A 72,089-nucleotide genomic window follows, 5' to 3' on the forward strand; every position below is an offset into this window, starting at 1 on the left:
TGCCTGGGTGAAGAGCAGACTGGCTGGAAAAACCAGACGCTCGCTGGGCACTGGTGACATGTCGCAGAGACCTTTACATCCATTGTGATGAGTTTCGGAAGCCATTAAAGCAAAATGACTGGCCCGCCTGATATATTCCCCAATCATTTTGATTTAGTACACTGAATTGCTCAGTCAAGGGCAATATCCTGATCCCTTCTTGTTGTGATAAGTTATAAGTACTGCCTGTGATAATCTATGTTGTGTGCATTGGGGTGGGGATATTTTCTCCAGCTGTTTCTGATTCCATGTTTTCAAGATGTACAATCTGAAAAGGTGTTCAGTGTAGCATACAGTATGTCAATCTAGCAAATAAAGCATGTGGGCTATGGAGATTTTGCTATCACAAACACCCTTGACAACAGAGTAAGATTTCAAGGGCTGTGCCTGACTAGAACGACTGCCCACCCAGTCCTCCAACTAATTAGCCACACATTTCCTCATATGCCTATAGGCGTAAACCTTTCCAGGCCTGTTGCATTCCGAGTCAATTATAACGTTTGAGCCTAGGATGTTTTTCTTTGTCACCTCTCACGTATTACCACATATCTGGCTTGCGAAGTGCACAATGCTGTGATGTTTGGCGGAAATATGGAAAGAGTTGTAGGTGTGCTACTTGTCTGTGTGCAGTGTGTACGCTTTGGAGGGCAAAAGTTCAGGTGGAAAGGGCCGGTGTTTTTTTATTTTAAGACATGATTTTGACATCTGTGGAGCGAAACCAGGGTACACAAGGCCGAGTCTGCGAGAGCATTGACTCTGTTACGGGAACGTGAAGCTGTCCACCTGTATTTTCTTAAACTTGGCTTCAGAGCCCCCCAGAGAGCCCTCAGCCTCCATCTACCGGTTTTAATTGCGAGGCCAGAAGCCCCAAGTGCTTAGTGTTAAAAACTGTAATGAGTCTAGGTTGCATTTACTTGCAGCAAGTGCAGAGTTTTTGGTGCCATGCATCTTAACTGAAGGTCCTCAATTTCATTCCATTGTAATTTTTTCAGTTTGGGATACATGTCAGTAAACCTGTTGCACTGATTACTACCTACTTTCTTGATCCATTGTGACACATTCTTCAGCTCCTTCCACAAAAGCGATATTGCAGTTTCATGCTTTCAAATCCTTTTCACGTCTTGCATTTAAAAAGTAAGTATTTTCATGTTGGTTGGAAGTTAAAATGATTCTTCCTGTAATCAGAACAATTAACCATTAATCAAACCATTAATCATAACCATTAATCAAACTTAACCTATTCTTAACTTTACACAGCAATGTTTCACCTGCTTCTCAAACAACTTGAACAGTAATACACATCCCTCAGGCTTGCTGGTTTTAGAGTCTTTTCAGGAGAGCAGTAACAGCAGACTAGCCAAGAGACAAGGTTTCTCTTCCCATGTGTCATGTAAGGTCAGTGCATTGTGGTAGCTCTGATTGAAAAGCCTCATTAATGCCGTTAAACGAATTATGGGGAACATTTATCAGTGGTTAATCAACATCATGAGCACTCGCATATGTTAATTCTTACATTACTATTCTGGCTAAAGTTATAACACAGCTGGGATCAGGCCTGACATGAGATCCTCAGTTTTTTTTGTTCTCTTTCATTCTAACAAGTTACTTTCATTCCTAATGCAAAAGAGACTACACGATACCTTTGAAGACACTGATACGGTACTGTCATTCAACAGCCCTGAGCCTGATACGGTTCGACCAGGTTCTACCCTTTTCTCTCTCTCTCTCTCTCTCTCTCTCTCTCTTTCTCTCTCTCTCTCTCTCTCTCTCAGTGAGCGATGGTCCGCTCATTCCAGCTATCCATCTCTGTTTCTCCTTCGGCATCGGGTCAACTTGCTTAAAATCTTATCAAGTGGATCTCTGTTGCACACCAAACCAATGGGTGCTTGTAGGGGTTTGTGGTAGATTAACTCCTTCCAGGATGAAGCCAAAATACCAGGTCACAGTTAAAGATACCTGACATTTTCCTGTGTGGATATCAAAATTGGGCTAATCTGTTATATAATTCTCCCTCTGGTATTGTGTTTAGTAATTTATTTATTTTGTTAACAGAATGTGCATTTTTTGGTCTGATGCCAGGGTTCAGGTGGCACCAACAAGACCGGCAAAATATTTTATGGTCTTTCATGCACACACAACTCAATGACGAGCACAGTGGGCAGAAGCGCATTTAAAAACTTTTCAGATGCAGATGGTACAGTGTCCAAGTATGACCTAAGACTGACAGTTTTAACTCTGCTACAACATACATTGTCTCTCAAGGATGGTGCCTTAAACAGTCTCACACGGTGCACCATGTTTAAAAACCCGATTTTTTCAGGAAGGTGAACAATACATATAAACTTAATCATCAAATTTGTGAGTTCCTCAGGTTTGGCACAGCATTAGCTCATATCGGAAGTGTCTTGATTGTGGGAGCCGGCTCAGGATCTCTTTTGACACTTACAAACCAGAGAGCTTTGCCAGCAGATGAAAGCAGGGCCCCTTGGTGATGCCGACGAGGGCCAGTTTGTGGAAAAACTGGGACGCCCCCTCGCTCTGGTTTCAGGTGAGAACCTTGAAATCACCCAAAATAATCTGACCTCCCTTTCAACGTATACCTCTGTATTTTGACATGTTGTTGCTTTCCCTCCGGCAAAATGCCAGGATTTCGAAGCTGTTGCACATCTTGTTATTGTTTCCAATCAGCAGTCCCCTTGACATGTCTGAATGCCATGGTGGGAACCACGAGTTGTACAATGGATGTTTTCAAGTAAAAGGAGCGGGGAGAGAGGAGACACTGTCTGGTTTCATGATGGAAGAATAACAGGGAACTGCATGACTCTGTAATGGGTCGCGTCCCTTTGCAAGGTGACGTAATCCCTCAATAAGAGCCATAGGCACAGCACAGACCTATGTGCAATGAGCCCTCTCGGTCAAACCTGACTGCATGGTGGTGCGGCTGGCTAATGCCCAGCTAAGTCGGGCGGAAGGGGAACGGGGTTATGAAAAGGTTTCCTCCATGCATTAATCTGTCAGACTCCAAATGACTCGCATGAACAGAACCAGAGCAGACTTATATACACATATCTTTATTAAAGTTACTTTTTGAGTACCAATAGTGTTTTCTTTCTAAAGCAGCTAATGGGCTTTCTCCTAATGTCATTTGGGGATACCCAGTGCAAATTGCTGGTGGCACATTGCCATAAGCTGAGAGTTGAGAGACAGAAGGTGAGCAGCAGGTCTTTTGGTGTAAGTTATAGGCAGAGGAAAGGGGAAGCTGTCCCAGCAGTTAGGGAGCCGGCAGGTGTTTCTGTCGGGGTTAGGGTCATTTGAGTGGTTTTGGGAGCAGAGACTGAGAGAGGAGCTGTGGGGAATGGGTTTCTAAAGAGTGGGTTAATGAGTGATCCTCAGCAGACCAGGGTGACACGGAGACCCCTCTGAACCTATCTGAGCGCCGAAGTCAGGACCATTGAATGCACCCCAATGCAATAGGCTGCCGCTGGCTTCACCCACACATCCTGCACATGGCACGGCTAAAGTCCTGCAATACAGAGCCACTCGTACAGGTATGCTGAACAGAGACAGACCAATTAGTCCTGCGTGATGCAAGGTCAGACTGCATTGTTAGCACTGTCTGGAATTCCGGAACTTTCCTCTGCCTGCTTGGCCAGATGTAGTCTTCAGTTCCCATGTAAAGAAATAGGTTTACAAATTTCTCTGCAAATACAAAGGTCTTGCACTTACCACTTCACCCTTTGCAGGCCTGGCCATTCACTATTAGTTATGGGTATTTATCTGTTCGTGTTTGCTTTTGTTTTTCAGAAACAAAAAACTCCATGCAACTTCTTGAAAGAGGCAATTAGCATCAGCTGTGCCGTCCTGAGTACTTGCAGAAAGCTGCTGGTGTATTTTGACTGGCAACCTATCTTCCTTCCAGCATTGACTCTCATGCATTTTTCCTCAGAAACATCCCATTTTTCAACAAAGTTTTATATTTGGGTGAATATTAGCAAACTGGAATCCCAGCTGAGAGCCCAGAACTGTCAGTACTCTTCCACTCCCGGTCTGGATCTTCAGCACACAGAAGTGTCTCATCCGTGCCTTCTGTTATACATTTCAGCTGATTGAGCTCCCACAAATCTCCAGGGGGGATTATTAAACAAATGTCAGAATATATTAAACCTCTGAAAGTGTTACTGACTGAGACAGAGCCAAACACAAAGCAGCTTCAAAATAACAAAATAACAACACTTCAAGTGAAAGAGAGAGTGAAGGGGAGCAAGTGTGCATGGGGGAAACTAGGGGGGTAGACAGAAAGTTGAAGATCTGTCTTTTTATTCAAGTGTGTTGAGTGACTTTGAAATGGAACCAGCTGCAATCTGTCATTTGAGGAGAGGCTGGGGACTAGAGGAGGGGGTGCAGATCTGGCACAGAGAGCCTGAGCTCATGTCAAGAGAGGGACAACATGGCTCCTCCAATGTCAGCTGGGAGTTTGGGCCGCATTGACCTCAGGTGAACCTTGCCAGGAAACAAGGGCAAGTTATTGGGCCTGCAGATAGGCCTCTACTCCTTCCACAGCGATCAGTGTGGACTGCCCAACTGGACAGCCCAGCTTACTCCAGTTGACTCCCTCTCTTTAAGACACCCTCCCTTTAAGCTTCTTTCCAATTTCAAGAGAGACATCAGAAAAAGTTGTTGCAAAGAAAGTACTCAGTTTTATGCGGCACTGGACCATTTTTCCATTTTTGTTTAATGTAACATCATGTCCCCATCAAAAACTTTTTTGATTTTTTTACCAGTGAAACCACATCTATGTAATGATATGCACAGTCATGCCCATATGTCCATAATATAATAACCATAAATATACAGTGTGTCGGTTAACTTGTTTTTTCATGTCTGTGATTTTTGCATCAGAGCACAGTTATAACGTGTTGCTATTGTTATGAGCCAATATTGTTACCACAATGTGGATCATGTCAGCTGGACATCTGCACTGATGGTTTGGGTAGTTTGACTATGACAGCCACAATGGAAAGTATCAATCATTTCAGATCATTTGAATTTTACAGCTGTTATTTAAAAATCTAAAATAGTTACTAAAATGTGTATTTTGATACTGCTTTTTAGAAATGTAAATCTTTCAAAATACACAAATAATCCAGTCAAACAACGGGGGATTTATGCTGAATATAAAAAGAATGTTAAGAAAACACGGTGTAACATTTTTCTGTACTGCATGAGGTAGGAATTTTTAATGTCCATAGATCCAAACATCTATTTTTAATTCTATATATCTGACAAGCAGGAATCCTGTCCAAAGAAAGCATTGCCACTAAAAACTTGAAAATACAAACGGCAGTTAAAAGCCATAATTGCAGGTTAACTTACCATCCATAGCTTTAGAAGCATATTCATTGTTACAGTGAAAACATTTTCAAGAGTCTCTGATTTAGTTTTTCTTGCCAAAATGATTTTGCATCAGCTTTATTGTTTCATTTTTATAGCGGCCTGTGGCTATAATGAGATAAATGTAAAGTGAAGACATTTTGGAAAGTTTAAATTTACTTATTACTTTTGACTGTACTGTATAGCTGTGACAGGTATTCCTTCCAGAAATTACGTGATGGGATTTGTGAAAATAAAAGTGAGCATGATTTATATATTTTTATACAAATGATGGCCTGGTTAAAAATAACCAGTTGCCTTGTGGAGCTGACTAGGATACAGAAATAATAATAATAATTCTTCTGCTTTTTTCTTCCAGTCTGTCTTATCTATCCAACTATCCAATATTTTTCCATGAATAAGTCACATTGCATTGGCTGCTCTTACAGCTAATAAAATGGAGCAATTATTTATACAAATAATGCTAAATTGACACTGTTCTGTACAATATAAATATGGTAACTCTCAACATTCCTTGAAAAGGAATCATTCCAAAAAAAAGTAATGTGTGTTGTAAATTCTTTCCCTGGAAAAAGTATGACAGGTCGTCAAGTCTCTAGCTCATCATAAGTCACTCTCTCTGAATCATACATGACCCATACTCTGTCTGCTAAACAGCTATGAGAAGGAAGAAATTACATTTTCAAGCAAACATTTTGACCCAATAATGTCTTGTAATTGTCTTCTTCTTGTTTCAAATCCCTCATTTGGATATTTATTTTTAATCTGAATGTTTGAAATCCAACAGGTGTTCTTGGCCTGCTGTTTCCTCTGTGTTGTGTACAGTAGTTTAATCGCACACTGAACTGTAAATCACTTTCAGGTTTTCATTTTTTGTGTGTTAAGATAATTAAGAAGGAAGCACAATTTCAAAATAGGCCTACCAGTACATTATCATCCATCCCTCATTCAATTGGGTAAAAATTTGGTGAAGTTTCGATTTTAGTGTTAAGGGAATGTTTTGAGTTTTGGATACACCATAGATACACCATAGAAAAACTTCTATTTGGCTTTAGTACTTTTAGAAATGTATTTAACATGTTTTCCCGTTCATTCAGTCAAAAGGTCAACCCAACCAATGAATAAAAAACACAAGGGCTTGCTCTGTTTATTATGCTGTATCGAGCTAAATGAAGCAGCAGGTGGTTTTACCACAAACATATTTATTTCAGATTTTGAGATAGTTGGGTCCTGTCTGGCCTCGCATATTGTTCCATTTAACAAAAAAGGAAAGTAATTAGGGCTGCTAATGAGATCATAGGCCAGAAACATTAATACTCCAATACTTCATCCTTTTTCTCTTGGCTCACACACATGCATATGCACATACATGGATATCCCTTCAGAAGCAGTGCCCCTACACATACACTGGACAACTGAGCCTGTCTTCTCAGTCATTCTTAATTTTGAAAAAGTTATCTCATTCCAAATGAAATACCCAAAGGGGAAGTCATAAATCCTTTCTCTAACACTGTGAATGTTTTTTCTTGATTCTAGGGATGAGCTACTGCCTCCCCCATGGGGAGTTGCAGCCTGATTTGTAGGATGCTGCATAGTTCAGTGTGCCACAGGTACAGATTGGAGTAAAAATAATTCCACCTGCTGTGCTGGATAGAACAAAACATCAAAAGAATGGGTTTCTGAATCATTGGCTTGCAGGTGCTGGGAATGCAGAGCAAGAGAAACAGAGGAAACCAGGTTTCCAGCTAGTTTTATTGCCCATTGGATACTTCCGTGTTGTCACTCCAGTGTGCCATAAGACACCAGCAGTAGTTTGCCAGACAAAGGAGAAACAATGTTGATTTGTACAAATTGGGAAATTCACTCAAAGTCAAAAAATGCAGGCTGGAAGTTGGGATGGTGAGGCTATTCAAAACGTATGAAAACATGTCTGAGCTGTAGCTATAAATCATACTTTGGGCACACACTTATGGGAACACTTATAGAATGCAGGTACCTTTCCTGTAGTTTGCTTCATTTACCGTCTGTGTTCACTGCTAATCTGACTATGTGCCTTGGAGCAATTCACTGAGGGTTCACTCTTTTTTTCAAAGTAGATTCAGTTCTGGCTTCCATATCATGGTTTCTAGCATCATTAGCTTATTTTCTTTTTGCATTTGTCTGTAGTAAAAACATGAAATTCAATCTATTCATTTCAATAGGCCGATAAATGTGTATCTTTAAGGACCTTGAAATCTTGCCAATATCCATGGCATTTCAGGGAAATTGGCTAAATTTGCAGTATAATGGACTCCTTGTTCTGTTTTAAGTGACCAACATCATTTACATTGGGAAATTACATTTTTGGCAAGATGGTTGGTTGCACGAAAGCAAGCACATGGAGGATTTCTTCAGTTGGAAGTTTGCATCATGGATGGCTGAAGTAGGCATGACAACAACATGTCTAGTGCTAAGTAACATGCTATAATGAACACAAAAAAACCTTTCCTTATGTCCTTGTATCAAAGTTCCGAAGCGTTTTGTAGCAGTCGTGTGTCGTCCTACTTTGTGCTGTAATGTTCTTTAGGGATGAACCCACCAATTGCATATCTGACATAGATCTAGTTACGATTGTTAACTTTCTTTGGAGGTATTGCCAGTCGTTTTCAAATATATTGTAGTTGTTATGGCATGACTTATGTTCATCATTTTTAGCATCAATTTATGAGATGAACCCCGCGATAATGAAATAGGAATATGAAAAACTACACATCCTTCCTATGGAGACAGATGGCACAGGCTGTGCCAGATCCACAGCAGGCAGTATATAGACAGTGTCTCCTCTTGACTTTCACCTTAAGTTTACAATACTTTTCAAAAGTAGAGTAGACAGAGAAAGCACCTAATTACAACAAGCTAATTATTACAAGCTCTTTAATGTAACACCTTAAGTGTGAACTGGAAACTCATATTAATACAATTATACACTCAGTGAGAACCTGATTAGTTATTTATTAGACTTATAAATACATAATTATTTTTGACTTATTAAGTCTCCTGCTGCTTCTGCTAGCCTATCCACTTCGAGGCGTAATTCCTGTCAGCATTGACCAGTTTGGCCCTTCTCTTCTGAACTCCCTCATTAACGTGTTTCTGCCTGCAGAACTGCTGGTCACTGGCTGTTTTTTGTTTTTTGTACCATTCTATGCAAACTATAGGGACTGTTATATGTGAAAATCCCAGGTGAGCAGCAATTTCTGAGATACTCAAACCGTCCTGTCTAGCACCAACACTCATTCCACAGTCAAAGTCACTAAGATCACATTTCTTCCTCATTCTGACATTTGGTCTGAAAAAAACGTCTTGAACACATCTGCATGCTTTTATGCATTTAGTTGCTGCCACATGATTGGATGATTAAATATTTGCATTAACAAGCTGGCGTACAGATTTACCTAATAAAGTGATCACTGAATGTATATACTTATTCAAATCACTAGAGTGACAAATTAAGCATGTTGCTCTTGAGTACAACTGCCACACCCTGCCCAGCATGCAAACCTGTGGCCTTGTGGTAGCAAGTCAACTTCTCTAACCACTACCTTACACTGCTGTCCCATTTTCTGACCGAAGGTCACTAGGAGTACAGCCCAGTGTCAGTTCAACTGAATGAACTTTTCATTTGAGGCTGAGTGGGTAAAAAGTTTTACTCCAAAATTGCCTCTTTTTTTTTTGTCGGAACACTGTTTGTCTATGTCGTCCTGCCAAACCTTACAGGCTCGAGGAAGTTTGTCAAGAGGCTCTCGAACGGTCTGCTCTGCAGATTCAGAGCCCAAGAAAACATGTCAAATTTGAGATTCCAATTTTAAGTGCAGATTCATGCATGAGCCATAGCCTCCTAATCCAAAATTACAATGACGTTATGACAAAAATTCACAAAAATACTGTAACCTGACGTTATCTAATACCATAACGAACATGAAGCGGATAAGAAATCATGATTTAATGTCTAATAATAAGGATGCTAACCATTTTTACTTAATTTTTGTTTTTGTTTTGGCTTTGCATCCTATTACATGTTTTATGTAGTTACACTATCATTATTATTATTATTATTATTATTTTTATTATTATTATTATTATTATTATTATTATTATTATTATTATTATTATTATTAGTAGTAGTAGTAGTAGTAGTAGTAGTAGTAGTATTTTCTCTTGGTCAGCTGGGACAGCTCTTTATTCACTGTGGCGCCAATGAAGCAAGGCCAGCAATACATTCCAATTCAACGTGAACTTGTGTTTTCTTGAATTAATTATCGGATAATATTTCACACTGATTCATTATATTTTCACCGGCAGAAGGGCAGGAGATGTTTGGCGTACCTAAAGTGTGCGGTACTTTTTGACCCATTCGCGCTTTCGTTGTTTATTCGTATCACAGCAACAGTAGAAACTGGCTGCTTTGCACGTGCACGTCTCGTTTCCAGGACAACGCAGCAACTGATCCTCAAGAAACTTGGTTGGAAGGTGGGAAAGGTTGACGGTCCGTTTGTACGTTTTTGAGATTAAAGTTAGAATTCAGAAATATTATGGCTGATATTTTTAGAAATTTCTGAAAAGAATGCTCCTACTGAAGTAAGACTAAGAAAGAGGTAATTAGACTGTAACAGTATTATGCACGTAACCATCCAAAACTATTAAGTTAGCTTGGCAGCTACCAGTTAATTATGAAGTTAGTATTGGAGATGTTACGACTTGCGTTATTTCATCTGTACCTAGCTAGGAATCGAACGTTATATTGTTAGATCATGCGTGTAACGTTAGCTAGTTACTTTCTTTTAGCTTCTAGCAAACTGGTTACAGTAGCATTGCTTTCAAATAGCCGCAAAGCTGGCTGCAAACGAAACATTCACAATTGAATCCTTCTTTCTATAGTCCCATGTTAACCAAAGCGCAACACGTCAAGTAGTGTATTCTTCTTATTCAGCTATATTAAATCGACAGGTACAGTCACATGTGTCCCAGCAAAATCTCATGCATTTAATCGTCATTCTTTCTCCATAAATCAAGCTACAGTGGAAGCCATGGGGGTTGCGCTGTCAAGAGCCGCACAATGGACCACCGCAAGCACTGGAGCTGGCAAACTGGAAGTCACTCCTCTGAACGAGTCCCTGCTGAAGGAAATCCTCCGCTTTGTGGAGGAGTTCAGTTCCAAATACCCCCAGGAGGCGGGCCTTGTGTTCAAGGAAGCCCTGAAATGGGAAACGACTTTACAGCCTTCTGATTTTAAGAATGAATATGACACCAGGTAACGTTAGATATGCAAGAAACATCAAGCCACCAATTTCCGTCCTGAAAATAGTATAGATTACTACATTGTTAAACCTTTGCAGATCACAGATTACGATGTTTGTTTCCCCGTAATGTGACAATTCATACTATGCTCTCATTGTATGCCATGAATTAAGAAGAGTAGTCTGAAGGTGACACATTGTTATTGGATTTTTTGAATTATGTAACATTTTTCAGTTAAGCAATGCAAAGCATAAGGGTATAAGCATGATGGTACAGTATGTTTATATTCTACAGTGGCGTTACAGTAAAATCGCAGGAAACTGGCAGTGATGGACAGCCCCTTCTTCAGCTTTCATCCTCCACCATTTCCGTGCACAGCTTCAGCCAGCTCTCTAATATAGTGCAGCTGGCAAAAAGTAAAAAATTAAAGGAAGTCCGCACATGTCTTGAAGGTGAGCACGAAGGCTGCAAGGTGAGATGGCTGATTTGAATCACAGTAATGACTATACTAAATGTCATCCCTCACTTCCTTCTGTGAGTTTGAAGTTCAACAGCCCATCTGCAAAAACATTATGTGCTGTTTCATAATTAAAATTTTTGCCACTTTTGAAATTTCATTTCGAATGTGAATCACTGTATAGCACGCTTCTTTTAAAATGTTTGCTGAAATGTAAAACAAATGTGTTACTTTGGGGCTGAACTACATTTCTCTTTTGTTCACTCAGCTAACAGAGACCCGATTGTGAAGATTTTAGGGCCCAGTTTTGCTACGGTGGAGGGAGAGGACACATCGATGTTACGCCTCTTGCAGAAAGTCACAGAGGACAATGAATCCAAAGAGACCGAAGTCAAAATGAAGCTTCTCCTGCTGCTTCAGCAGCTCGACACTTTGCTGCTGAGCAACTCCTTGAAGCAGATCACCCAGTGAGTGGGATTGTGCTCCTCCTGGAGCATTTAGTACAACATTTTGAGGAGGAGTTTGTCAAGTGCCCGTGATTGATAACACATGAATCTCAATCTGTGTTTTACATCCATGCGAATTGGAACACACGTCGCCGGATCGGGTAAAATATTAGGGAGCAGGCTAAAAAACGAGCTGAATTAATTGGCGCGTTTGTTTTCTGCAGGGAGGTTCGACTCAGCCCCGCCACGGTAAAGAACGATGTGGAGCTGCTCAAACGCTTCTGTGGCGAAGGGGAGAAAAGGGTGTTGAAGTCTGTTGAATACACATCAGGTTTGAATTATTTTCACATCTCTTCAGTCTCGGAAGAAATTGATTGCTATTATGGGCAATGCTGGATATTTGCAAACACAGAATGTCTGAATCCTGAAACATGGAAGTAATTATATACGCCAGATTTCAGTTTGCTGAGAGATGAATCAGTATTTCACTCACCTAAAGCGGGGTAGGTTTGCAGTAACTTAGCAATTAACTGTTCCTAGAAATGGGTCGTTTCACAAGTGATAAATGCCTGTCTTTGAAAAATGTGTCCCTTACGCAAAGGAAAATTGAAACCTTCTACGCAAATACTTGCTCTGGAGATACTTCACTGATTAATATATGGCCATATTTTCAAAAGATGATTAATCATCGTGTGAAATCACACCAATAACCTCCCTAAAATTGCTCTTGTAAATTCTACTGAAAGTAATGAATCAACCTTCTTTTGCCAACTTTGTCACTAGTGCTGATTTCATCTCCTCATTTACAGTAATTGTTGACCTTTTGTAATAATGTTTTGGTCAAGGTCAAGACACATTATCGATTCCTCATGAATAATTATTTATTATTATTATTATTATTATTATTATTATTATCATTATTTATTATTATTCTTATTATGTTTTTATTTTTATTTTTTATTATTCGTTTCAGTGCTGTGTACAATTTTCTTTAATATTCTGTAGATTATGAATTTTCAAATGGATGTCGCACCCCTCCCTGGAGACAAGTGCATGGAGAAATCTGCTACCTCATTATTGAAACATGTGACACTGATCCTCTATACATCACCTGCAGCACAGCAGGAGTCTTTCTTAATGGGGTAGGTTTTAAGACGAGAGGAACATGTGAGCAAAATTAAATTAACATTTGCTGTCTGTGAGTGTTATCTGTTATCTGCTATCTGTTTGTTTTCAGGCAGAGGTATTCTCTGAAATACAGTTCTTATAGTATATTAATTCTGTTTGCACTGCACAATAGCCCATAGTCAATAAAATAATTACTGACCAAACTATGACAAATAGAATGTCTATACTGTAATTAGGAATGAAGTAAGAACTTTCTTACTCACTGAAGAGAAATCAAAATGAATACTGAGAATAAATAAAACAGAACACATTTCCATTTCATTTTGATGCGATTTATCTTTATTGTAATACCTGCTAAGAGCATATGCTGAAACTGGAAGTCATCAGCATGTTTTTGAGAAATAGTGCTGGAAAATTCTTTACTTTTTCCTTAAATTGTGGCAACTTTTCAAGGTGATTAATCTGAAGTTAAATATCAAGGCACAGTCAATTTCGTAATGAGCATAAATGAATGACACTCACAGTGTTTTGAAAGCAATAGGTATGTGTATGTAAGAAAGATTAGCAATTTATGGAAATCGCACAATTTGAAAAATTCCTTCCTAGCATGAAACATGTGCACCACTTCAAAAGCATCCCTGTGAACGATATTAATCAAAATAGTGTTTCAGACTTCTCCCGTGAAGGCTAATAAGTGAAAATAATTCAAAATTATTTCACTGTTTAAACATTATTTTAAACGGACGGCAGTGCCAGTTTAAAGCCATGCCTCGGATCTGAATCAACTGCAGTCCTCTGAGGATATTGGTCCAGTTCTGTTGTTTACCATTTGGTTTTGGGCGGTCACTCCCAATTTGAATAGAACTGGATCCGCTTCGCCAGGTTTGTGCCAGAACGTCTCAAAGGAGCCACAGCTGCTTTCACTATACATCCATGTGGACTATATCACGCTCTAGCATCCAAAGCTCTCAATCACCCTTGTCCTTGGAACGATCCATCCTTTCTTTCCATCCCTTTGTGCGCTCAGGATATGGGGCGCAGCACCTGATCTCCGTGACAGGTTCCATCACAAAGAATACATGAGTTTGGTTTTCTTGCAATTTCTTTCCACGGCGGTTTTCAAAAAGTAGAACGGGGCCACACCATTCATCCCTCCTGGTCCTCCCAATTACTGCTATCCCATTCCTTTCCAGTATATCATTCCTTATTGGTGTACTCACGCTAACGCAAAACATTCTCAAAATGTCACTGTCCTGTAGTGGTAGTGTTACTGTATCATTGGCAGAATGTTCCAGTAACATTGTGGGAACTTTTTGTACGTTAGCTAGGTTGCTGTTGTATTGCTCATGCCTGTTCTACCGCAAAATTTCTGTCGTACTATGCATAGCTTACTGTATCTACCACTCCTCTCTGCTTTACCAGTCCTTCCTACTGTACCTCTCATTATGTTTCGGTCCTTCCTGCTCTACCTTTTCTGCTGCTGGCCTAACCAGACACTGGTTCAGTCGAGGTCACACAATACCGTGTAATACTTTGTACACATACGGTAGCAATGCTATTGGATTCTGAAAAACAACATGCCTATCTAAAGGCCAGCTGTCAGTGGGGTGGTAGAATATTGAACATTCAATCTTTGGGACCTAGTTTTGAAATGTAGGTGGAACAATGCTACTGGACCCGCGGGAAGGTTGATTTACTTCAATTGCTACAGCAGAAAGCAAAACTAAAATACCAGATTTTAAGCTTTGTACCATAAGTTGCCGCGGGTAAGTCTTTCAACAGTATAAATAACAGCAATGATGTGCTGTAGTGAATCAAAGTTTTTTTTTTGTTTTCTTTTAGGGCATTAAACTGGAAGGAGATGACCAAGCCTATGAAAGGAAGAGTGATGTCTACAAAGATCTTGTGACACTTCTGAAAATTCAGTCTCCTCATTTTACTGAAAACATAGGTAAACAGGTAATGAATGTGCGCTCTTTAAAAAAATACTTCATCATGCTTCTACATTTTTTCATCTTTCTGTTGAAGTGTCTGAATATGCTTTCAGATATTATGCATGAAGAAAAATGATTGTTGATTATTGTAGTCTTATTTCAGTGTTGTGACGAATGAACCAATCACTAATTGCTTTAGCCTTTTAAAAAAACATACAAAAGTATTTGGCATAAAAAAATATAGTTTGGTTTCTGTGACTCAACGATCATTCATAAGTGGAAAAATATGGGCTTGCAGACATACTTTATGCATACAGGGCCAAATTATTCAAGAACAGAAGTCCTTTGTACATGATTCTCACTTTCATAGTAAAATACATTCATTAAAAATGCATCAGATGCATCCTACAGAAAAGATGTGCTTCTGCTGACATTCATTCCTCAATTTAAAAAAAAAGTAAACTCAACACTGATACGTATGTCCTGTTTATGTTTATTTAATTCTGTATACAAAGACCAAGATCATCATTGGTTGTTCTGTTGTTTGTTACACTGCTTTTGAAATATAATTCTATCCTTAAGCTACCAAACGGAAATTATATTACGAAGGCTGATTTCCTTTTGCCCCTGCTGCATAACATGTTCTTTGCAAAACTGCGGAGATAGTATCTGTTTATATAGTTTGCAGATGTAAAACATAATGGACAAGAATATAAATTATAAATGTCTGCAACACTAACTAATCTATTACAGAAGTAACAGGACACTTATAATCAGTAGAACAACTTGGTGAAATTGAGACATGCAGTGATCTCCAAATTTGATCTCCAAATTACAGTACAAAAGACAATTTGATGCCATTAAGGAAATTCAAGACGAGCAGCTGCATTGCTGTTGAATAAGAAATAACGATTGATCATTGCAGGCCATTCAGCCCATATAAGCTTGTCATTTAAGGAATCCATAATTAATATTATTGTTCATCTGTATATTGTTAATCACACACATTTGATTAAGAATGGCCAGTCTGCTAACTAACTACCTGCCTCTTCTATAGGGAAAATGGTAACACTTTACAAAAAAGTTACAGTACATGAATTGACATTAACTAATGTAGTTGTTAACTAACCGCTGAAGAGTTAATCTGCACAGCTTTGTTAATGTATTTGTACATCATTAATTCATGTTAACATCTATGTTACTTAATGCCAAAAAAACAGTCCATATAATTGTTAATGGTTAACTAATTATTGTTTACCCTATGTATAATGTATAAATATTAACGTAACAAATACATTAACTAATGAAAAGTTAACTTCATGCTTAATTAATGTGATTGATAGTATTAACGTTGGCAACTACATTAGTTAATGCCAATTCATGTTCCCTTATTGTAAAGTGTGACTGGGAAAATAAAGAAGAACGCATGGCCCCAGCTTACGTTATAAGAGCTGTAAATGGTAGCTGTGAGGAAAGTGACAGTGAAGAAGGCTATGAGGTTGTAAAGAGCAGCAGTGCCAGGCATGGAGCCCTCAGGGCTCATGACTGAAGAGCAGTGCCGTGATCTGAGATGGCTGATTGGACGATGGCCAGAGGCAGTGAAAGTAGTGCAGATGGATTTGTCAGGATACAAATTAAGTGCATTTTCTTTTGTGCTGATTGGTTGCCACGTATGGTAATTCACATACCTGCTGATGATTCAACCAATCATCTGCATGCCTTTTATCATGCAGTTTTTCTTTGAGCTTATAGTCAGAGGATCTCTATCGCTTGATCATGTTTTGTATTGATCTTTCAGGACTAATCTTATTGCACTGTTGTGAACTGCCGTCATTTCAAAACGGGCTCTCTAGTTACTTATGTGACGGTTGGGTCTTATTAATCATTGGAATTTCCCTAACTGTACCCACGTTTTCATTTGTCCCATCCAAGTATAAGCTTTGAAGAGGCCGGCAACAACTTTGTTGCTTTTTAAGGACAAATTATGTAGTTATAATGGCTTGCAAATACGATTGTCAGTTCAGAAAGACTCAGTTTGATGCAGTTCAGTCTTTGCCCCTGATGGTAGTAGAATGGAAGCTAAAGCACTGTAGTGCCAAGTAAATTTGAGCTTTCAAAGCGACAGCCAATAATAACATAGTTTTCTCGGCATATCTCAAAGTTTGCAGAGCTAGGAATATCATTTCATATTTTTATTATATTAGACGTTCTTAATCAAATGAGTGAGCACTGCCAAGAACAAAGAACAGATCTTTTTTGCACTCGTTTTAGAAATTTCCGTATGATTAGTAATTGGAATTGTTTACACACATGGTCATGAATGTATTTAATACTCTGACTCAGTCAGTCATTCAAACAAGATATCAAGCTTCATGTTAACATTGAAAGTTATGTCCCAGCCACTGAGCTTTCATTCCAAAAAATGTTCAGCTTTAGTAGTTATGAGGTTCTGGATAGTTTACTCTACAGATCCACTTGGTATATTCTCTCTGACTTCATCCCGTCCCAGAGAACTTCCATCAAGGACCGTGGAAAAATATTGTTTGAATTTGGGTGGTGGCAGGATCCAGGGAAATGGCTATGATGTGATACAGAATTTGGCCTTCAGGAAAGAAGTCGTCCATATCCATCAGGGAAAGAAGATACTTTGGTCTCTTTTGTGAGGCCCTGAGGCAACCAAACAACAGCCACAGCATCCTGCCACTGTTAGCTACCGGCTATAGTAAACTGTTACCTGACTGTCCGAGAGCCCTGTTAGTAACAGACCTTGATGCAGGCCTTGATGAGGACCTCGATTCCAGGTCCTGCCAATGTTCCCTGACTGTCTGACTGACTGAGTCAACAGGTTGCAGGAGGCTCTGTCACATGAAATCCCATCATGAATGTCAGGACAGCCTAGCGTGCGCTAACTCCTTTGTCAACAGTGCAAATTACTTTTGCTTGCTAATGAATGTAAAAAAAAACTATGCATATTGGCCATAGAGGTGTGTGCACACATAAATACCCATAAATCAAAATGCAGCACTGTGGAGTTGACACGTCTCCTGCACTGTTGTTGTTTTTGGAATGATAAAAATGTTGGCTAAATGTGTTCTTTGGCACGACACTCTGGACTGCGTGAAAGCAGTGGGACGGTTGCCATGTGCACAGTAGCTGCATCAGTTTTTTATGATATTCCGTTAAGTGTTTTGGTTATTTACTGTGATACTTTTTAAAAAATTTTGTTCAAGCATTTTATTATTGGGGTTTAGGCTATTCAAGTTTTAAAGAACCCAAACTAGGATATATTGAACTTCAGTTACAGTATATTTGATTATTAGTGCACTTTACAATTGCCATTTAGCATTTTTTTCCCACAGTGGCACTCATAATAATTTCTGTTTTATACAACAGAACTTTGTTTTGATTGTGTTTTAGGTGATTTGTAAGTCAATAATTCTGTTCATATAGTCTTAAAAAGCATTATGTGCTTTATCCATAAGCCACTGTGTTTTTAACATTCATTATGGGTATTCTTTGGTCTTTTGTGTCATTGATATCTGTAATTGTTGAAATTTCTTTTGCAGTTGAGTTGTCTTTTTAGGCAGCAGGTCTTCCATTTAAAAGAAATGAAATATCTCAGTGGGTCTTCCAGGTAAAATAATGGTTAAACAAATAGTTGAAGAAATGCTAATGAATAAATGCAATTATAGAGAACAGAGTATGAACCTTCCCTCCAGTCTTTAGCAGTGATACGAAGCGATACGAGTGATTCTGAGTATTTGCTCCCCAGTCATTTGAGAAAAGCCAAATGCTCAGAAATCTGCTGGGCAGTGAACACCAGGTTTTTTAACTGCTGCTAGCCCGCTCCAAGACTCCCATATTTGAATGTATGGCATGCCATGTTAAAGCCTGACATCAAGATTGAGCTTAAATGAGACCATTTGGAGTGTGAGCCAGGTTCTGCTTAGCAGGTGTCTGTGATTAAAATCTTTCCTGCCTGCAAACCATTCATGTGTCCTGTTGGCATGCTAATATGGGTTGTAAAGGAAAAAAAGGGCCTTCAAAACTTAAAAATCATCACTGAATAACAGTGACACAAAGGTTCTACTTTCCTGGTGCCAAGCTGAAAGCTTTAGTGGATGGAATGTACAGAAACAATAAACGTTTGATGTTGTTCAGCAAATTAATCGAACGGACTTCTCCCGTGCAAAGCAGTGAAATGTGTTATTTCTTTCAATGAATAAAGGCCGGATTGTTTCCCTGCTGGCGGAATGTTCTCAAGGCGCTTTTATGTAGATGGTTACTAATGCAAGTGCATAACCATAGCTGTGATTAGTTTTATTCGATTTTTCACACGTTAGAAGACACAAGTTAGGTGTGATATGTCTGAAGAGGCAACATGTCTCGTGTAAGATGAAAACTATTCCCTCTAACTTGAGAGAATCATGGTGGACCAGCGACTTTGTAATAAGAACAATAATACACAGGAGAAGCTTTTTTTAATGACCCAAGTCTATATCATTTTATGACCGAAATGTATTGTATATTACAGGTCACAATTTCTGTGCAAATTGAGAAACGCCATTTTCCTGTTTTTAACAGGATTTCACAGTCAACGAAGAGCCTCTATTGACTCAGAAGATGGAACATGTGGAATCGGTTGATGTGGAGGAACAAGGCCAAACCCAAAGGTCTTACGAGCTTGAGGAAAAGAATGTGCTCGAAAAGGGGAGACAACAGCGCGTGCAGAACAAGCCAGGCAGCAGCAAGAGATCAGAACCATCTTTGAAATGGAAGAACCTCGGTCTAGAGTCTCCCTACGAGTGTGTAATAATTCCACCCCTCGATGTCTTTGAAATGTCAGAATGACCCCGCGTCGTGTTTGCGGTGGGGCTTGGATCCAGTGCAACAGTCCGCATGTGAAATGCCATCTGCATGTGTGCAGTTTGTCATATCCTCAAGCCAGCAGACACATGCTGTAATGAATTTACACTACGGGAACATACGCGATGGGAATTTTCTAAGTGTGCCCACATTTTTATTATGTGATTGGTGGAGCTAATGATGGCCTTCATGGAATGACACCTTCTTATTTGTTACAGATTGCATGTGGAGAGTCACACATGGTTTTGACAGTTTGATAGTTGGCAATTTCATTTTAACCAAGAAAATTAAATTTTCAGGAGCAGATGTGAAATTAGATGTGAAAGTTGTAGTTTTAGTTTATTGCAATGGTGCGTTGTTAAAGCCATTCCTTTTTAGTGAAATCATTCTTAGACATCATTATTCCTTTGTAGAACCTGCTCATTTGGAACGGTCATATCTTGCTATAGGTTTCTGGTTCATCTAAATACTAATTGTTTTGTGTGCAATGTAGCAGTTACATTTTCTACAAATGAGAATTCCTACAAAATAAAGTTTGTTGTATTGTATTTTAGCGATGCAGGTGGCAAGAAGTCCACCAAGCAGGGGGCAAACAAGTTTGTCGAAATGCAAGACAGACCTGTGCGGTCAGGGAGTAAGAAAAGAGCCAATTTCTCTTTGTCTTCTTTGGCTGGACGTCTGTCATCGCAAAAGACGTAAGTCATCAGTTCCCCACCGGTACTGGTTCTGAGGGAACTGGCCGCAATGGAAAGTTATTAAATGTGTACTGGCTGATAGTAAAATTACTGGGTCGGTTCAAGCATGTGCTTTGATCGCTCAGTGCTGTACTCCAATGAAAGTTGGGCCACGTACAGATAGGAGCACAGGAAGGTTGCGGACGCAGTTGTGGACTCACAGGGACTGTGCAAAGGTTTATAGCGACCGCAGTTATTCACCATGGAGTCTCCGGCAGGAGAAACGATGCTGGATGTTTTTCTCTGATAAAGGGCTCCCTGGAAATGCAATCTCAGTACATGAGAATGGCTTCCCTATGGCCCTATCTGTATCTGTACCAAATTTCATTGCACTACGGCATAGCGTTTAGATGATACGGTTATTTTAACAGCCCAAAGGACATCTGCATATGTGTTTGCGTGTATGGTACAGTATATCTATGTGTTCCATATCACTACATTTCTGTTTAACCACTTCACCTTTTCAGATTTGCATATGAAGTCACACTACATTGCTAACTACATAGCTACATTTTCTTTTATATTACCTCTTCGCCATCTGCTATCACATACCGTGATTTGAGAGTCCACGAAAACCTAAAAGCAGCTTCTTGTTGTTTGCAAGAAAGCACATTCGTGTTCTGCGATTGAACCGTGGACCGAACACATTCTGAAGGTCTGCTTCTCGAGGGCAGCCTGGTCTCATGTAGGTTTCACTGCCTGTCGTTCCTTTAAAGGAAGAGTGCGGGAGGAGGGACCGAGGACTTCAGCGAGAGCTCTTCAGAGAGCGAGGAAGATGAGGAGCAGCCAGATCGCCGGCCGGAGAGCAACACGGACCTGCCCTCAGAGTACTGGCAGATCCAGAAACTTGTCAAGTACTTAAAGGTGAGCGCTGCTGTAAAATCTAGCAATGCTGGCTTGACCAACTTGAAAATTGAGCTGGTCATAAACTGGTCTAACTGGGAATGAGCTGGTCAACCAGCTAGTGCTGGTACTATAGCTTGTCTGGCTACCAGCTGTTTCAAAACATACGGTGGCTTCAGAAGGTATTCAGACCCCTTCACTTTTTGAACAATTTATTGTGTTGTAGATTCCATTTTTAATGGATAAAATTCATTAAATATATCCCATAATGACAAAGTGAAACATCCTCTCAAGCGCCAACTGATTGGATGGAAAGTGTCTGTGAACTGCCAACTTCAGGTCTCCACAGATGCTCTATGGGGTTTAAATCTGGACTTTGGCTGGGCCACTCAAGGACAGACACAGACTTGTCCCGAAGCCACCCCAGCATTGTCTTGGCTGTATGCTTTGGGTAATTGTCATGCTGAAAGGTGAACCATTGCCCCAGTCTGAGGTTGCATGCATCCATGCTTCACTGTAGGGATGGTATTAGCCAGGTGATGAGCAGTGCCTGGTGTTCGCCGTGCTTGGAGTTCTGCCCAAAGTGTTACATTTTTGTCTCATCAACTAGAATCTCTGAATTCTTTAATTGCTGTTTAGCACATTTTTAGTGGTGTGGCTTCCTTCTTGCCACTGTGTCATAAAAGCCTGATTGATGAAGTGCTGTTGAGATGGTCATCCTTCCAGGAGGTTCTCCCATCTCTGCAGAGGACTTCCAAAGCTCTGTTGATCAAAGTGAACGTTGGGTTCTTGGTCACCTCCCTGACCAAGGCCCTTCTTGTCCAGTTACTCAGTTTGGCTGGACGGCCAACTCTAGGAAGAGCCCTCGTGGTTCCAACCTTCTTCCAGTTCACAATTATTGAGGCCACTGTGCTCCTGGGAACACTCAAAGCAAGCTTTTGAATGGTTTTATACCCTTGCCCTGATCTATGCCTCGCCACAATTTTATTGGCTTGGTTTTTGTCCTGGCATACAATGGGAATTGTGGGACCTTATATACACAGGTGTGTGACTTTCTAAACTATGTCCAGTCAATTCAATTTGCCGCAAGTGGACTCCAATCAAGTTCTAGACACATCTCAAGGATAATTAAAGCACACAGGATGCACCTGACCACAATTTGGAGTGCCACAGCAAAGGGTCTGAATACTTATATAAATTAGTTTCATTTTAATTAAAAAATTTGTTTTTTTTTAAGATTGATGCCAATTTTATCAGTTTAAAATGAAATCTACAACACAAGAAAGTGTGTGTTGTCAAAAAGCTGGTCAAACCATGTCAGGTTGCAAGTGGTCAACCAGCTACTAGCATCCTGCTACCGCCTCACATTACCGCTGTGGCGAGCTGCGGCGGAAGAGCACTTCACCACCCGCCTTTTTTCCTTTTTCTTCCTTACTTTCACATGAATCTCAGCTGCTGAAAGGATATTAGCCTCCCGTTTCAGGCCTTTAGCCCTATGGTATCAGCCTGCTAGAAAAATGTCCCTCTACGGGGTATGACCACCCAGAGTCAGGGAGGGATTTCTGATTGCCGAAGTAAATGACAGTTGGATCGGCAAATCCAGCCCAAGTCCTGAAGGCACTACACATTTTACTGTGTAGTTACGCTGTCATTTTACTGTGTTGTTTTTCAAATCAGAAGATAATGTTGGTGTCATTGTCTCCATTCCCAACAAAGTTAATAACAGGAATTAGCTTAAATAATGGCTTGTTTCTAGTAAACTGGACTTTGTTGTTGCATCTCGCATTAGCTGAATATTCATTTGTGTGCGGCTATGTGATTACAGTGCCTGAAGCAGCCATACTTCTTCAACAGCTGTTGACTCCTTGAGACTCTGTAACAGACTCTTAACGTCTGCAACAGACATTAAGAAGATATAGACCATATTTCAATTCGATGTAAAATCAACAGTTTTTTTAATCATTTTTGTTTTCTTTAATGCCACTGCAGACTTGTTTTTCAGCTACATCAGAATTTATGGTTTGTTATGTGCCGATTAATTTCAGTAAATTTACCGCTACTAAAGTAATTTTATCATCACCTGCAGCAGATATTTTCCCCACCTGCGCTACACATTACCTTGGATTTGTGAACGGCTGATATCACATTGTCCGCAGAGATTTAAATGCCTGTTGGATAAAATAACATACATGTATAAGGCACTTCTGTTTCGAGCATTGCTTTCTTTGAGAATCCCTATTGAAGTGGTAAGTCTGGTTCCTGAGTTTGTGGTTTTTCCAGTGAGCCAGAATCTTGGGAAGGTTGTTGGAAGATCGCTGTACAGTACCGCGCAGTTCTCCTGCACCGCAACAAATAAATGAAAAGTTGCATCGAGGGTCTTTACAGTGCATCTGGTGTATATTAATATGTCAAAACATAAAAGTGAAATACATGCAACCGAGCCTGCCCGGGAACACTTCAAAAGCACTGTACACTCATCGCAGCTTACCAGCCGGTTTGTTTTGCAATGTACGCTAAAAACATTGAGGCCCTGAGCGATATAAATATTACCTTGCTGGCGAAGAGACCAGAGTGATACCCCATTCGGTCTCACTACTGTTCCCCACGCTTTGCATGATCCATGTATGATCACCTGTACAAAAAGCGGTTTGTATTTTCAATCTGGTGAAACTCTGAAAAGAAAAGTCAATCAGGTTTTTTGTGCATGGGGGTCTGAACAAATAAACAAAGGAAATGCGCTTGATCGGTGATCCATTTATGATGAAACAGATTCACAAATATAGCAGCAATATACTGTATATTGCAAGTCACATTAACAATTTAAAAGTGGAAATTCTAGTAAAAACAACTAGCTAAGAATTGGAAGCACAATTTCCAAAAAATAATATTAATTTCTATATGCTTTAATTAAGCGTGTTAACTTGGTTTTAGTATCACACAAGTGAATGAAGGAGGCTATTGGGCTTCCACTTGTAGGACAGGCACTTTTTCTAAAACTGATTCATGGTTCTAGAAAGTTTGGCTTGAGTTGACTATGTCAGCCATGCCAGTTTTAAAGAACAGCAGCACACACAAAATTAATTGTACATGTCTACCTATTCAGATGAAAAACAAATCCTTAAATTCAATCCCTCTCTTCCTTTTAAGCCAAACATTAACAAGAATGATATCATGTCTACTACTGGTGCCCTGGTTGCTCTTGAACTTAAATCCAAAGGTTTGCATCACTGGGTTCCAGATAAACAACTTTTCTGCTCACAGTGCATTCATATAAGGACCTGTTATAATTTTTTTCACCACATGCAGTAACAGATTCATTACTGTGGTTTTACAGACTACTGAACTAATTGTCGTTTAATGTCTTCGTTTAAAGTGCCTGCCGGGCTGCATAAAGCTTTAATCTGTGTTTCTGTACTCCATGAGCATTCTTTAGTTCAAAATAACTAAAATGGACAGATGAGTGCAGGTATATTATACACTGATATATATGCTATATCATTATATGCTATTTAATCTTTCTGCTCAAATTAGTCTGTGAGCATAGTCCCATCAAATTAAAGTTTGATAGATGTCCCTTAAATGATCAGTGGTTGCAGTGATGTATTACAAAACACAAAAAACAGGCCCTTCCTGAATGATTATTGCAGACATTATTATTATAATTATTATTATTACTATGTAGCACCATTCATGTCATAGGGCACAGTCTTTATGATTATGAAGGCTGGGTAAAAAGCATAAAAGGTTCTGTTCATGTTTTGAAATATTGAGTTTGGTTTGAGGATGGAAATTCAATTCTAGTTAAAAATAATTCAGGGAAATTTATGAAAACTTATTGTAGGAATATAGTTCAACTGTCTTAAATTCTACAAAAATATTTGCTGTACCTCTTGCAAGGACTGCAAGGCTGATATTTTTAGACGACTACAACTGAAGTCCCCTTAGGAATGTTCTCATTCCTCTCCAGACAAAAATCCAGATTTGATAAAAAAATAATTGCAAAAATGACCTCTTAAACGCTCCATTTTTTTGCCTTCAGATGTACAAGTGCATCCTCTGCGATATTATGCCTCAATAGCACACATTTGTAACTTGCAGTTCCCTGCATTCTTTCTGTGTGGAAACCACACTGAGAAGTTATTTATGGGGTTTGTCCAGTAGTCATTTTGTAATATCATTACCATCAGAGGCTAAAGCTAACTCCGAGCCAAGTCAAATATCTGTTTTTATTTTAGGCACAAGAATATTTTTTCTGTATATGGACAGACGTTTGTATTTTGAGAAGATCTTTCATAAAAGTGACATATTAATGATCTGCTTTGTGTTTTCATGGTTCATTATAAAGCAGATTTTTCTGAAATACATGCGTGATATCACTGAACAAACATTGATATTTATCTAGGATTTGTTGAATGCTATTATGGCACTGTATGTGGGACTTTAGCTTACGTGTAAAGAACTGATATTTAAACACAACCTTGGAGCTCTGAGGCAACAGTTGTACTCAATACTGCACTGAGCAACTACTATAAATATCAACACACGTGCGTTGAATAACATATATTAATATATTGTATGGTAACCAATATTTGAATTGTATTCCTATGTTTTTATTGTAACAGTCATTGTACATAGTTTTCATATCGGAGTGAGAATGTAATTAATCACTGGTTGTTTCACAAGCTGATGCAAAACTACAGCATTTTATTGACACTATAATGTATTACATACAAAGAAGTATTATAGTGCAAGCCTGCTCTAAAATAATCATAGACAGACAGAAACCACAAACAAACACTAAAGACCAGATCTACAGATCTATCAGTATGTTGCCATCTTCATCATAGTCTGTCCCTTAATTAGTATGTTACTCAGTTGAGCAGGTGAAAAATACATGAAAGGAAAAATTAGAACATTTCACTAATTTATTGTTTTATCATTCAATTTACCATCTGCATTTGCAAAGATGACTTTTTCAGAGGAACAGTATTTGCAGTCATCCCTGAAAGAAAGAACCATGGGTCCTCTGAAATGGTGCCACCCAAAATATACTTCAATTCACTTCTTATTTTGGCACAAAAAAGAAAAATAATTGGGCAAGTCCAGTATAAACATTCTGCTGTCCCTTTTTCTTTTCTACACTTAAGACATAATGCAGAAAACTGTGATTCTGTTCCATTACATATTTCAGACATTCTGTGAAGTTGTTGAATGATTTTATATTGAATTTCCCTGGTCCTATTACCTAAAAGCATGTTAGTAGCCTTTAACATGGCAGTCGTCCAGGATCTGATATCAGGGGTACAACCTAGGTCTCTTGTCCAGGCTTGGAGCAGATTTGCCTTTACAGTTGTAGTTGAATGAATAATGTTTTATAAAATGTAGAATTAATGTGATGCACAAGACAGTAAGGCATCCGTATGACTTTGACTTGAGGTGAAAAATGTAGTCAAAATGTCAGGCTGCAGGGTAGACATACAAGCATGTTTGGGGTTGTCAGATTTTAACTGGGCTTACACATTACAGCATACTATTTACAGAAACAGCTTTACATGTAAAAATGAAGTGACTCAATACAGCATAGTTGAGAATTGAGATTTTAAATGACATTTCAGACCAAATTACACATAAGTTATTCTGCCTCAAATGCTTAAGAAATATTGGCCTAACCTCATCATTATGGCAATTATAGCCATATATACCCACATGATTTGCTGTTTCAAAAGGATCCTTTGTGCTGAGGCAAATAGTAAGGATATTTTTTTCAGAAATAACAAATTTAATGTCAGTCTCTTTTATATTGCCAAGTTATAGTGTTATAGACAGTTATAGACAGACTAAGATTCTTGGTTATGTCTGAAGTGTTGGATATGTTTCCTTGTTGAAAGTGTCCACCCTCTGGTGGTATGTAGGGGTACTGCAGTCTCATGCTGAACTTCATCTGAGGAACTTTCTCTACAATTATATTCAGAATTATTCCCTAATGTCCCATGCTATTACTGGGTCTCTGTGAGTATATATCATTGCATAGGGAATTTTTTCAATTTCATAAGTTTACATTTTTAATCATGAATTCTGTTTGAGAAAAAAATCAGTTAGCAGTTTTGCTTTCATGAATAATTAAGATGTTTTGGTCAGAAAGTATGTTTTTCTGGACATTAACCTAGACCAGATTGCAGTACATACAGTATAGTTCCTTTGACTTCAGAACCCACATCTTGGTCTCATAATCTTAATTATTATTAAAGTATAAAGAAGATCAGATACTTTTTGTTGACTGTTGGAGAAATTCATATTCCAAGGCTGCACTGTATCTAAAAATAAAATGGTTTACCACACTGAAAATATTATTCCAGTTCAGAGAATTTGAGCATGCTTCTCATGTTCTGAAAAAGCAATGATTTTGTAAAATCCTATGTTCCCATGTATAAATTATTTCTGAGAAAGTGTTCTACGAAACTAAGCCGTTCAGTTAATCGCTACTATTTATTATGACAAAATGTAACAAGAATACTTGGACACGTAACGTACTGCAGTTCTTCTCTTGCAGTAGCAAAAACCAGTAGCAAAGTCCTCAGCTTTTAAAAATTTTTAAGTCAGAAAGGACCATACATATATATAGTATAAATATACATACTGTAAATATTTATATTTATTTTTTTAACTTGTGTTACCCAGATTGGATTTGGCAGCACCCACCATATTTTCAGCTCAGCCCTGGTGTACCAAAGACCAATAAGAGTCAAAACCACACAGCTTCCCGTGGGACCCTGCCCTGCCAAGCACGGTCATTTCTTCTTTAGCCTAAGACTGTGAAAGGCTAACTGTGACCTTACTTCCAGTTGACACCGGTCCAGCTCCCCACAGAACTCTCACTTGTCCGGAGGCAGGGATCAGCGGGTCAGAGGCCAACGCAGTGTTGCAGGCCCAGGATATCACACACACCTTGCCTGTTTGGCTCCTGCTGCCGATGTGATTTATTGGCTTGAGTGCTCAGAGAACGAAGCCTGGTTTCTGACTATCAGGTTTCCAGCACTTTGCCCCCAGACTTAGCATGACATTCAGTTTTAGTGTACACCTGGAACACTCTTCCACTCTGCTTCTACTAGCATCATCTGCTCGCATGGTAATGATTAGAAATACAGAATTACTGCTGCAATGATCCTTGTTACTGTCTCACAACTGACCACAGTCTCTTTGGTGATAATATATCTGCGAACATAGATATTTTCTCATCTAATGGAGGATCTCTTTCATAATTTCCTAGTTTGTAATATGTGATTTTTACTTAAAGATAGTTTTCCTCAGAAAGTAATTTATGATTTATAAGGGCATTTATTCAGGGCAAATCCCGCTGGTAGCAAACGTCTTGAACAGTAGGTCTTCACTTCAAGCAGCAGAACCGGGCAAAGTGCAGGAGGAACCTGTTCAACTGGGTTAAATCATCTGGCTAAAACACTTGTTCCACCCCCCCCCCCCTTTTTTTCCCCCCTTTTACAGTAAGAAAATATAGTAATGTAATTAATTTAAAATAATAATTATTTGTTATTTAGCTGATGCTTTTGTCCAAAGTGACTTGCAGTTGTTTATACTAAGCAGACAATCCCCCCTGGAGCAATGTGGGGTTAAGGGCCTTGCTCAAGGGCCTTGCTCAAGGGCCAAACAGCTGTGTGGATCTTATTGTGGCTACACTGGAGCTTGAACCACCAGCCATGTACCACGAGGCTATAGGCTGCCCCTATCATATTCATGAGTCACTGGGGGAAATGTAATTTGCAAAAAGTTGGAAATTACATCGATATAATTATTGAAGGACATTCATCTTTGAATCAATGAAAACATTTATATGAAACCACAGACTGCTAGGTATATAATTTTATGGATCTGCAGTCACAGATACAATTACAGATATCCAGACGGCGTTCGTGTTTTAAAGAATGCCTTCAAGGCCAAAAATGCAAGCATGTGAACCCCCCCACCTCATCTCACATCTAAACATAGCGTTTGTTTTTGCAAGGTAAGATCCATACCCTCTGAATCCTTTGAAGAATAAAAATGGTGGAGACAAAGGAACAGTGGATCAACTGCTGTTAATGTACAAATGGTTTACATTTAGGCCAGCGTCATAATGTGGGCAGCACATGTGCAGCGTCTCGGAGCGTTTCAGAGTTATTTCGCTCTCCGCTTTCAAGGGAGCTCTATAAAATGACGCACCATGCGATTGCTTTCTAGATTCTTCCGCATACCACACTTTCCCATACCTTCTCCTCCCCAGTCTCCCATCTGAGAGAGTTGCCATGAACGCAGGATTGAAATATCAAAAGGATAAAAGAAGCTTGTTGTAATATTAGTTGTCAGTAATATTATGCATATTTACTTTAATTTGAAAAGAGATATTGACACTACTTGGCAGTCTGAGTAATCGACCTTGTACGTTCCTACAGAAGATGTTTGTGTAGTGTGTAACTAATAAATGCAGAAGCAGTATCATTTGAATTTGTTGAATTTAAGTGAAGCTGTGGTTGATTTAAAAAACTGCGACTGTTCACTTGCCAAGAGATTTTTCTGTATCTAGCATCACATTTCAAAGCTGTGTAACACGTCCAGCATTAGACCAGCTTACTGCTTAATGTTCTACCTATTGCATTTCAGCTTTAGCCTACTGTTTTTCCTTTTACTGGAAATCTAAACAACAAAAACAGATGAACCCAACCAGTTCCCTTTGGCAATAGACTTAAAATCCTCATATTCCTATGATGCCTTTTGAATGCATTGTTTTACAGTGGTAAAACACAAAATCTACTTCTGTTCTCTACTTAAGTGGGAGCGTGTGGAGAAGTTCTATATCAAGAAAACCATGGAAGGCTTCAGACCACCTGTTTTAAATCTATACTGTTGTGCATACGCATGTTGCATTTAAATGCAATAAGACCAAAATCTGTTCAATATCCTGCAAGACTAAAAAAAGCAGGTTTTACCCAAACCGCTTGTTTACTTTGCTGTTACTTAGTAGCTAATTTGAAGGAAGAAACCGTAAAACATTATGTGTGTGTGTGTATAGCAACTGTCACAACACAATGTCTGAAAAGCAAACTTGTTATTATCCTTAACATTTTAGCGTTCATTTTCTTTACAGTTCTAACCCAGATCAATGTGTATGGTTTCTGCCTACAGCACAGCGCAGTAGTCTAATTAACTTGTGTCAACCCCCCCCTCCAGTGTTTACAGTGGAAAAATGTAAAGCTTACCAACTCGATGTAAACAATGTTGTGCCAGAGGGGTGTTTTAATTAGCCTGCTATTTCAATGTATTAATCCTTTCTTTAATTCTGCCAGTTATTTCATCAATCTTTGTCTTGAATTATTATTTTAGGGAGGCAACCAGCCGGCCACTGTGATTGCACTGTGCTCGATGAGGGACTTTAACTTGGCACAGGAGACTTGCCAGTTGGCCATCCGGGATGTAGGTGGCCTTGAAGTTCTCATTAACTTGCTGGATACCGAAGAAGTCAAATGCAAAGTGAGTCACCCTGCCAAAGATGCTACGGGGCTCACAGAAACATACTGTTTGCCAGTTTGCATTCATAGCAGGACCCCTTCAGGCAACATCACAAATCTCAGAGATTGTGCCTGTTGAAAGGCACTGGGTAGCAATTATTTGTCTTTATAAATTATATAAAACGATAGATTTATTAAGAGAATTAAGAGATGTCTGTTTTTAGCATACATATGAATATTTATGCTCTTTGAGTACTTGCCTTGACAAAATATATTAGCCTTGACGTTAGCAGTGATTGCTAAAACACCGTAAAATTCATCTGTTTTTTAAGCTTTTTGTTGTTTGCATAATCTTTAGAGGAAGAAATGTTTTGCCTTTAGATCGGCTCTCTGAAAATCTTGAAGGACATCAGCCGAAACTCACAGATCCGAAGGGCCATCGCAGACCTGGGAGGTCTCCAGACCATGGTGAAGATATTAGATTCCCAAGATAAGGAGCTGAAGTGCCTTGCTGCGGAGACCATTGCCAATGTGGCCAAGTTCAGGAGAGGCAGAAGGACAGTGAGACAGTATGGTGGGATCAAGAGACTGGTAAGTCCCTCCCAAGTGGCTCAGTAATTTCTGAAGGTGCTCATGACTACAGGCAGTTTAAAAAAAAACCCACATTGGGCCAGTTTTGCAGACAGAGAATAAGCCTAGTCCTAGACTAAATGCAATTAAATTAGATCTAGTCCAGGACTAAGCTTAATCTGTGTCTGTGAAAGCGGCCCATTGTTTGGTCCTCAACCTGCTGTTCTCAAGTGTCTCATTCACAGCTCTGAACTCTTTCAAAAACCGTTTTTGTTTTGAAACAGCTGGTAGCTGGATGACCAGTTCAGACCAGCTCCCAGCTTGACACGGTTTGACCAGCTCAAGCTATGTTTTGAAACAGCTGGTCAACTTGCTACCAGCTCAGACAAACTACCAACTACTAGCTGATACCCAGCTGATACCCTATCTTATGACCAGCTCATACCCAGCTAGATTATCTTATGACGAACTTGGCCATCCTGGTTGACCAGCTTATACCCCTCTAGACCATCTTATGTCCAGTTTGGCCATCCTGGTTGACCAACTCAATTTTCAGCTGGATTTTACAGCAGCAGGGATGGACCGTTAGGACCTGCTTCAGAGATAGAATTTGAAGAGATTAGAGTTTACTGAAGTGACACTGGAGGGCTAACGGTCAGATATACATCTAACAAAAATGTTTACATTTTTACAATGTCTTTTTCTAGCAACCCAACTATTTTTTTCAGTAAAACCAAATGGGTATAAGACCTGATCAGTTGACTCCACCCAATTCTTCTGGGCTAGGCAGAGTAATGTGATTTTTATCATACAGTGCATCCGGAAAGTATTCACAGCGCTTCCCTTTTGTCACATTTTGTTATGTTACAGCCTTATTCCAAAATGGAATAAATTCATTTTTTTCCTCAAACTTCTACACACAACACCCCATAATGACAACATGAAATAAGTTTTTGACATTTTTGCAAATTTATTAAAAATAAAAAACTAAGAAATCACATGTACATAAGTATTCACAGCCTTTGCTCAATACTTTGTTGATGCACCTTTGGCAGCAATTACAGCCTCAAGTCTTTATGATGCCACAAGCTTGGCACACCTATCTTTGGGCAGTTTTGTCCATTCCTCTTTGCAGCACCTCTCAAGCTCCATCAGGTTGGATGGGGAGCGTCGGTGCACAGCCATTTTCAGATCTCTCCAGAGATGTTCAATCGGATTCAAGTCTGGGCTCTGGCTGGGCCACTCAAGGACATTCACAGAGTTGTCCTGAAGCCACTCCTTTGATGTCTTGGCTGTGTGCTTAGGATCGTTGTCCTGCTGAAAGATGAACCGTCGCCCCAATCTGAGGTCAAGAGCGCTCTGGAGCAGATTTTCATCCAGGATGTCTCTGTACATTGCTGCATTCATCTTTCCCTCAATCCTGACTGGTCTCCCAGTTCCTGCCGTTGAAAAACATCCCCTTAGCATGATGCTGCCACCACCATGCTTCACTGTAGGGATGGTATTGGCCAGGGGATGAGCGGTGCCTGGTTTCCTCCGAACATGAGGCCTGGTATTCACGCCAAATAGTTCATTCTTTGTCTCATCAGACCAGAGAATTTTGTTTCTCATGGTCTGAGAGTCCTTCAGGTGCCTTTTGGCAAACTCCAGGTGGGCTGCCATGTGCCTTTTACTAAGGAGTGGCTTACGTCTGGCCACTCGACCATACTGGCCTGATTGGTGGATTGCTGCAGAGATGGTTGTCCTTCTGGAAGGTTCTCCTCTCTCCACAGAGGAACGCTGGAGCTCTGACAGAGTGACCATCGGGTTCTTGGTCACCTCCCTGACTAAGGCCCGTCTCCCCCGATTGCTCAGTTTAGATGGGCGGCCAGCTCTAGGAAGAGTCCTGGTGGTTCCAAACTTCTTCCATTTACGGATGATGGAGGCCTTCAAAGCAGCAGAAATTTTTCTGTACCCTTCCCCAGATTTGTGCCTCGAGACAATCCTGTCTCGGAGGTCTACAGACAATTCCTTTGACTTCATGCTTGGTTTGTGCTCCAACATGCACTGTCAACTGTGGGACCTTATATAGACAGGTGTGTGCCTTTCCAAATCATGTCCAATCAACTGAATTTACCACAGGTGGACTCCAATTAAGCTGTAGAAACATCTCAAGGTTGATCAGTGGAAACAGGATGCACCTGAGCTCAATTTTGAGCTTCATGGCAAAGGCTGTGAATACTTATGTACATGTGATTTCTTAGTTTTTTATTTTTAATAAATTTGCAAAAAACTCAAAAAAACTTTTTTCACGTTGTCATTATGGGGTATTGTGTGTAGAATTTGGAGGAAAAAAAATTAATTTAATCAATTTTGGAATAAGGCTGTAACATAACAAAATGTGGAAAAAGTGAAGCGCTGTGAATACTTTCCAGATGCACTGTATGTAGGAGCGAAACAGGAGTCCCGCTGACTCAATTAAAGAAAAATCAATTATTCAATTGTATTACACATTTAAAATAATTTTTGAGACATAAATACATCAAATACATCTTGCTCTCATATTTGGGTAACTGCCTCTGATGTCACCATGGATTACTGTCAGTAATACTGGCCGACATTGCTTCAATGCATCTTAACATTGTTGAGGTTGTGGCAACAGGTACAGTGGATGCTACCTTTGCTAGCCAAATTTGGTTGCAATAGCAAATGGCACTTTAAAAGGATGCATTTTGGATGACTTTGGGACATTTCAAAAGACAAATAAACAGAAGCTGCATCCAGGTAGCTACCCTGTGACTAAGACACGGCGATTTTTTCAAAGGTCGAGACTCAATAGAACAGATCATTCAAAACTCAAGTTTCATTTCATAAAGAGCAGATTCTATGACCTCAAGGCAATTCCACAGGAACCAGTAACATAATGTCTTCACCAGCTGTGCCCCGAGTTTTTGTTTATTTGTGGAGCAACAGTGATTAAAGCTAGCACATTGTGTATTTTCTTAAGTTCCACGGTGGATGTATCCACCCTAGATACCGGATATTGTTTCTGCAAAACCATTTTGTGCAAACTTGTAGACTACCTGAAACTAACTGAAAGAGCAGTAAGGTTGCATGCATATTTGTTTTTAGGAAGTGTATTCGAGCAAAGTATATTTAGGTGATCATTTCCTCGGCTGTCAAATTTGAAAAAAAGACGAGAGCTGCGATTGGGGAGGGATTGTGGGACTGAGCTGCCCGTGCCTCCCCCTGTATTTTGGAAACCATGAAAAAATTGATCATCGAATATAGCTGAACGAAAATAATCCGGCGCTTCAGCTGGGAATGCCCACCCAACCCGGCGATACCATATGCCTCTTTTATTGCTCTACGGAGAACCTAATCCCCAGGGTTATCTGATGGTTATTGATGCATGGCTGTAAAACACAGAGCCGTACTACAAAAGTAGTGAGCTCAAGGGCCGTTTGCCACCTTTGTCATGGTTTCAATTACAATTTTGCTGTGAGTTGCTATTTCTTTTTTACACAATTCAGTTTTGTGAACAAAGGAATTATGACATTGCATTGCAGGTATTCAGCTGACGCTTTTATCCAAAGCAATTTACGTTGATTAGACTAAGCGGAGGTCAATCCCCTCTGGAGCAATGTGGGGTTAAGGGCCTTGCACAGCTGCCCCGCCCTGCTGAAAAAAAACAGCTCAGTTTTTAAACAGTTGGTAGGCCAGTTCAGACCAGCTCCCAGCTGACATGATTTGACCAGCTTTTTTTATTTTATATAAGTTCTTTTTTGATACAGCTGGTAGCTGGTTGACAAGCTCATACCCAGCTAGACCAGCTAATGACCAGCTAATTTTTCAAGTTGAGAGCTGGCATAGCTGGGTTTTACAGCAGGGCGGTGTAGCTACTCCGGGGCTTCAACCACCAATCTTCCAGGTCCAGGTCATGTACCTTAGCCACTAGGCTACAAGCCGGCCCCAATTCAGGCCTCACCAGAGGGAAAGACAGCTCTATTGGTAAATGGTTGGCATTTATATAGCGCCTTTATCCAAAGCACTGTACAATTGATGCTTCTCATTCACCCATTCATACACACACTCACACACCAACGGCGATTGGCTGCCATGCAAGGCACTAAACCAGCTCATCAGGAGCATTTGGGGGTTAGGTGTCTTGCTCAGGGACACTTCGACACAGGATCGAACACTACACTACACACTTCGGCGGGGGATCGAACCAGCAACCCTCTGACTGCCAGACGACTGCTCTTACTGCCTGAGCCATGTCGCCCCCATGTTGCCAAGCGGAGGATGACAGCTGAGCGGAGTTGGGCGTGTTAACGCAGAGTGCGGTGGCTTCTCTCTCTCTGAGGTGGAGCTGCTGGACTGCGTGGCGGACTCGCCCGCCCTGACGGAGGAGCAGGAGCGGGACGTGGAGGTGGCACGCTGCGGCGCACTGGCCCTCTGGAGCTGCAGCAAGAGCACCCGGAACAAGGAGGCCATCCGCAGGGCGGGGGGCATCCCGCTGCTGGCGCGCCTCCTCAAGTCCCCGCACGAGAACATGCTGATCCCCGTGGTGGGCACGCTGCAGGAGTGCGCCTCTGAGGTGAGCTTTCGCCACCCGCTTCCTTTATATTACATCACGTTACGTTACGTTACATTATGGCCATTTGGCAGATGGTCTTGTCCAGAGCGATAGACAACAAAGCGCATAACCCTAACCATAACCGGGACAAATGTGCTGAAAACCCTAGAGGGAAGTACCATTCCAACTTGTCAGAGAGGGACATGATTGTGCCCTGTAGGGTGTATAACAGCCCCTGGCTCAGACCAATGGGTAAGATAAGTGCTCACTCCCGTGATAAGTGCACACTCCAATGATAAGTGCTCACTCCAATGATAAGTGCTCACTCCAGTGATAAGTGCTCACTCCAGTGATAAGTGCCCACTCCAGTGATAAGTGCCCACTCCAGTGATGATTGTACACTCCAGTGATGAGTGCTCACTCCAGTGATGAGTGCTCACTCCAGTGATGAGTGCTCACTCCAATGATAAGTGCTCACTCCAGTGATGAGTGCTCACTCCAGTGATGAGTGTACACTCCAGTGATAAGTGCTCACTCCAGTGATGAGTGCTCACTCCAGTGATGAGTGCACACTCTACCTCAGTACCCCTGGCATAGCTATTTCAGGGGCACAGCACTGACATGAAAGCCACACTCAACTATTCAAAGTTGACGAGAAAGAAATTGGGGGAAAATTTGTGGCCATCAGTAAACGCCAGCAGTGCCACACCTGGGATAATAGCCTACTAGTAAAAGCAAATTTCCCCAACCTCCATGTCTCTGGCCTGCGTACAGGGAAGTTACAGGATTGCGATTCAGACCGAGGGAATGATTGAAGACCTGGTGAAAAACCTCAGCTGCGACAACCAAGAGCTTCAGATGCACTGCGCTAGTGCTATCTTCAAGGTAACCGTATCTTCCACATTATGCGCTTCCTTCACGTTTATTGTAATGCCGTAAACTATTTTGGGAATATACAACAGGGCGTAATTGTAATTCCACTGCAGTTAAATATAAAATACATGAATTTATTCTGTGGCAACATTACCTTGTAATTATAGCTCAAAGAATCCATTCATAGTTAAAGCCATTCTCCCTGGCTGTCGAGGGGAAAAAAACGAAACGTAAGCACGGGCCTTCATTAATGACCCTTCTCGGCCCATTAGCCTCCATGTACATTTGCAGTAACGGCGCACGTGTCGGTGCCGCAATCTGCTGCTTTTCAGTGCGCGGAAGACAAGACGACGCGAGACCTCGTCAGGCACTTCGGGGGACTCAAGCCCCTGGTGACCCTGCTGAAGGAGACGGAGAACAAGCAGCTCCTGGCCGCCACCACGGGGGCCATCTGGAAGTGCTCCATCAGCATGGAGAACGTCGCAAAGTACGGAACAACGCCGTTAGCCTTCATTAGCCAGCGCGGCTCCGAGTCCCAGCGGCGCACACACGCTTAGCCTCCCCGCCGCACCTGACGGGAGCCCTAGAGACGAAGCTGCGCTGCATCATGTCTTACTGTACGCGTGTCGACAGCTTCTAACTTCTAGTATTGGCTGTAAAAAATGTTAAATGGTAAATGTCTGCATTTATATATTGTCTTTATCCAAAGCGCTGTACAATCGATGCTTCTCGTTCACCCATTCGCACACACATACACCAACGGTGACTGGCTGCCATGCAAGGCACCAACCAGCTCGTCAGGAGCAATTGGGGGTTAGGTGTCTTGCTCAGGGACGATGTCGCCTTTCAAATTCATCTTGAATTTTATGAATGGATTGCCTTAAATATAGGATGTACTGTAAACTTGCAAAAACTTGTTGAGAGTTGAGAAGAGGTTCCATGCGATAACGGTCAGTTTCCAGGCCATCATGCGGTTACTATCACCTGTCTTTACTGGAAAGACGCTGTCTAGGAGTGGCTGTGAACATTGTTTGCGACCCTATGGCCAAGTTTATTTATCCATTTTTCACTCAAACAGACCTAAAAATGGCTGCTAACAGCTAAGGGAGGAGCTGTCACGTGTTTTTTTATGAGAAATCTTAATTATTCACATACGGAGTCAGGTTTTCCACAGACCGAGTGTTCTCACATACATCTCCAGAGCGGGCAACGTGATTATTTGAACTGCGGCAGAGTTTTTATACAACGTTTGTACGTTCTGACTTCTTTTATTTGACCGTTCTGTCAAATTGTTAAGAAATGATGAGTGTTGGTTTTATGGACACCGATGATGTGTTTGTCAAAGCAGTGCCTGCAGCGCTGCACACGGACGTGCAAACCCAAGGAATGCATGTTAGTTCACACATTCTCAATCGTTTGTTGTGTAAAGACGTTTATATAACTGTCATTTAGCTAAATCAGTCAGTTGCCTTTCTGACACTTGGAGATGTTCCCTAGCCTTGTCACTGTCAGACGATTTGTTAGCAAGTAACTTGAAAAAAATATATCATATATATAAATATAAAAATAATAATAGCCATGAATCGTGACCTGGCACACTCTTGCCCCTGCAAAGGTAGTCCAGAAAAAATAATGATTTAGCCATATTTGTTTTCCTTGCAATGTGAAGCAGGGGACAGGACAAGGAAAACTCATAAAGGCATTAATGAATAAACAGTATCCTCTTAATAAATTACAGAATTATGGTATTTTTCACAGCCAACAAACTGACATGAGGTTGAGTAATTCTTGTAATTGTTGATTAAGACTGACTTGAAATGTATAGGCTTTAGTTGAATAAGCTAACCTTTTGTTTGAATAATTCTGCCATCTCTTTTGAAATGTCTGTCCCATTACTTTACATACGCAAAATGTTCTATGCAGGTCCCAGGCAGATAACAGCTTTTCATTGGTTTGAAAGGTGCGGCTATGCTCATGATAAATGTAGTCATTTATCCTACCCACTACAGTTTTATATTATGGTGAGTAATTCATTTAAGCCAGTCTAAAAGATTATTCCCACATTCCGTGGACTGCTGAACTTATGCTAAAGTTTGAAATAATAAAACTGGCTTGAATTCCTCACTCAGAGTTCAAGACTAAATGGCCCTTCTCTCCTGCACATGGCTTTGGGTTTAAACAAAAGCACAGGACGGGAGAGCAGAGGCGTAAATGCCCAAGCAGACTTTCCCCCCCCCTGCACATCGTCGAGATTATTGTTAAGAGCATAATGCAAAGTGAAACTTTCAGATTTCCTACCAGTCTTTGCCTACCAAACGAACCTTCCACGCATTCCCAATATTACATAAAAGCACCAAGATTAGCAAACATTCAGGAAGCATTCAGGTAAGGTGATAAAACGAAGTTAACTGTAGTGGCAGTGAGAAATGTAGCAGTTATTACTATTGTGGGCCTTTGGCCTCTTTAGTAATTACCGTGTTGGAATAACAATGTCGCTATGCAGGAAAGCACAGATAATTATGATACCACTAATCACGTATAAACAGCAATTGGTGACACTTCATTAACAAACTTCAAAATTCTAAATAGTTCTATTATGCTTATTAAAGGGGTGTTAAAAATGACAAAATCCGGGTAGAAAAAAGTAAGGAATGTGTCCTCTTGTAATATTTATTTTTAACGCTTTTTCCCATGTGCTCTTTAAAAATATATACGTGTGGATGGTGCATCCAGTGGGTGCAAAGGACGGTGAAGCCGCCCGTCGTACGCAGGCAGAAACCGGGCGCGATTCAAAGCGGATGTTTTAGCGCATGCTTCGGTTCGTGAGAGGGGTCTGGTTTTCAGGCTCTCCCAGGGTTGTTTGAATAGCGTATGAAACCGTCAAGGTCAGGCAAAACATCGGAGCGAAATGACCAAGCCATTACCGGCTGAAGAGAATTGCTAGCAGTCACAGAGCTTCCAGGAGTGTTGTTCAAGGCCTGCGATCACTTCAACATCAGTTGTGCGCCCAGATGAGAATCAGCTTGAAATATACTTTGCAGCAATGATAATTAATGGGGAGGTTTGTAAAAGCTCGCGAACAGCATGTGCAGCTTTGGTGGCAGATAACAGACAGTGCTTCTTTGTGTAATGGATCTATCCCGTGCTTTTCCATAAGGGGCTCCCAAGATGTTAACAGCAAGACCTCCTGCAAAAACCAGAAGGAGCATATGGGAGCTATTTGCTTGATTAATGATGCATTAAAATGAGAAATGATTGATAGCAAAAATATAATTACGTTCATAAATAAGTTGTGCTTATTTAAACCTTGCATCTTGCCTTTTAAATATATAGAGTTTTTCAGATTGTCACCAGACCTGTTTTATAGGAGTAAAACCGTTCAAATAACTATGATTCATTACAGTCCAAATGATAAAAAGTGTTTAAAGTTCTCATAAAAATGCTTTTATGAGTACACTCATGTCATTTGCAAGTAAGAAAGTTACAAATTTTGCTAAAGGCAAAGCCATCTTGAACACATTGCATATCGAGGAGCTACAGAAAAAAAGAAAAGCATCTTAATGATGAGAAAAGCTTCATGATGGAAAATCTCTTTTGCCAAGGCATTTGTACTCGGCAGCCTATGGCCATGTCTGAGGTCAGGTTCCTGTCGTCGAGTGACAGCTACTGACCATTTCCCCTACTGTCTCAGTCGGTTATAAGACGGGAGCTGCCCCAGCTCCCCAACACATGTAATTTCAAGACAAAACCACATTTACTATCCATCATAACAACGTCTGGACCTCTTCCTCTTTGCATAAATTTGGGCTTTGGTGCAGGGCGCTGCAGAAGATGATGGGGTTTTCATCGTGGACGGTGAATGTCACTGTACAGAACACTTCACATGCGTTTAGGCTGTTTTATCAGTGCCCGGCTGATAGTTTTGCGTGTTGCTTTCCGTGTGGTATTTATGGGTTCGGAAACTGACTGCAGCCCAGCTGTCTCGATGCACCTGAGAAATATGCTTTCACCCCCCTATGGAGAGGAAGAGTTGTATTGTGCTGGTGCTCTGAATGTGCTGTGCTATGAGATGTGATTCACGGTAAGGGAGCAGGATAGATAAGAAATAGACTGCACAGAAGCCCGTGCTTGGCTCCAGCATCTTTTGACAAAGTTGAATAATGCTTGCAGCTGTGTGGAATTGGCGCGTTTGAAGCAAGGACTAATTTAGCTCCTTTTGCCGTAGTAATTTCTCACATTGGCATCGGCGTTTACGAAAATAGGTGCGGCTCTCCAACGATTTATCCAAGCTAATGTGCGCAATTAAGACCAAGCCCCGCTGCAGATAACAGCACAGCTGCGGCGCACGAGTAACATTGTTTTTGCTGAATCCAGTAAGTTAACTTTGGCAGCCTCTCCGTTCATTACCGTTTTTTACTTGCAAGAAAATCTCTCGGTGGACTGCGACCAAAACCAAGTGACCTTGGACACTTTCTACAATAGCCTGCAGCTGCGTTTGCCAGAAACCGTAACTGTGAATAAGAAACAGCCGTATAACTGAGCCGTACATCATAGGTTTGTTGAGGCTTTCTGAAACCACATCATATCCCCTTTAAAATGTTTACTGTAGCTTCCCACTGTAAAGTGCTGGACGGCAGGGCAGGATCACGGCGAGGCGGAGGGATAATCTCTCCAAGCCGCAAGAGAAGCTCGCCGCCGTGGAGCACACGCATGTTTCGGGGCGTGCGACGAAGCGTGGGAAAAGTCTGGCCGCCTGTAAGTAAAAACGCCGTAAACGGCGCGCGGGACCTTCGAGAGCTAACCCAAGCCCCGTCGGGTTTCAGGTTCCAGGAGCACAAGGCCCTGGAGATGCTGGTGGCCCTGCTGACCCACCAGCCGGAGGAGGTGCTGGTCAACGTGGTGGGGGCGTTGGGCGAGTGCGCCCAGAAACCCGCCAACCGGGCCGTGGTGAGGAAGTGGGGCGGCGTGGAGCCGCTGGTGGGCCTTCTCACCGGGACCAACCGGGCCCTGCTGGTCAACGTCACCAGGGCCGTGGGGGCCTGCGCCACCGAGCCGGAGAACATGGTGTAAGTCCTGTGACAAGGCCCTGTGGAGATGTTCCTCTAAAGCAGGGCTGCCTAGACTTATCCAAATAGGCCTGTTTCAGTTCAGGTTTTTGTTGTAGCCCAACACTTAAGACCTGGGTCCAATACATACAGTAATTGTTTTGGATTTAAGTCGTGTTCTGCGATCGATTGGTCTGCAATTGAGCTAACCAGAAAAGGACCAGAAAGTGGGGTTCACACTTTTTGAGAGTATTTCAATACACCAGGTTCCAATACACCACCCTGCTGTAAAGTCCGGCCATGACCAGCTACCACCAGTTTGAAAACATAGCTTGAGCTGGTCAAACCATGTTGAGCGGGGAGCTGGTCTGAGCTGGTCAACCTGCTACCAGCTGTTTCAAAACCTTCAGCAGGGCAGACAAGCTCAGTAAAGCATAGAAAGGTGTTTGAATCCAAAACGATTACGTATTTGACCCAGGTATGACCTGAATCGAAGTCTTGATTTGAAGACCACGATTAGTCAATTAGTTGAATCAGGTGTTGTAACAATGGGCTATAAACAAAAACCTCCAGCCCACACTGGCCCTTTTCGGATAAGATTGGACACCCCTTCTCAAAAGGCATCTGATGCCACTTAGCGCTGCTAACCAAAGCTACTCTTACCCTGCAGCAGGCTACATGTGGCCCTGATAAAATACAGTGCTGATGTGTAGAAGCGGGCTGTGGTCATTGCCAGAGCTTGGCTACCAGATGTGTGATTTATACGAGGGGTTGAAGCCCTCAGAACCGCCATAGCCTTTACCATGTACGTGCTGCTATGTTTTATATAACCCATACTGTGCTGGTCTTTTAGGAGAAATGTACTGCATGTTCCCTGCCATCTGATTTTCATTGCCTTTACAAGGCTGTTATAGAGTTAAAGTCCCCCTCTTAATTAACACGACGCAAATAAAGAACTTCATGATCAAGTGCATTTTGTTAGTTTGCAGTTAATGCAATGAGCTGAACAATAATACATTTATGGAGGTTTATAGATGAAAGTAAAATGCTATTTGAAGGAACAAGGCCTTTTAAACAATTAACTGTAAAAGAGGTACAATTCAGCGTGAGAATTGTTTTACGGCAAATGCTATTCATGTTTTCCCAAGGAAGATATATTTAGGTTTTTTTTCTCTTCTCTCGCATTTACACTTAGTTATGGAAAGAAAGTCGTTATTTCCACAAGTTCCACAACTTTTTTTTTAATTTTTTTTTTACATTTTGTGGGAGAGACTTATTTTGAGCATTGTGTACAGTAGTTTGCTGAGCAATTAGCATAGTTCACATTTGATTGTTTCCTGCCTTAAACCAGTATGGTCAGAGCTGTTTCTGAAATTAAGCTAGCGAGCTACACTCGAGCAGAGGGCTGTCGTCCACTGCGGAGGGAGGCTTCGAGGGCGAGACATCCGCCTGTTCCCAATGCGTTTAGAGTTCCTCAGATTCGTACCGCTCACAAACGGGCCCTCTTTTACTCTCGGCCTTAAAATTGCTTTTATGTATGGAGAGGGGTTTGTTTATACAGGAAAGGGCTATTATGAAACCATCTACATAACATCGTCTTAGTTTGTGAAGGAGAACCGCAAGCCGGTTCCTCAAGTAGCTGATGGATCGACTCGCCATCTGGTTTTCTTTAGCCCAGAAACTAGATGCTACACACAGTATGCAGCTGTGTTCATCCATGCTAATTCACCTTTGGTTTAGCACCTTTCCTTTGAAAAATACACTCAGGGCCATTTTGCCTGTTCTAAGCAATAACACTATGCTAACACATGCATTCTGCAACGCTCTCCATCACGTCTTTATTGTTTTAGCTTGTACCAAAGACTGTTCCAGTGTGTTTAGACATTTTCAATACAATTTAAGGCGGTAGTTCAGTGTCTATTGGTTGAGCAGAGTTCAATACTAAGACGAATACCCAGCATTCAGATGTGCCAAAGACGATTTGAAATATCTGCCGTCAAGATTTCTTTTCCCATCATCAGTCATCTCATCTGTCCCTAATTCTTCTTACCTGTCTGTCCTGAAGAGAATAGTACTTGTGGGCAATATTGAGTTTGGCTTGTCATTGCACTGGATTTAAAGGACCCCGCAGACTCCGACCTGACGTTATGATGTCCCAGACTGATTTATACGGAGGAGAGACGGTCGAAGCAGAGACCTCTCTGATGAGATTTCATTCATGGCCAGTCATTCATGGCTTTGATTAGAGAGTGTTTAAGCAATTACGACGGCATTCAATGTCCTGCCTGTTGGCGGAGCACACGTGGGAAATGCGTTACGCGTTATTTATGCTAGCCTACGGACGCTCAGCAGCGTTGTTCTGCAGGCTCCCAGGCCTTGACCACAGCCGCGCGCTCCACGTGAAATACGGCACGAGCTTAAGTAAACCCCGCTCAGACGCGGTGAAATATCAGTCAATCCGTCTCTGCAGCCGTTGATTTGAAGTCCCTCTTGTCTCCGCAGCAAACACAACCGTCTCTGCTTGCTTCAGCTTCAAATGGTTTGTGAAACAAATGTGAACGCTATTACACAGTATTAAACAGTAGTGAAGAGGTTCTGACCCTTAATGTGTGATATGGGTGTCTAATAATCCACGCTGACTGTCAGTCTGACTCAGTGTGCACCAGAGTGTGTTTTTGTGCAGAAAAACCTGGGATGTGGAAATTCACGGTGTGTTATGTTGAGAATTATGCTTCGCTGGTGCTGGAATGTCCTCGTCTCTGTGCTGCAGAATAATAGACCAACTGGACGGGGTTCGCCTGCTCTGGTCACTGCTGAAAAACCCCAATCCTGATGTCCAAGCCAGTGCCGCATGGGCCATCTGTCCTTGCATTGAGAATGCTAAGGTAAGGCAGTTTATTTTGTTGTCACATACAGAATAAATTTTGAGTAAAATGATATACACTGTGTTCCAAATTATTATGCAAATGATATTTTTCTCAGATTTTCCTAAATAGTCCATGCAAATGACAGTCAGCATAATTTTCAAGTCATCAACTGTTAGGGTACAATTTGAATGTTATTGAACAAACCTCCCAATGATAACAGTATTTTTTTCAAAAATAAAAAACTTAAAATGCACTGTTCCAAATTATTACACACAACAGAGTTTCAAAACATTTTATAGGTTGTAAAGAACTGAAAATGGTCCTTTGTTGAATTTGCAGCATTAGGACGTCATATTTACTGAAATCAAAAGCTATTTCAATCAAAAACATCTTAACAGGTCAAGTTACATTTTAACATAGGACCCCTTATTTGATAGCAGCTTCACAATTCTTGCATCCATTGAACTTATGAGTTTTTGGAGAGTTTCTGCTTGAATTTCTTTGCAGGATGTCAGAATAGCCTCCCGGAGCTGTTGTTTGGATGTGAACTGCCTCCCACCCTCATAGATCTTTTTGCTTGAGGATGCTCCAAAGGTTCTCAATAGGGTTGAGGTCAGGGGAGGATGGGGGCCACACCATGAGTTTCTCTCCTTTTATGTCCATAGCAGCCAATGATGCAGAGGTATTCCTTGCAGCATGAGATGGTGCATTGTCATGCATGAAGATGATTTTGTTACGGAAAACACAGTTCTTCTTTTTGTACCATGGAAGAAAGTGGTCAGTCAGAAACTCCACATACTTTTCAGAGGTCATTTTCACACCTTCAGGGACCCTAAAGGGGCCGACCAGCTCTCTCCTCATGATTCCGGCCCAAAACATGACTCCGCCACCTCCTTGCTGACGTCGCAGCCTTGTTGAACATGGTGGCCATCCACCAACCATCCACTACTCCATCCATCTGGACCATCCAGGGTTGCACGGCACTCATCAGTGAATAAGACTGTTTGAAAATTAGTCTTCATGTATTTCTGGGCCCACTGCAGCCATTTCTGCTTGTGAGCATTGGTTAGGGGTGGCTGAATAGAAGGTTTATGCATAACTGCAAGCCTCTGGAGGATCCTACACCTTGATGTTCGCGGGACTCCAGAGGCACCAGCAGCTTCAAATACCTGTTTGCTGCTTTGTAATGGCATTTTAGCAGCTGCTCTCTTAATCCGATGTTTTTGTCTGGCAGAAACCTTCCTCATTGTGCCTTTATCTGCACAAACCTGTGTGTGCTCTGAATCAGCCACAAATCTCTTAACAGTACGATGATCACGCTTAAGTTTTCATGAAATATCTATGGTTTTCATACCTTGTCCAAGGCATTGAACTATTTCACGCTTTTCGGCAGTAGAGAGATCCTTTTTCTTTCCCATATTGCTTGAAAATGGGAAAATGTAATCTTTATGACACTTAAATACAATTAGCATAATCATTTGGAACGCGGTGTATCTCTTTCTCTGTCTCTAAATGTGTGTGTTTGAGTGTGTATGAGTATGTGTGTTTGTGACTGTGTGTGTGTGGGTGTGTGAGTGTGTGTGAGTGTGCATGTGTGTGTGTGTGTTCGTGCAGAAATTGCTATTCGTGAGTCCTATGCTTTGCCTCATTTTTATGAGTGTACTCAAGGATTATCACTTCCTTGATTATATTACCTTTCAGGAAATTAGGACTTTAAAGTTTTCACCTCCAATCTGCAAAAACTATCTTTGGCTGAAAATGAAAGAATCCTGTCTGCTTACATCAGTAGGCCTACACCATGCGAGACAGAGGCTCGCATGGTGATGGACAGCAGACTGTCCCTTTCCGAGAACATTGCGGCGGTGACCCGGTCTTGCAGGTTCTTCCTATACAACATACGGAGAATCCGCCCCTTTCTCACCCCCTACTCGACCCAGCTCCTGGTCCAAGCGATGGTTCTGTCCCGCCTGGACTACTGCAATTCCCTCTTGGCTGGCCTCCCAGCCTCTGCCATCAGACCCCTCCAACTCATCCAGAATGCAGCAGCTCGTCTGGTCTTTAACCTTCCCAAATACTCACACGTCACCCCCCTGCTTACTTCCCTCCACTGGCTGCCTGTCATGGCTCGCATCAAATTCAAAACATTGGTGCTAGCCTTCCAAGCAGTTAAAGGGTCTTCCCCAGCTTATCTGCAAAAAATCATCAGACCCTACACCCCTGCCAGACCTCTTCGTTCAGCCTCCACAGGCCGCTTGGCACCTCCCCCTCTCAGAACCTCCACCTCACGCTCACGACTACTGTCTGTTCTGGCTCCACGGTGGTGGAACGAACTCCCCGTTGAGGTCAGAACTATAGAATCCCTCCCCACCTTCAAGCGCAAGCTGAAGACACACCTCTTCAAACAGCACCTCTTCCCATCCCTCCCTACCTCCCTGTGAACCTTAATTGTTGTCTCTGTGACTTGTGTATCAGTATTTTAGTTGGCTAGGTAAGCAGTGTTAGGATAGTTAACTTTGGTGACTTTTGCTCTGTTTGTTTGTTTGTTCAAAAAAAAAAAAAAAAAAAAAAAAAAAAAAAAATGGCCCTTGTCCTTATCTTTGTTGTACAGGTAGCAGTTGAAATTGTACTTACCTCTAGGGTCTTTCAGCGAACTTATCCCTGGTTATGGGTATGCACTTTGTTGTACGTCGCTCTGGATAAGAGCGTCTGCCAAATGCCAATAATGTAATGTAATAATCTATATCACACTTTGCTTTTTATAGATGCCATTTTGTGGGTGCTGATGCCAGCAGTGCCAAAAAAAGAAAACCGATATGAACCTTTCGCTAATGGGAAGCAGAGTCCACTGCACTCTGTTGGCGAACTTGGAAACAGACAGTCAGAGACAGAGAGCAATTTCCTGCTGCATGAACACTGATTCCCTAAAGAAAGCCCCTGTGCAACGTCCCAGAGTCAGACAATTAACGGCTAACGATCGGCAGAAGGCCAGCTACACTGTAAAAAAAACTTTACAAAGTCAGTGTCGGTCCTGCCTTAAAATTTCAAGTTAACCCTGCTGAAACAGCTCAAGCTAGGTTTTGAAACAACTGGTAGCTGGTTGAAACACTTGAAACACTAGCTGCTTGACCAGCTCATACACAGCTCACACGCAGCTAGACCTGCTCACTTTTCAAGCTGGTCAAGCTGGTATAGCTGGATTTTACAGCAGGGAAGTGAACTTGTTTCAGTAATTAGTTTAAATAACTTGCCTTCTCAAATTCACTTAACTTCAAATTTTCCAACAGAATGAACACAAACTTTGAAATGAGAAGTGTTTTTTATTTACTTTTCTTTTACAGTGTACATTTGCCGGCCTTGGATTGCATCACATCGCCCTTCACTCCGTATAAACGGTACACGGCTGTGACCCCGCCACAGAACCGCAGATATCTGCCCGTCGTTTGACATTCATTTCTGTTTTCCCCCCTTTCTTGAGGTTTTCTCAAGGCAACTTTTCCGTTTGAATACGGAAACGGCGTTTTTAAAATGCCGTTAGATGTGGATCCCGGTTCGCCAGCGCGACAGAGCGCTCGAGTGAAAATAAGCGCTGTGTGCAAGCAGGTGTAACGGGCCGAAACATATTTCACCGTTCAGGAGACAGACTTTTCTGGCGCGAGAGCAGGGCAGAAGTGATGCACGGTACGCTCGCCATATGGAAAAGAGGACGGCACATCTTATTGAAAGCTAACAAAGTTTGACAATGTTTGTCTGACATTTACGGTGCCAATTTTTCGAACACATGCCATTTAGGTGATTTCTCCAGCTAGGGCAGCGACGGGAGTTAAACAGTGCATTCCGCCTGTACGGCGGTGGAATCCGATATTCCTCGGTGCAGTAGTTATTTAGATAAAACGCATCTGGTTCGAGTTAGCAGCTACAGAGTGGATTTATGACAGACAGAGGCTCGCCATAAGTGCAGCTGGATGCAGTGTGGCTCTTATCTGCGGATGCGTGCGCAGACGGTCGTGTGCCTGCGTGCGTGCGCGCGGAGGAAACTCGCTAAAGCTCGGCGTTCGGCTAGACGGGCGTCGCTCGTTGGAGGATGTGACCTGTCTGTTGGTGAGGTGAAGAGCCTCAGTTGTAGGGCACTGCAGTCATGAGCTACAGTCTGGATACATTATTTTATCCTGGGGTCATGGCTTATATGAACAGTACAGCTTTACATAGACAGACACGGACATTACATATGCACCTTAGTGGTCATCATGAAAGCAGTGTGTACATACATAGGCTCACATCATTTTCCTCATCACTTACAGTGAATAGTGCGCGTCAGATCATGTGTTACCAATTTTCACCTCATGCTTGTGCAGGGCTGCGCTTCATAGTGCTGCAGTTCATAGTGCTGCAGTTCATAATTCTGCAGTTCATAGTGCTGCGGTTCATGATGCTGCAGTTCATAGTGCTGCAGTTCATAGTGCTGCAGTTCATAATTCTGTGGTTCATAATGCTGCAGTTCATAGTGCTGCAGTTCATAATGCTGCAGTTCATAGTGCTGCAGTTCATAGTGCTGCAGATCATAGTGCTGTAGTTCATAATGCTGCAGTTCATAGTGCTGCAGTTCATAATTCTGCGGCTCATAATGCTGCAGTTCATAGTGCTGCAGTTCATAGTGCTGCAGTTCATAATGCTGCAGTTCATAGTGCTGCAGTTCATAATGCTGTAGTTCATAGTGCTGCAGTTCATAGTGCTGCAGTTCATAATTCTGCGGTTCATAATGTTGCAGTTCAGAGTGCTGCAGTTCATAATGCTGCAGTTCATAGTGCTGCAGTTCATAGTGCTGCAGTTCATAATGCTGCAGTTCATAGTGCTGCAGTTCATAATTCTGCGGTTCATAATGCTGCAGTTCATAGTGCTGCAGTTCATAGTGCTGCAGTTCATACTGCTGCAGTTCATAGTGCTGCAGTTCATAATGCTGTAGTTCATAGTGCTGCAGTTCATAGTGCTGCAGTTCATAATGCTGCAGTTCATAGTGCTGCAGTTCATAGTGCTGCGGTTCATAATGCTGCAGTTCATAGTGCTGCAATGTGTAATGCTGCAGTTCATAGTGCTGCAGTTCATGATGCTGCAGTTCACAGTGCTTTGGTTCATGCCCAGGCTGTGAAAGGCAGGGACCTCAGTGTGGTGCAGCTGCCATCCCCAGAGCCATCAGTATTCCTGAGGAAGCGCTTCCTCTCCCTGCTTCGGGGGGTCAGCTCTCCAAACACAGCTCATCCTCTGGCACGTCTTCTGTCAAAGCTCCACACCCTGACCATGTCTCCCGCAGTCCGACGTCGCCCTTGCCCTCTCTGAACACTCACTCTACCTCCCTTTAAGGTTCTGTTCCACTGAAAAAATCACATTTTTATACATTTTTTCCGTTTACTGCTGCAAATCATCTCTCAACTATTCAACTGGATGATACCACCCTTTGATTGATTACGCCATGTGTATGGTGTAATAAGTATCATTATTTACTATTTATCTATAATTTTCAATTTTCAATTTTCTCAAAACCTGATTTTGGACGATATGACAAGGCCATTTTTCTCAGTGCATAATCATCCTATCATCATGAAGAAATAAAAAATAAAAAAACGGTCAGAGACATAGGCCTCAAATTTGAGATCCAATGTGCTGGACTACAGAGCCAAAAGGACAGAAATTGTACCAACTGTCCAAAAACATACTGTAGACTGCACTGTATATTCTCATGACAAAAGTGTGGATACCCGTGAGATCTATTGGCATTAACGGGAGGTGCTGACCTTCACGCCGATAGGCACTGCTGCCTCCTCTCCCCTTGCCTGAATCCACAACCAGAGGCTGTGGCTCAGGCTTCATCTCAAAAACACAGCCTTGCCCAGAATACTTTTAGGAAAATTGATGATGTACTATAGCATCAGCGGTAATCTAAATCATTCTGTGATTACTTTGTGTAATTATTGTGTTCATTTTTAGTGATTACATTCTTCTATCTACCAAAATGATGAGGTTTTGATTGTTGAAGAAGTTTGATTGTTGTAATTGAAACTCTGATACAGGCACAAAACAGCAAAACTGTGATTTACCAAAGAACGTAAGAACATAATAATGTCTAATGGTGAGCAAAGGCCATCCAGCACATCTTGGCATGTAATTTTCCTTAGCCTCAAGTAACTCCTTTCAGCAGTTAGCTATTTCTAAGGGCAGAGCAATTTGTTTTGGGTGTTTTTTGTTGAAATAAAGGGATATTGTTGCTAAAATTTAAGTTGAAAAGATTTTGCCGTTAATGTTGAATGGGGGCCACAGTATTATACAATTTTTCCCAGATGCAGAGCACAGACTAATTGGCAACCTCCCCTCTAGGACGCAGGAGAAATGGTGCGCTCCTTCGTTGGCGGACTGGAGCTGATCGTCAATCTGCTGAAATCGACGGACGGGGAAGTGCTGGCCAGCGTGTGCGCCGCCATCGCCAAAATAGCCAAGGACGAGGAAAACCTGGCGGTCATCACCGATCACGGAGTGGTCCCCATGCTGGCCAAACTGACCAATACGGTGAGAGAGCAGCAGCACTGCAGGCCTATCACACTCAGTGAAGTAGAAAACAGAGGGATCCATTTGCTCATGCACTGTAAAAAATGACGGTTCTGCTGTTGATATTTACACCACATAATTTATTCATTACGTCCACTTCAATTCATTCTAAAGTAGCTGAAAAGTGAAAAGAAAATTTGATTGTAAAAAATAGTCAATATTTCCATAAAATTTCCCTATTTAAAGAAGTAGGAATGACCAAGTACCAATTACTATTTGAATGTTTTTTTCTATCCATTTGTTAGCTTGCGAGAAGCTCAACAACTATTGTCATTTTCTGCCAAAAACAATAAAGGGATAACTGCAAAACTGTGACTCACCAAAGAATGTAAGAACATAATAACGTATGATAATGAGCATAGGCCATCCAGCCCGTCTTGGCATGTCGTTTTCCTTAGCCTCAACGAACTCCTTTGAGCAGTTAGCTATTTGCTTTTGGGTGTTTTTTGCTGAAATAAATTGCTAGGATATTGTTTTGTTGAAATTGTTTTGCTGTTCCGTGACGTGCGAGATACTTTGGCCTTTGGCAGACGGATGACAGGCTCCGGCGGCACTTGGCAGAGGCCATCGCACGCTGCTGCATGTGGGGGAGCAACAAGGTGTCGTTCGGGGAGGCGGGGGCCGTGGCCCCTCTGGTGCGCTACCTGAAGTCCCAGGATGCCGCAGTGCACCGGGCGACCGCCCAGGCCCTGTTCCAGCTCTCCAAAGACCCCGACAACTGCATCACCATGCACGAGCACGGCGTGGTCAAGGTACGGTCACAGCACGTGCGGGGTGGGAAGACGGTTGTGATTGAGGGAGCGGTCCACAATACCCACTCGCTCATGCTCTGGATTTCTGCTCCCATTCCATATCAAACCATCTATGTCTCCACACACTAACATGAGCGCAAATATAGCATTTGGAGTGTACACACTCATACACACACAATGGACTATGAGGCCAGTAATCACACTAGCTTTGTTTATATGCGGTCCAAAAACATCGGTATTAAACTGAAATTGGGACCTATTTTCAGAGCCTTTGACAGACTCAGCTGAAACAAGGCTTGTTTTATCCTGTGCGGAAACGCAACTGCATTTTCTAGCAGTCATGGGAATTCAGGAAAGTCAACATCTCAGTGTGTGCAAAGTGCCACTTCTCTTGTAGGCCACAGATGCCATTACAAAACCATTCCAAAGACTGTCTCTTGGGCAACTGTTGCTATGACTCACGTTTGACCATGAAAGCAAAGAGCTGTGCTAACATGTTTGAGGCATTAAGGAAAGGCTGATGGCGATGTCCGCAAATGAGAGCGTCATGGTAACAGAAAGACCTGCTCTCAGACAATCTCGCAAAAGCTTTTCAAGAACACACCAAAAGAACATTAACGTGACAAGACTCACCATTTTGCCCATTTGATAATGCGTCGCTGTTTCCATTGATTTTAATGCATGAATCAACAACACTACAGTTCATTATCCTTATTAATGAGGATATTAACTTTTGTATGGCTGCTTCACATGAATTAAAGACAATGAAATGATAATAAAACTAAAATGTTTAGAACGTTTACTTTTCAACTTCAATATCACATACATTATGCCAAATGGACACTCAAACATTCATTTATGTCAGTTATAATGCAAAGGCTAATGAGTAGAGTACTGCTTTCATACAAGACTTTTTTCAATGTTAGAAAAATATTTAAAGGGGAATTATAGAAATGGTTATCAACATTAGGAGCAAAAAGTGATATTGTGTATGACAAATGGGTTTAACAGGGGACTGTTTATTTTTTCTTTGAGAGTGCATAGCTAATGTAAACACTCCATTCACTTTGCATACACATACTGTAGGTGTTATGACATGGTTAGTCACAGGATGTGATGCTAGTTTTAGTTGGATTGGATTGGAAGCAAGTATATTTATTTTTCTGCTTCTCTGCAAAATGTGTTTATATTTGCAACTGATATTATTGTGCAGATGTTATCATCAGATGGCATTTTGCATATAGAACAGTCGTTTATGTTATAGTGCTTTGAACTGATTTGCTAATTCAGTAACCGACATTTCAAGTGTACAATTTCATTTGTGACTCCTCAAAGCATTATTATTTTTTTAAATGTACTGACCGCTTTGGAATTATGCTTCTGCTTTATGAATTCTGAAGTGGTTCTACAGTTGCAGCCAAATATTAATTCCCATGTTCCTTTAATGGTGCACTTCAGCACGATCTGTCGTTACGTTGTATGCGGTTCAACACCACCCGTAATTGGTAGCTGAACTGAGCATTGGCTGTTCCAAAAGGAGTTATGTTCAATTTGCGAAAGTTGTTCAGCAGAATGTTTTTAGGTCAAGACATGACAAATTACTGGGCAGCCAGTATTTTGGACTTATTTATTTATTTATTTATTTACCAAATTGTCCATATTGTAGGTGTTCTGCAGTGTTGCAGTAAAACTCTTTCTTATCAATTTTCATTATTAATGTACCAGCACAGTGTTTCAGCACCAATCCAGAATGTATTTTGGGGGTTTTAAATGGCCTCGTTAAATAGCCTGTCAGACTCTTTTCAATTCATTTTTAATAGGAAGTGCTGAAATGCAAGTTATTATCATATTAGGGCTGGCTTCGTGCTGAGAAATGATTCATTCCTGTCTGACCCTAAGGAAGCATTACAACAGGAGAGCTTGTCATTTTTAGAGGTGAAGTCAGTCCAGTTATACATCCTGCTCTTGATATATGTCCTGGTATGGCACAAAATGTGTTAAAACAATATTTCCTAAAGTTTTAGAGATCGTTTAACACGTTTATCAAGAACCGATGCTGGGTTCTTTCTGTCTCTCCACCTAATTTATGCTTGGGTGTAAAATTCAAGACCGGGTCTGGTATTATTGCAACAGTATTTCAAAAAAACTTTTTTGCCTTGAAAAGCTCTCAAAACATGCACACACACACTGGCAGTATAATGATTTCCAATGAGCACATGCCTTCTCTCAGCGTTCTGTTCGGTAAGAAACTTTCCTCCCCACAATTCTTAATGGTGTATAACTCTGTCCCCTAAGCTTAGGAGTGGAAATTAAGCATCGAAAAGAAAGCATTTTACACTGGAAAACACATTAGTGACCTGTCTGACTTGCTATTTTTTTTCTTGTCGCTGCATCTTTAGCATGTCCAAATAATACTACAGTATAATTCAAGGAGATTTCTGAGCTACATGCAGAACTGCTATGCACTGTTCTCTTCTACCCTTTCCCTTTGATATAAGTGCAAATATAATACTGACCAGAGATGTGAAGATACCTGTATAGCCCTGAGCTGTATCCTGCTGAAAAAGACCAGCTCCCAGCCTGACATGGTTTAGCTTGTTGACCAGTTCAGACCAGCTCCCAGCTCGACATGGTTTAGCTTGTCGACCAGTTCAGACCAGCTCCCAGCTCGACATGGTTTAGCTTGTCGACCAGTTCAGACCAGCTCCCAGCTCGACATGTTTTAGCTTGTTGACCAGTTCAGACCAGCTCCCAGCTCGACATGGTTTAGCTTTTCGACCAGTTCAGAGCAGCTCCCAGCTCGACATGTTTTAGCTTGTTGACCAGTTCAGACCAGCTGCCAGCTTGACGTAGTTTCACCAGCTCAAGCCCCAACAAGCTACCAGCACAAGCTGTTTGACTAGCTCATACCCAGGTTGACCAGCTTTATGACCAGGCTTGGCCATGCTGGTCAACCAGCTCATACCCAGCTAGACCAACTTATGACCAACTTTGACCAGCTCAGTTTTCAAGCTGGTCAAGATGGCATGGCTAGATTTTACAGCAGGGTAGCAATTTAACACAAAGATATTTTACAGTTGGAAGGTGCTATGCTCCTCAATACACTCAGTGTACCTCACTCACTTCTCCATGCTCTGTGAGAGCAAAGTATTCGGAAACATGTTTTCACAGTTGTCGCGGTTCACGTCACGCGATCCCCTGGTTTAACAGAATCATGTTCGCCGGTTCCTTTGAGGACGCGCCTCAGACTTTAAGAACAAGGCTCGCACAGGGGCCGGTCTCACGGGCTGCCATCTCAGGGGAAGCATGCACCGTCGTGGAACTGAAAGGACCTGAGATTAATTGCCTTCCAGTTTGATTTGACATGTACACTTGGTATCTCACAGCTCGACAAGGATGGGCTTTATTTTTTCCCCCCTCGCTACAAAATCAACACGCTCTCCCCTCGGCTTTACATGGCTTCCAGAGGACTGGGGATTGTTTGCTGAAAGCATAAATCCTAGGAGACAACTTTAGCCAGATTTTTGTATTAAAGGACCCTTTTCATAAGAAAAGCTTTGTGAAGTAAATTGTTGTAAATTACAAAATGCAGATGGTAATTATTGGTCATTTTCAACTGAAGGTATTCCAGAAAACGACCGCTGCCAGCTCCTGGTATGTATTTTAGGACTCAGACGTAAATGAGAAAAACGTTTGTTACTCCTGTGCACTCCTTCATGTTCTTACTTCTCCTGTTCTCTATGTTTTTAAGGCATTTAAAGGAATAGAATTTGTGTTAAGAAAATATATTCCAAAATTTCAAGCAGATATATTATTATTGAATAAAGCTATGTTTGTTTTCAACATCATTTCCACAAAATGCAGTCATACAGTATTATACTGGATAGCGAAATTATAATCTTGAATTCAGGAATGAAACCACAAGCAATACTGCATCTGAATGTGAATGACTAAATGATAAATGTATTGCCCACATAGCAACACGGTCCACTTAAGCGAAACATAAAATTAACAGATTGTATTTAGGCCTCAGAATTTAGGCCTGCAGAATGAAAAGAATGTTGCTGGATCTAAATCGTATTGTGCACATATGGCCAAAAATACAGTGGTGCCAAATAAACGTTTGAAACAAAGTAACTGTTGCAAAGTCATTATGTGACCTGGCAACAATCACGGGAACATTAGCCTGCCCTTTGATAAGCTGTCCAATGTTAAAGATAGTTTTTTTTGGTATGCGCAAGCTAGCTTTTGGCATTCTTTTTGTCTTCCTCATTTTAGGTGTCTTTGAGAAATTTTGAGAGCATATCCTGAGAGAGACTCAGTACTTTCACTTTTTATTATCATTTATAAACTGTGATGATATTTCAACTGGCAATGATTTTCATTCAGGAAGAAATTTGCTTTTAGCTGTGTACATACACTCACTGAGCACTTTATTAGGAACAGCTTTACTTTATTACACCTATTTATTCCTGCGGTTATCTCATCAGCCAATTGTGTGGCAACAATGCAATGCATACAATCATGTAGATACAGGTCTGGAGCTTCAGTTAATGTTCACATCAACCATCAGAATGGGAAAAAATGTGATCTAAGTGACTTGACTATTCTTGGTGGCAGACAGGGTGATCTCAGAAACTGCTGATCTCCTGGGATTTTCACGCACACTAGTCTCTAGAGTTTGCAAGAATGGTGAATGGTGCTGAACATTTGAGAATGGTGCAGAAAACAGAAAGAAATTGAATGAGCAGCAGTTCTGCAGGCAGAAATGCCTTAGAGTTATGATGCGTTGTGTGTTCAGAGATGCTCTTCGGGATACCACACATTACAACAGTGGTATGCAGAAGAGCATCTCTGAACACACAACGCATGTTGTGGATAGCCAACAGCAGTAGAAGTCTAAAAAATAAGTTTAATAAATACCTAGTGTATATACACGCACCAAGAACTTTATTAGGTAGACCTGTACACCAGCTTGTTAATGCAAATATTTAATCAGCCATTCATGTGGCAGCAATTAAATGCATAAACGCATGCAGGTTCAGCTGTTTTTCATACCAAATGTCAGAACTGGGAAGAAGTGTGATCTAAGTGACTTTGGGCCAGACTGGTCAAAGCTGACAGGAAGGTGACAGTAACACAAATAAGCACACATTATGCAGAAGAGCACCCCTGAACACATCATACCTAAGTGGATAAGTGGATAGGCTACAGCAGCAGAAGACTTAATAAGTCTAAAAAATAAGTCTAATAAATGCCTAATAGAGTGTATATTATTATATATGCCAGTTCACAATTTTTAAATCCAATAGCTTTATTGGCACGAGAAAGTCATGGTCAATAAAAAACAACAACATTCTAATCGGTATCACACTGATGGCTTTGGGTCTCCTTGCAGTAAACCACAGGCAGCGTATGAATTTAGAATGGTGATTAGACTTCACCTGGAATACTTGTAAAACGTTGAATGAGTACATGTATTTAATCACCACATAGCATCTAATCAGAGTCTATTTACCCAGACAATGGTATAATTGAAAGTGCTCTATTAATACATAGAAAGTACATAAATACCATTTGCATCTATTCTGTCCTTTGGATTTTCATTAGTATATTTGGCCTATTCTAATTCTGATAGCCATACAGGCAGCTGCCTCTGTATTCAGATTGTGAGTGTCATTGAGCGAGACGGTAAAAAATAAGAATGCAGTTAGATGTGCTAAGTGGCGACTCACTGAAATGTTTCCTCTGAGTCACACTGTGCCCTCTTACATATTTTAAGGTTCAGATACAGGGAAAAGATAACTCCACTGTAATAAAACCGCTTCCAGATTTGTTTCTACAAGACACAAGCGTGTGGTGTTAGACTCTATCTGCCAAAGGACATTGGAAATTTAATCTGAAGTGCTAAGCCTAAGAGTTGGCTATAGATTTCCGTCAAGGCTGAAGTCAAGTTTTGCTCCAAATGGAGCAAATACAAATACAGGGTCTAGTCAGGAGATTTGAACGGCGTGTTTTTCAGAGAGAGCGGCTAAATCTAACTGGCTTCCCAGAGGCCCCTGGGAGCACTGTTTACCTTGACTGGTCTCGGCCTCTCCTGCGGTGCAGGACTCTGCAAACCGGGCCTGTTTGTGGGAGAGAGGAGCCCGAACCACAGGAAGGTCCGCTGGGCTGGGTCACGGCTGCCAGACAGGGAGGAAACCTCAGCGGGGGATTCAGGACCCGTTTCGCAGGAAGAAGCAGACCCGCCTCCTGCCTGCCCCAACACCGCGCCGCCATTCCCTGGTTCTGACGTACGGGCCTCCCCATACCGCCTCCAGAACCGCAGAGCCCGGTCCACAACACCCACCCCCGGAGGCACCGCAGCACAGCGTTCGGGATTCTGGGTTAATTTTTCGAACGAGACTCCAGGGCTATCACGCTACAGAGGTTCGAGAATCTCTAACAAGAGTCGTATTATAGCCTTTGAGCTCCCAGCTGGGATGAAATTTGGAAAAAAATGCAAAGAGAGACGCGCTTATCTTAGCCTTAGCTGTGCTTCAGGAGCTCTTATTTGGCTGAGTCTGAATAACATGCTGTGAGGTTGGCAAAAGGCTGTTTTTGGCACTTTTCAAGCATCCTCCATTTTCACAAAAGGGACTTGTCTGAGGGGGCTGTATGTTTCTGCCACCGCAGTGCATTAGCTTGCAACCCTGTGTTGTTTTTTTAAATCTGTTTAGAGTGCCTGTGGCATAATGTAAGCTTAGAGTGGCACAAAATGCACGTTAATAAATGTTAGGTTTAAGAGGAAAACGCCTTTTGCCTTCCGTGTTGGCGAAACGCTGTCTTGTTCCAGGTGAAAATTTGTTCCAGCCTCTGTGTGGCTTCCTTTTTAAAGCCGCGTTGAATCGCCTCAGATGTGTTATACCTTCTTAAATACTTTTTTTATATTAAAAAACATGCCAAACAGGCTCTGTGCCCTAACTCCTTTAAACGTGTTGTGAAAGATGGATGGATCCCAGTGCTTCCTCCCTGGCTGGACATCTGGTCCAGGGAGAGAGATGCACTTCCTGACCGACTGAGTCGTGAACAATACCCATAGTCCCTCCGTCATCGTAAGACACTAAAGCAAGCAGAGGACTTCACTGGAGAAACAGAGGCTCCACTCAATAACTTGAGCACAGGCAAGAGCAGATTGAATTAAACGACGGCCAAGTAGTTTGCCACTTTAAGGTCATTACTGATGTACCACAGACTACCTCGGAAGGGAATTGTCCGTGTTGCTTAAGAGGGTTCAATGGCACAACATTGTGATTTCATAGAGGAACACATTGAACAAATTTAAAATGCTTTCCATGCCAGACTGTATTTTTTATTTTTTTTGTGTGCCTGAATTTGTGTTTATTTTCATTTGAGCCCGCAGCTCACCACGGACTTGATGCACTCTAAGGGTAAAAAAAGACGGGTGTACCATAGCCGTAATGTATCCTTGGCAGTTCTTTTTTGGGCTCATGATATCTGACAGTATAATAAGGACTCTTTTAAACACAATAAAAATAATTGTAATGCAATTCATTTTATGTAGCGTGTTCTTAAAAATGTAATTTCTGGAGGGAGAAAAAATCGTGTTCTGCAGCGAGACAAAAAGGCTTATTGTACAAACCTGTAATACTCGGATATACTGTAATGTGATCTTTGCAACAGTGGGCTGTCAATTTGGGTGGTTCCTGTTCATGTTTTAATGCCCATGGCTTTCTGTTAGCCAAACACTTTCAACTGAGCAAACTTTTAGGTAGCGCGTGCTTGTGGCTGTAGCGTATACTAAATCATACCTCTTGGATCCAAAATAGGTAACAGATACGAAGCTATTGCAGCCTGCAATTTAATGTCACAGTAAATATGCAGTATTTGCTGCCATGCTATTTAAACGAACACCGAAATAAGGCAAATACCTGTGAAGGGTGAGAGGATGTTTTATATGAATGAGCCTGGTAGACTCACCGCAGCCTGTTAAGAGCTTGTTTTTTTCTCCTCTCGTTTCTCTGGGGCAGCTCCTCCTGGCCATGATGGGATCCACGGACGAGGTTTTACAGGAAGCGGCGGCCGGGTGTGTGGCAAACATTCGGCGACTGGCCATGGCCAATGAAAAAGCCAGATACGGTTAAAGAAAAAAAAAAAAAAAAAATGTTCACACCAACTTGGCTTCTGCGAGTACTTCTGTGACAGTCCATCGCCTCCGAAGGGTTTGGTAAGCAGCTCGTTCAGAGACCACGTTGCAGACATCTTCCTATAGATCGTAACCAAAGCTAAACGTGCAGAACCGGAGGGATATGTGCACGCATCAATATATTCATGTCACTGAGCATGTAATAGCAGGAAACGTTTTTTGGAAAATCCTGCCGATACATTTTGAGCGATTATTTCATTTGGATTTCATACAGACTTTAATAAAAGACTCCATCCGCCTCAGATTTTATTTCTTCTCAGTGTCTGATTTAATAATAACAATAAATGCTTTCTTCTTCTGTTTGTGCCCATGCCAAGTGCTATACGATTTCCTTTCTGTGGAGCAGCTCTGAGTGCAAGTCGTCTGCTCAAAGACTGTATTAAATCCTTGTGAAAGATTAATATCTAATCAAGCCCCACATCTGGTTGTATTACATTCAGAAACCTTGCAGCACATTTAAAAATCAAATATATCATTACATTGGTGTTCCTGTCTGTGTGTGGTGTGTCTGTGTGTTAATTTCTACATTTGTTATTATTACAAATGAATGAAAAAAAGTTTTTTTATAATTACATTGACTGTGATGCTTCACAGGAAATAATTCACTTACAGAAAACCCATTGATGAACATACAGGTATGTAAGGCCCGGTATAATCAGAAATGATTTCATTAATAATTCATAGTATTTCATAGCATTTTCCACTTCAATTTGAGGGTATTTACTTTCATACTGGGTGATCCATAGTTTGTGGGACCAAAAGTAATGGACAAATAGCATAATCTTTAAAAAAAAGTTGCCATATTTTGTACATTGTTGCAAATCCTCTGTATTCGATCACTGTCCAATGAGTAGGAAGCATTTGGTTGGATCTGAGCAGATTAAATGTTCTTCAGGCTTCAGATTTCATCCAGCTGCTTCCATCAGCAGTCACATCATGAATAATGACCGGCGAGCCAGGTCTATTGGCTGCCATACAGTACATGCCCAAGTGTTCATCGTGTTTTACAGATGAGGTGGTATGCTTCGGATCATGAGCAGATCTTTCTTTCTCCACACTGTCTTTCTATCGCTTTGATATAGGTGAATACTTGTCTCACCTTTCTATAAGACTGTTCACAAACTACAGTTTTCAATGTACTAAACTGGCCATTCTGTTCTTGAGGCTTCCCAGGGGTTTGCATCTTGTGGAGAACCCTCTGCTGGTGTAGTCTTCTCTTTATGGTAGTCTTTGAAAAATCTGTGCCTCCATCATGGAAAGTATTCTTGATCTGTTTGACAGTTGAAAAGGGTTTTTTCTTCACAATTTGAAGTATTTTTCAGTCAACTACAGTGGTCTTCCGTGCTCTATCAGATGTGCATTAAAGACTAACATTTGACAACATATGCACTTTTTTTCTGTTCGCCACAAACACTAACTCAGTTTGAAAAGGTAATGCGGGGATGACCAAAAATGACTTCCAATGGGGAAGACGCAGGGATTGCAAAAGTTGACAACCATTTGGCTGTTATGATGCAATATACACTCAGTGGGCACTTTATTAGGTTATTTATTAGACTTCTTTTTTTCGACTTATTAAGTCTTCTGCTGCTGTAAAGGTTTTTAGTAGTTTGAAGAGGTGTGTTCAGAGATTCTCTTCTGCATACCACTGTTGTAATGCATGGTTATTTGCGTATCTATCAGCTTCGACCAGCCATTCTTCTCTCACGTCTCTCATTAACAATGCGGTTCTGCCTGCAGAACTGCTGCTCGCTGGATGTTTTTTGTTTTCACACCATTCTCTGCAAACTCTAGAGACTGTTGTGTGTGAAAATCCCAGGAGATCAGCAGTCTCTGTGATACTCAAACCACCCAGTCTGGCACCAACAATCATTCCACGGTCAGAGTCACTTAAATCACTTAAATTTCTTCCCCATTCTGACATTTGTTCTGAAAAACAGCTGAACCTCTTGACCACGTCTGCATGCATTTATGCCACATGATTGGCTGATATTTGCATTAACAAGCTAGGTGTACAGGTCTACCTAATAAAGTGGTCACTGAGTGTATTATATATTATGATATCATGCTGTTATATTGTTCCTCAGCATCTCTTTGGTGCAAACATACATACCACAAATGCTCGCCGTCTTGAATGCATAGCTGGTCTTTTGCAATTGCTGAGCTCACCAGGGCATGCTAGCTTTTTAATGTACCAAACAGTTGATTTTAACACAATCAATGTTTTGGCTGTTTCTTATTTAGTCAGATTTTTCAGCCTCATGGGCTGTTTTACTGACATTGACACGTATTTGGTCCTCATTTTGAGAGACAACAGCAACAGACTCCATATGCAAACGCCACACCTAGAATGAACTCTTGACCTTTTGTTAGCTTTTTTGTGTATGACCAATGATGCAATGACACACAGCTGGCCAAGAAACAGCTGAGCAGACAATTGTCAAATTGCTTTTGGCCCCCTAAAATGGGAGAGCGATGTATAAAACGTGCTGTAATTCCTACAATGTTCACCCAATATGGATGTAAATACCTTCAAATTAAAGCGGACAGTCGGCACTTTAACCTCATATTCATTTCAAATCCAATGTGCTGGAGTATAGAGCCAAGTCAACAAGAACTGTTAAAAATGTAACTGATCGCAAAACACCACCACATGTAAACTGACAGCATAACATTCAGTCATATACCACAATAATTTTAAAAAATATAGTGTAAAACACCTGCAGCACATTAAAGTTAAGTTAATCTTAAGTCAAATATATTCTTCTTGGGTATTATAAGACGATATCCCCCCTAATTTATAGTTCTTAGTAATTTAAACAATTTATCTGAAACTATTGTTTTCTTAGAGTCACAATGTGATTCATGGCAGGGAAAAATTCCAGGTGCTCAGATCTTCCTGAGGCACAGAGATGTTCTCAATAAGCAAACGCACAAGTCGCAGATGTTTAGTAAAAACATGGCATGTCAGTTTCCATTGTTTTTCAGCCTGGCTGCAGTGTGTCCTGGCTGCTCTGGTCCTAATTAACTCCGCAGACTTTGCGTTTCGTCACCGAGACGGCTGGAATGCCCTCAGGGCCTCTGTCGTTAATATTAAAAATTAGCCAAACACGGGAAATATGTATTGGAAACCTCTGTTACTCTAACACGTTTAAGCAGGCTGAGCTGTTAGAGAACCCGTGGATCAGGGAGGGGAGGAGAGCGAACATGAACTTGGTTGTTCTGACGGGAGGGTCTGCTTCCAGGGTGCAACGTGGAGCAGGCCCGAGCCACTATTATCTCAGAACCATTGTCTTCATTCCTAATAAATCAGTGATTAATAGCACTTTATATCCATTGCAAGCGTTCTCAACATCTTCAGAACCCTGTATTTAAAAATATTTTAGGCCTAAATGAGCAGAAACCTGAAGCCTGAACTTGATCAAGGTCTTTGACATTATGATCTACAGCATTGAAACATGGCAAATTCCTGTTCAATTTCCATAATGTACTGTATTGGGGAGGGAAAAAGCGAACAGAATGATTATTTTGAAAGCCATACAAAGCTGTTCTCTGTATTATGAGAGCCACAACCCCTCAGAAAAAGGAAAATGCTGCTCTCTATGGAAGTCAGTCCGTGCCGGTACGTTATCCATGCAAAATTAGACGCTCTCTTCCCTGTAGTTTCAGTGCTTCTGTAGAGGCATTGGTCCTGCGCTGCATTCAGTGGCATTCAGAGATTCACTTCACAAGGCCTGAAATCGTGGGTGCTTACTGTATCGGCTGGGATTCGTGCAGTACCTTGAGCATCCACAGGGGGCGACACAACTTTCACGAGAAGCGTTTTGCCCCGTCCTCCGTGTCATACCAGCATGGCTTGGTGACTTAACTGACCCCCAAATCCAACTTTAACCTGCAGTCAGGATCTCATACCAGTACATGGTATCTTGGAGTATGCTTAGGGAACTATTAAGGAAATATTACTAGAGTCAGTGAAATTTAAACTAAAAGGATAGGATAATTTGAATAATGTCCATAAGCCAGGAGAATGGCATGGCAACACAGATGTCAACTGATAGTGACCTACCTGTTGAAATGCAGGTGACATGTCCAACAGTAAGTTGGAATATCATAAAGCTATTAACTTTATTGTGTTAGATTTTGCAGACTGTGCTTAAATGTGAAACCTTTTCAGTGTTTTTGTAAAGTGAAACTTCTCTTTGAAACACCCAACTCTCCCACATATCCCCAGGCATTAGACCTCAAAAATTTCATGAAGAAACTAATGAACACTAAACGCTCCTTCCAAATAACGTAAGTGGTTTTCTCCTCTGAGAAGCTAAGCAGCATTTTAATAACTCCTGACACAAGCACTGTGTCACTGCACACACATTACACACAAGGCCTCTGTTCTGCAAAACAAGAACGAGAACACAGAGTCCACAGCATAGTGAACAGAATATATTCTCCAATGGAGAATAACTGTAAATTGTATCATCATTAGTGCTAACATCACCCTGCCCTTTGATACATTTTAGAGCTTAAGGGCGGAATTATTTGAACTGAACATTACGGCCCATCTTCATTCTGCTTTTTGGGTCATATGCCTTCTGAAATCACACTTCTTTAAAGGTCAAAAACATCATGACATTTTTTTGCATCACAGGGTGGTTCTTAAGACATTTAAATCCATTTCACTGCCCTAATAAATTTGACATTCCCATCTATAAAACATAAAATTACTTGCTGACTTCATAATAAATAAACAGACACAAGCAAGTAAATTCCACATCTGGATAATTTATCGTCATTGCATAGTGAGGTCTCCATAAAGTATTAATAATTGATTTGTACAAGCAGACGGTCAATCACATATACAGGAAGTAAGACTCAAAGGAAGTTAGCTCGATAAAAGTAGTTTTAATTGTAGGTTAATCAAGGACAAAATTTTAGTTGGCCCTGAAGTTTAAACTTAAAGGCCAACCATTTAACTGACTTTTTTTTCTTTTCTTTTTTGCCGTGTTCATAAAATTAAACTTCTCTTAGAAAATAAAATAAGGAATAATTGCAGAGACAGCTGTACAGTAAGTGTCGAGACTTTAGAAAATATAATGCTCTTAATGACAAGTGTACATACATGGTGCATGCATGGTGCATACATACGCACACCCTTTTTGTCTAACACACAGCTGGGAGCCAGAAGCCATTCAATGGTTTGTAGCCAACCTGAAAGCTCCTCATGGCAGCCAACCATGAAGCTTTGAACATGAGAGAAACGTGTGTGGAATGGTGTGGAATCATCCCGGAATAAAAGGCCTTCCTGATCCAGTTTGACTTTTGGGCTTGTTAAAAAAAATCTGCATTGCTCAGACAGATTCAACTAAAATATTTAAGACTTAAGTTTAAGTTTATTAAGCCCCTGATGGTGCAAGGGTGACTTTTTGGGCCACCAGTCTTGCCAGGAGATACCCCAAGCCCTCTTTCTCCTCCCGTTGCGTGATCTGTCACAATCTGTGCTCTCCGCTCAGCACCCTTGTGTTTCCTCTCTCCCGCAATGATCCTGACATTGATTAATCATTCTCCCTCCCAGGGCAATGTATCATATTCTAAAATATAGCGTGCTGTTTAAATAGACTGTCTTCAAACCTTAAGCGGTCAGTCTTTCCATTCACATTTTAAACAATTTCTGGAGTGCCAGCGTTTTGTAAAATCACACTTAAGTTCTGGAATTCTGAATGAGATGAATATGTAAGTTGAAAAATGTATTTACAAGGAAATAGGAATGTTTGGCTGTGAGTGTGTTAATGTGTGCTGGGGGAGTGTGTACATATATTATTTTGTTATTTTCCCTAGAAGCCATTCATAAAATATGAAATACACATTACATGGCCCTGTGCTAAAATAAAAAAAATGCTGTGAAGAAATATGTGTCTGAGAGGAGACCATTACTTCTGAACACAATGTCATTGCCAGCATAGCACACCAAACAGTCACTAATGACATCTGGCTCGCACACCATAATGGCTTCAAGTAGGTGCGAAAAGAAACTACATATATTCTGCTTAGTGTTCCTTATGATTAAGTTCAGTCAAAAGCAGAAATGGTTGTTCAACAGCCATTATTTATTTTTTTCCAAATATGGATTTTAGTGTTCTCTCTTCCCTAAGCTTCTTTCAGGATACACTACAAAATTATATCAAGTGCTGGTGTGAAAATGTCATAATAAAGAAAGACAGACACAAAACAAGGCACAGAATCTATAAAACAGCAAGAAAGGGCATGAAAGATCTTCTGTTTAAACCTATAAACAACTTGTACCAAGAGGGTCCACTTTGACCTTTTGCCTGTCCAAGTGCCATAATTATCTAGAATTGTACATCCCTGCAAATGAAGAATTTGTAATCAGCCAAAAACGTTTTTCCTTCTTTCACTAATATGCAAGCACACGCCCCTTACCCATTTTGCCATAATGTGTCCATAGTAAATGAGATGCACTGAACATCTAGGGCAACATGACATTTTTACACTTCTTTTGTGGTCCTTTCCTCTTCTCTCAATATTCCCAGAGCCTGTAATTGGTGTTTATTCATGACGCATAAACACTTAATTGTCCTTTTGAGCAGATGTTGTTACTGCAACAATGTGTACATAAAAAACCCCAGATCCATGCTCCAAGAGAAGAAAACATAATAAACAGAAAGAAATAAAAAATAATGAGTAACACTCCTTCTACCCAGCTGGTGCCAGAATGCTTTCAGTTAAGTTTTGCCTTGATAGCGAGGAATGGCATTCAACAAAGGACAACAGAGACCTCTGGGAGGAGGGCTACAAGGACACCTGCACCCAGGAGCAGAGGAGCCCAGCTGACCTGTGTTTAAAAGACCCACTCCCAACAGAAGCCAGTTTCTTGCACTTCTATGGAAAATGGAAGTAGATGCCCTGGGTGCGAGGAGGCATTTACATGAATGAAAGTAGACGGGAATATGGGTGTGTCTAAGTCTTCACTATGCTAAATGCATTTTACAACATCTTTCTAACAAAGCAATGATTTGTTAAAACAATTTTGTGTATTCCCTCAACCAATTAAGTTGTATTGCATGAAACAGGTCACCAGTGCATCAGCCAAGTATCAAAAAGTTCAGATTGGTTATTGTTGTGTGTCCCCAGAAGAGTGACCTTTGACCTTTTTCCGTGCTGTTGGAAAACTTACAAATTACAGTGATTTTAGCTTTGCAACAGAGCTCAATTTTGAGACGGAAGACTCAATTGACTTCAATGAGTGAAGGGTTAAGAATTTCAACTGCCGATGTTCAACTATTCATTTAGACCACTGACTTGAGTGAGTTTAATATAATTGTCATTTTCATTTATAATTATCAATTGTAATCATATCATTGTTTTTTTAGAAGACGTTTATACGATTAACAAGTTGCTTTATAACTACACCATACACACTTTGTGGTCACTTTATTAGGTACTTTTGCCTCTAAATGAATACAGCATGTTTTTAACAAGGTACTGGAAAGAGTTCTTAGGAATCTTGATCCTTACTGTCTTGGTAGCATCACACAGTGTGCACTACTGGATTTAAGGGACTGTGCAGGCAATTGGAGTAAACTGAAGTCACTGTCTTGTCCATGGGACCAGTTGTAAATGATATGTGCTTTCTGATATGGTGCATTATTCTGCTAGATGTATCCATTTGAAAAATGTCTGGCCATAAAAAGATGCACATGGTCAGCAACCATGCCTAGCTATGCTGTGGCATATGGTGCTCAATTGGTATTACTGGGCCTAATGTGTGCCAAGAAGACATTCCCCACACCATGACACCACCACCATCAGCCTGCACTGTTAACACAAAACAGGATGGATCCACGGATTCATGCTATTTATGCCAAATTCTGACATGCAATCATCTGTTTCCAACATGTTTACAATAAATTTCATGGCTTGGTCACTCGTAGTGAATTTAAAGCTACTGTAAAGATCCTATTTTACAAAAAGCTTGCCCTTGTTCTTTTTGTATGCTTTTATGTGCAAAAGGGTTCGTTTTTCTAAAACTAAATGTGTTGCCCTTCTTGGCCAGAAGAATTTAAAGGGGCACTTTTTCAAGAATACTGGTGTGCTTTGGTGGAAACTTCTGCTTGCATGGATGCAGTTGGTCCCAGCGTCTGTGGCCTTTCTGTTCGCTTGAAGGAGTCTGCCCATTCTCCTCTGACCTCTCTCATTAACAAGATGTTTTTGCCCACAGAACTACCAGTCACTGGATGTTTTTTGTGCATGACAGTCCCAGGAGGGCAGCTGTTTCTGAGATGCTGGAACCACCACGCCTGGCATCTGCAAACCTACCACGGTCATAGGCGCTTAGATCACACGTCTTGTCCATTCTAATGTTTGGTTGAACAACAACTGAACCTGTTTTGCAGGTTTTATATACTTCATTGCTGCCATGTTATTGACTTGCTTGGAGGAGCAGGCCATTTGTGTTAAGGAGTATCTAATAGTGGCTACTGAGTGCACACCTAGCTTCTAGATCAGTTATTTCAGCTTTAATATGTTTAATATTCTGCACTAGTGCTGAATATAATTTAGTTAGCAAAATGCAGTATTTTGCACCTCATGATATTATTTAGTTTCTATGTGTCCTTTTTGAGACTCCAGATGTCATTTTTGGAAAACTGCCTAGACCTAGATTAGAAAGAACAATGCAGAATGCTCATTTTTGATGATATTGTCCTCAAATTTGAAAGGGGATTTGTTCCAGATTTGTGACTTGGCTCAATTGTGTTTCTAAGCACACCAGCCACAGTCACAATAATCTCAATCCACTGAAGTACAGAAAATATTTTCAGTGAGAAAAAAGCAGTAACTTTGTTTTAGTAATTGTTAGAAACATTTTAAACCCTAAAGGGTTACCTTTCAGAAGAGACCAGGATTATGCCTGTAGTCAAACAGGTTCAAGAATAGTAACCATCTTATTTATGTCACTTTCAAGCTTCTGTCAAGAAAAGGGATTAACAGCAAAATTCATCATAGCTCAGCCTGTTATGGGGCAGATGAAACCCAACTAATCAACAGCTGTCATGATCAAGGATCAAGGTCATTTTATTTATTTATTTTACATATATTTACAATACAAATAAAATGAAATATGTTTGGTCCACGTGCCCCACCAAGAATGGTCCTAGGAGGAAGTTATTGATATGCATGAACTGTTATTAAAGACAGGCTCCATCCCAGGACACTGTAATGGGCCCTTACAGTAAGTGCCACAGCAAACCCTGCTTTCTCAACATTGACTGCCCTGCCAGTAATGCTGAAGCTTTAGCAGATGGTCAGTCATCTGCGGTGGGTCCTCTTCTCTGCCAAGCGGTGACCTCACTCACCCACCCTGAAAGCTAACCACACTTGCCACCAGCTGACCGTGCTATAGGTTTTGACACACCAGCAGAGACAGTTTAGTATTGGATGGGGCTTCTGGTTATAGCAGCCCAAGGTGGCTGCTTATCTGTGGCACTGTAAGAGTGGGCTATAATGCAAATGAACGAATGTAGAACAGAGTGAGGTATCATTATCGGTATCTGTTCACAAATCGTAATTTTACTGAAAGCATTTAAAGATCACTGCACATATCCGCAGCCTTTTCATTCCTGTAATTCACTAATGAGTGCCTAATCTTAAGCATTCATTTGAAATGTAGGCTTCACCTAGACGTGCGTTTGAAGTTTTCGATAGATGTAATTAAATGATGCACATCCGGCGAGATTAATAATGTAATTAGGAGAAAATACTCTAACATAGCATACACGGCATCTATAATGTGTATCGCTAAAGCCTCAGTTCGATTAGGCGATTTGCTGTATCCAGTCACCTAGCTATCTTTCTTGTCTGTAAGAAGTCATACAGCATTGAAATAGTTTGACACACCATAACTGTTTCGTATTCAGATGTACATCTCTTTTACAGACGCTAGACAAATGCTCCAATCCACTTTACATTTGGATCTGTGGACCAAGTGTGAGGCTCGTGCCGCCTTAAATGAGTGTCAGAAGTAACTGCACGGGAAATCGACCACTGTCAATTGTTCTCTCCAGTCAGTCAGCATTTTAACTAACAGCTTTGGTGTGCTAGAGTAGCTCAATGAAACGAACAAAGGCAAACAATCATCATGCAAAGGATGACATAAAACGACATTTTATTTGTTTTGTTTTCGGTTGACAGGCTTCATTATAAATCACTTGATTGCACCCAACGAGGCTGCTGAAAAAAACTTAAGAATAGACACGGAGGAGCAGCAACCCACTACACCCAGTAGCCTATACCAGATGTCTTTCATCTTTATAACGAAGTCACAATATTATGGCCACTGACCCCAATTTAGTACGCGGCCTACGATAAATTATGGATTTAATTGACAGTAAATAAAAGCACAATAGCATGCAGCATGTTATTCTAATGGCTTCTTTAGAATAATAAATGGTAGCCTTTGAAGGTGGTCTAACCTACGTTTTTGGTAGCCATTCAGCTCTTCAGCCCTGTAATACATTGTTGTTGCTTAATCTTCAATAGACTGTAGTCACAAGCGTATTGCTAGTTATTGCTTTCTTGGTATTATTAGGAGGAGTAGCAATAGGTTAGTTGCCGTCTTAACTTGCTGCACTTTTGTGGAATGAAAGGCTATATAAACTTTAGCAATGCCCTTAAAGACGGGTGATCAAAGCAAAATGCACGTCGCTATCTGTTTCAGTGACATTGTTTCAGTGGACCAATGAGGCTAAATGTCACTTAACCAGGTGATAAACTAGCCTACATCTAGACTCACTTTCCAAACATTCCCACTCCACTCGCTGACGAAGTGCAGCAACTTCCACAAGCATTCCTTTGGCGTAGCCTACCAATTCAGTAAATACGCTACCAAAATCAAACGTGATCTTTCATTAGTCCTTGAAAGTATTGCTTTGTAAACGGGCTGGGTAACGTTAACGTGTGAATTGAAAAGCATTCAAGTCAGGATTCAAGTTCTAAATAAATACATTTGACGTGGTTGTAGCCGATGCGCAAATACTAAATTGGTAGGACAACACGAATCACTGAAAATGTTGGTGATAATACGCATCTTGTCAGCTAAAATTCAAAATGCGCCTGCACAATCAATAAAATAATCAATAATTAAGCTACGTCTTATTGACACCACGCCTTGATAAATTTGAGAACTTCCCGTACACTAAACTGCCCCCCTTAACTGCTCAATCAATATGCATTCCGATGTTTTACCTGCGATCTATATATTTTGCCAGAATATACATTTGCCAGCGCGACTTACTTGTTGCTTGACCAGAATTAAAACAATTGAAATCAAATCCGAAAAAATATCACATAGCCGTTTCGCTTTACTATAGCACATCTTACAGACGTGGTCCGTACCAGACCACATGTTACTTAATTAAATCTCTGCAGTGAAGCCTGGCTGAAACTAACGCGGAACACTACAGCGCTGTATCCCAGTAGCCCGCCTCGCCTAAGGCGCGGAACAGGCATACAGCAGTAACTTTATGTTCACAGGCTGCACCATTTAGCTAGGAAACATGAGAAGGGTGCGATATTCAGATTCCCGGGCACGGCATCGCAAGCTTGGTGAATAAAGCAGCGAAGCGACCGTGGTTCGTGTGGTTTGAGCTCAGGAACTTAGAACGGGAACATGTGAGCAGGGAATGGGAAACTGGGAACGGGATTTTACACTAGAGAGAGACGCAGGAGGGGCGCTAAGCAGGTAAGAAATTTACTGTGTGGTAGCATTGTGCTCCTTGGTGTGGCCGCAATCACTATCGGTAAGCTTTTATTCACAAGTCTTCACAGACTTCCTGAATTTGCCGGTTCATTTCTCAATATAATTTATTTGATAGGGTAAAATAGCGGTAGTTCCAGTGCTTCGTTGTGCACTACTATTGATTGAGATGCATATTATTATCACCTGTTATTTTGGAATTATAAGGAGTCATCTCTGGCAAAAAAAGGTCTAATTAGTGTCTG

At 41.2% G+C, this 72,089-nt stretch overlaps 2 protein-coding genes across 2 annotated transcripts in view; both read left to right on the top strand.

The window, feature by feature from the left end:
* The first annotated feature begins 10,496 nt into the window (after positions 1-10,496).
* odad2 (outer dynein arm docking complex subunit 2) lies at positions 10,497-60,218 on the top strand. Its single transcript, XM_061240616.1, has 19 exons — positions 10,497-10,720; positions 11,002-11,159; positions 11,433-11,631; positions 11,835-11,941; positions 12,616-12,752; positions 14,581-14,697; positions 19,257-19,477; positions 20,093-20,233; positions 20,989-21,136; positions 30,488-30,634; positions 30,994-31,203; positions 35,528-35,761; positions 36,515-36,625; positions 36,946-37,100; positions 41,437-41,679; positions 44,429-44,543; positions 50,892-51,080; positions 51,650-51,871; positions 59,902-60,218. The coding sequence occupies exons 1-19, from the start codon at positions 10,497-10,499 to the stop codon at positions 60,013-60,015; spliced, it is 3,192 nt and encodes a 1,063-aa protein (XP_061096600.1). The 3' UTR covers positions 60,016-60,218.
* Positions 60,219-71,753: 11,535 nt separating this feature from the next.
* The window catches only part of mkxa (mohawk homeobox a), a 23,626-nt gene continuing 23,290 nt past the window's right edge, over positions 71,754-72,089 (top strand). Inside the window, exon 1 of the mRNA XM_061240188.1 lies at positions 71,754-71,829. The gene's annotated coding sequence lies outside the window, so the exon portion shown is untranslated. The remainder of the gene's footprint in view (positions 71,830-72,089) is intronic.

The sequence above is a fragment of the Conger conger genome, chromosome 4 (assembly GCF_963514075.1).
Source record: "Conger conger chromosome 4, fConCon1.1, whole genome shotgun sequence".
Classification (NCBI taxonomy): Eukaryota; Metazoa; Chordata; class Actinopteri; order Anguilliformes; family Congridae; genus Conger; species Conger conger.

Bases quoted from the DNA above. Each gene is read 5' to 3' on its own strand.
- odad2 (XM_061240616.1), top strand. From the start codon at position 10,497: ATGGGGGTTGCGCTGTCAAGAGCCGCACAATGGACCACCGCAAGCACT. The intron at 41,680-44,428 runs GTAAGTCCTGTG...TCTGTGCTGCAG, and splicing joins ACCGAGCCGGAGAACATGGT to AATAATAGACCAACTGGACG. The intron at 44,544-50,891 runs GTAAGGCAGTTT...CCTCCCCTCTAG, and splicing joins CTTGCATTGAGAATGCTAAG to GACGCAGGAGAAATGGTGCG.